Source organism: Myxine glutinosa, unplaced genomic scaffold (genome assembly GCF_964187855.1).
Source record: "Myxine glutinosa unplaced genomic scaffold, kmMyxGlut1.1 SCAFFOLD_2152, whole genome shotgun sequence".
Lineage (NCBI taxonomy): Eukaryota > Metazoa > Chordata > Myxini > Myxiniformes > Myxinidae > Myxine > Myxine glutinosa.
The window spans coordinates 1-72,089 of NW_027618247.1; the positions used below are offsets into that span (position 1 = coordinate 1).

Genomic DNA, 72,089 nt, shown 5'->3' on the forward strand with positions numbered 1-72,089 from the left:
CTCCTCCTCCCCTCCTCCCCTCCTCTCCTCTCCTCCCCTCCTCTCCTCTCCTCCTCCCCTCCCCCCCTCCTCTCCTCCCCCCCTCCCCTCCTCCCCCCCCTCCCCTCCTCTCCTCCCCTCCTCTCCTCCCCCCTCCCCTCCCCTCCCCTCCCCTCCTCTCTCCCCCCCCCTCCTCTCTCCCCCCCCTCCTCTCACCTAAGATGAGCATTGGCTTCACCTCATGATTAAATGTTCGTCATATTTGCCGTTTATAAATTTTTCATCAAGAAATAGTCCCCAGATCCGCATGCTCCACTTGAAGAACGACATGCGGCGGTTTGCTCGCGGCCTCGGATGCGCATGCTCTTTGCATCAGTGGGTGCCCATTTTGCCGGCGAATGTGATCATCACCGGTAATTGGTCACCTATGATTCGCAGGGATGAATCGCCTCCGACATGTGATCCATTTAACAAACGTTACAAGCTCAGGGCATTGTTGTTAACCTTTGAGGGAATGACGAGGTGATTGCATAGTTTCGGATACGTTCTTACCTTTATTCAATTGTTCACATTGTTCCTCCTGCAGCTTTCTATTCAGGGTTTTTATGGAGTTTTTCTTCCTCTCCTCCAAGCCACAACCACTTTTTTATTTGACCACGTGCTGCAAGGTAGGATGAGTGCAGGTATTTTTTGTGTCCCTCCATTATCCTCCCCTACCCCGTGCTCCACCCTCCACCAACTTTGCAAATAGCTGCTGTTCTGGTAAATGTTTGGAAGAAGCTTTTTGACCAAAATTACAAGCCACATCCCAACGGGTTAACGGGCTTGAGCTGGCATAGGGGTACACACACTTCCGGGTTCGAATCTCGGCTCGGTTATAAACAGTCATCCTGGTGTTGTGTGTCTGCATCCCTTTGTAGCAGGTTGACCCGGTGTCCTCTATGTTACAGGACCGTCCCGTTTCATTCTTTCCCGGGACGCCGTTTGTGTTTGTGCTATATTGTGTCTGTACTGTGTCTCACCGTTGTGTTCGTGCCGTGTCGATGTCCCACGCCAGTGGAGGTGGGACGGAGCGGTGGTGGCGAGGTGAAAATGCTCCACTGGCAGGCCGGCGGCTTAATCGTCGGGACGGCGTCCTTTCTCGATCGTGGCGGATAACCACAAAATCCAGCCATCCCTGTTTCATATCAGTACTCTGAAAAATGTTGAGCACAAAAGCGAACATTTTTGTGGCGCCGATCCACACTTGGGTATTTCAGAAAAACCTCGTCCAATTTCTTGCAACCCTCGGATATTTTTGCCCATTGGTGTGGCATGAAATCATGTCGGTTTGTATTACGACAATCACCAAGGACGCATCGACCCGGCATCTTTGTGCACATTCGAAAATTATTCGCCATTTGAGTTAAATTGGACCACGATTCAACTCGTAAACAATACGGAAATGGCAGTCGACTTCCTGGTTGTGACGTCACGACTAATCTTGAAGAAAAATATTTCGACTTTTAATCGATAAATTACCTATTTGTAAATCGCAAATCGGAAAAAAGACAGAAAATATGTATTTTGTAGCTTATTAAGGGATAGATTAGCGTTGAGGTGGACTGAATGTTTGGGTTCCTTTTAAGCAGCAGTAGCGACTTTCATAAGGTATTCGTACGCGTTTGTGCTTTATGATGGGTTTTACTTCTGGTAGGGGTGCCCCACACAACGCCACGATGAACTATTGTTACATGTTAACACTGCATTTGAGGAGTGCCCCACACAACGCCATGATGAGATATTAATACATGTTAACAAGGAGTTTTAGGAGTGCCCCACACAACGCCATGATGAGATATAATACATGTTAACACGGAGTTTTAGGAGTGCCCCACACAACGCCATGATGAGATATAATACATGTTAACACGGAGTTTTAGGAGTGCCCCACACAACGCCATGATGAGATATAATACATGTTAACACGGAGTTTTAGGAGTGCCCCACACAATGCCATGATGAGATATAATACATGTTAACACGGAGTTTTAGGAGTGCCCCACACAACGCCATGATGAGATATAATACATGTTAACACGGAGTTTTAGGAGTGCCCCACACAACGCCATGATGAGTTATAATACATGTTAACACGGAGTTTTAGGAGTGCCCCACACAATGCCATGATGAGATATAATACATGTTAACACGGAGTTTTAGGAGTGCCACACACAACGCCCTGATGAGATATAATACATGTTAACACGGAGTTTTAGGAGCGCCCCACACAATGCCCTGATGAGATATTAATACATGTTAACACGGAGTTTTAGGTGTGCCCCACACAACGCCATGATGAGATATTAATACATGTTAACATGGAGTTTGAGTAGTGCCCCACACAATGCCCTGATGAGATATTAATACATGTTAACACGGAGTTTTAGGAGTGTCCCACACAAATATGAGATATAATACATGTTAACACGGAGTTTGAGGGGTGCCACAGAGTAGTACATGTTAACACGGAGTTGTTCCGTAATAACATTTAATATTATGTTATTATCATTAGTTTTGTTATTATCTCGCCCCTTATAAAGGAAGAGGAGAAGAAGAATCACCTCTGCCACCGAGGTTATGTTTTCAGGCCTGTTTGTTTATTTGTCTGTGAGCATGATATCTCAAAATGTTATGGACGGATTCGGACAAAACTTGGTGGACAGATTATGTGTGTGACGAGGACGAATTGATTCGATTTTGGTTGAGGTCCGAATCCAGATCGGCCTATCAGTGGGACACAAAACGTAAACTGTGCAGCCTGGCGGAGGTTTGCGCTCTACCGAGTTCCTTTCTCGTTACTTTTGTTTTTAGAAGCGGCCTTGGAAAAACACCGTGATGAGCTTTCTGTACACCTAAACACGGATTTCGCCCCAGGGCGGAAAACCGTGTTGGGAAGGGCGGGAGGTGAATTAGGTCGCTACAACCTACATTGTGTGACCCTTAATCCTCCTGTCAAGTTTGGGTCGAGATTGGATAAATAGGGATCGAATGTAACGCGGTCAGACAGACAGATCGAACGAAAGTGCATATTTACGTACAATATGAACTGCAATGTGGAAGAATTGTACACCGCTCCTTTCCTATGCCATCTCCAGGCATTGCAAATCGTCATTGCAGGGCACCAAAGGGGGCTCGGCAGTGACGCACGCTGAAAGAGAGTACTCAGTTTTCACTCTGGTTTCTTGTTTTCTTGCTTTCTTGTTTGTTTGTCCGGACGATATCTCAGCCATCCTTTGAGCTAGGAAGCTGAAATTTCGGCACAATAGTGAGCAAGTCCTTTGTCAAAAACGGTATTATTTTTTTTTGATTAATCAATAAATTGAGGAGTTATTTAATTATTAGCGATTAATTAAGTACTTATTTAATTAATCAAATTTCCTTTCTCTTCTGACCATTAACTCAGGCACCTTTTGAGTGAGGAAGCTGATATTTGGACATGCCAATGACCAGGTGATTTGGCTGCAAAGGATATTTTTGATTTATTAATTAATCAATTAATCGATTAATTATTTAATTATTCGATTAATGACAAAAACTTTTTTTTTTTAAAGTTACAGATTCTGATGAAATAGTGGTAGTTTATGTGTTCTCTGACCAAATTGATTAATAATTTAATTTTTTTATGATTATTATTTATTTCTTTTCATTATAATTAATCATTTATTTATTTTCTTTCTCATTTGGCCAATATCTCAGGCACCTTTTGAGCTGGGAAGCTAATATTTGGACATGAGTGACCAAGTGATGTGACTATCAAAGATATTTTTGATTTTTTGATTAATCATTTCATCTATTAATTATTTATTGATTAATCGATTAATTATTTATTGAGTAATCAATTAATTATTTAATTTTTTATAAATGACTTATTTAATTACATTTCTAAAAGATACATCTTCGGATGAAGCACTAGTGGTTTAGTTATGCGATTAGCCAATTGATTATGAAAATATTTTGTGATAATCTTTTATTGATTTTAATTATACAATTAATCAATCAATTAGTGTACACCTCTCCCTCCCAATGCAGCCTCAATGAGCTGCACTGCGGTAATGCCGGGCGCCGGAGGCACCCCGGCAATGCCGCGCTGCAGCATATTTAATTATTTGGCATGGGGCGGTGTACTTTGAATGTATGTGTACTTGTTTGTTTATTTCTTTTATCACTTTTATGATGCCCGTTCGTTGAATGTAAAATTAATTTGAGTCGTTGGTTAAGTTTGTGGCTCCCCATCACAACGGCAAATAATAAAGCTTCGTCACGCACGTCTGACCCGATTGTTCTCCCGTCCACCACCATCACCACCCCAGGCAGCGACGAAGGCCTTCACGTGACCGTTTGGACGTGGTTGGAATTTTTCCTTTCCTCCATCTTCCGTGCTCTGTGGGTCATGCCTTTGTTTCTGCTGAGCAAGATTGTCAATGCAATCTGGTTCCAGGTCTCTTGCCTCCTACTCACCACTCACCACCAAACAATGCATTTGTTAGCACAAATCAAGCCTGATGTTGGCTTAGCAGTTCACGTAGCTCAGTTAAGATCCCTAGGGTCTTGAGTTCAAGCCCCTGTCATACTGTTGAATTAACACCAGGCAGGTCCATTTAGCCTGTCGTCCTCCCCCTCCACCGCCCCCCCCCCCCATAATGAAGGACCAATGAAAATTGGGGGGGGGGGGGGGGGGGGTCTAGTATTTGCTTTAAAAACCATCTTACCCAGGAAAGCTCTCGATTGTAAGGCCACGTGACTGCTCTACTCACCCCACTGCATCATTACAGCAATGCTGCTTGGTTGTTTCAGGACATCGCAGACCTGGCGTTCCTGGGGTCCAGCGGATCCGTGCAGGCCTTCCCAAGCGTCAGCAAGTTTGTAGCGGACCTTCTGTTCAGCTTGCTCCTTCAGGCGCTCTTCCTGCTGCAGGTGTGTTGATTGTTCTGGCATTATCATACTTTTACAATTCATGTAGTTCCCCATTAATGGTCAAATCCCAGTATCAGGTTTCATACTTGTGTGAAGCACTGATCCAAGCTTGTAGTGGATCGGGGTTCGAAATCTGACTTTATGGATCAATGGGAAGCACACCACCTCCATGCGATTCTGTCCGCACTCTTGGAGATAATGCCGAGTTGATTCCAAGCCACATTATGGTCATGTGACCTGTATTTGTTTTGCCAAAAATAGGATTTGAAGCGTCTCCTCTGAAGTTAAGTTGGACCAAATTGGTAGAAAAAAAATAAAAAATAAAAAAATTAACCACCTTGAGGCCATTTTTCCCCGCAAGCGGGGGTTGGCCTTTTTCGGGAACCGTGGTTGTTGTTGTTTTTCGGTCCCCTTTTTGAAGCAATGTTTTACGGCCGGATGCCCTTCCTGCCGCCAACCCTTTTTGTCGCCTTTTACCTTTAACGACAAACAGGGAATTACCAGTGAACTGGTACTCAAATTGAACTGGTACCAAATTGGTAGGAAGTAACATATTTGGTTTTGGAACAGCTGAGCACACCTTTATGTCCTCTGGCCCTCTTGAGCCATGGCTTTCTGGCAGGAACCGTTGAGAAACCTGATTAGTCGTTTTGGACGAAGCTCGGTGCTTTTGACCGGTGCGTGGCCGCCATTTTTGAAGGTCGGCGAAGCTTGGTGGAAATGTTGGGTCTATCAATCGGTGAAGTTTCTTGGAACATTGAAACTTCAACTTGGACGCAAAAACTCTTCCTGTAAAGGCATCCCGCGATGTAAAAGCGATTTATAACAATGGTGGACTCGGTGTTCAAGTGTCATTTTGTCTCTGAGCAAGCGGGGTTTTGGCATCATGGAGTTCGTGCCAACTAAATTGGTTGTCCTTCCACAGGAACAATGTTGGCTGTCCTTTTGCCTTGTACCTGTTTGAGGCGGCGGGTAGGGACACGGGTAAACGTTATTGGTGATACGTGCACTCGTGTGATTTTAAACGAAGGACGTGCTGGTTGTAAAGAGAATAAATGGTTCATAGGCCGACGTGTTGTGCGTGCAGGGTATGAGTGTGAACCTTTTGCCGATTCCGGCGGTGGGACACGTCGTATCCCTGCTGCACATGTCCCTCCTGTACTCGCTATACTGCTTCGAGTACAAATGGTTTAACATGGGTGAGTGTGCTGGCACGGACGCATGCTCGTGTTTTGGGAAGAGGTTTGAATCGTTTGTGCAGCTGCCGGGATGCCTCGGCCTTGCGTGCGACATCTCGTTTTGTTTCCCTTCTCTCAGTGTGTTGTGCGGCGGTTGTTTTACTGCAGGTGTGGAAGTCCATCAAAGGTTGGCTTTCATCGAGTGCAACTGGCCCTACTTTTTGGGATTTGGGTTACCCCTTGCCATTCTCACTGCACTTCCATCATCGTTTCTCATCAGGTGTGTGACTTGCTCACTTTTGACTCATTCCATTTAATGCTCCTGTTTGTGATGAGGCTCACCTGGGAAGTGACACATTTGAAGGCCCCAGGTGCCTTTGGGTTGGGAGGGGGAGGGGGAGCACTTGGGGGTTTGTTAGGGGGCGGGGGGAGAGGTGAAAGCTTTGTCATATTTTACATTACGGAATTCCCACGGGTTCCTGCTAGTTTTCTTGAATCATTACATTTCATACCGATTTACTCATGTAAGTCACATTTGGTGGTGGCTTATCAAGTGTTGTTTAATATTATTATTTCTATAATTAAATGAGTGATTGTACAATATTGTACTCGCTCCCCTCCCCCTATCCATAGTGGCTGTGTCTTCTCCATACTCTTTCCACTGTTCATCATCAGCGGGAACGAGGCAGACCCTCCGCGCCAGCCATTGTAAGCAAACGCCACCTCCTTTCGGTTTCAATTGGCCATATTTGCCTTTTCTTTCTTTCTCACGCTTTGTACCACAAGCCTGGTGTTGGCTTAGCGGTTAGGGTGCCGGCTTGGGATCCGAGGATCCTGGGTTCGAATCCCGGTCGATTGCTGAATTAACACCAAGGGGGTTGACTCAGCCTGTCATCCTTCCGAGGTCAGCAAATTGAGTACCAGTTCACTGGTAATTCCCTGTGTGTCGCAAGAGGCGACTAACAGGGTTGGTGGCAGGAAGGGCATCCGGCCATAAAAAAAAAATCCTTCAAAAAGGGGACCACGGTGCCCAAAAAAGGCCGACCCCTGCTTTGCGGGGGGAAAATGGCCTCTAAATTTCTCATGCTTTGTACCATCTTTCCACAGCAACTTCCCGTTACGCCTCTTCTCATTGGTTGTTGCTCTGAGCAATCGGATTTTCCATCGGAGTCTGCACACGCACCTTGCGCCCGTGTCTCGGACGTCACTGTCGTCTCAAAACCAACCTGCGCCCGTCACTCATGCCACCACCACCATCACGCCACAATCCCCGCAGATCTTAACTCCTCTCATTCCTCTGATACCCGAGAGCAGTGCGGCGATCAACCTCACGCCATCGCCCTCACACGCTAAAAGAGCTGGAGCTCACAGACGATGATCTCCCTAGCTTTGGTGACAGGATGGTGTGTTGTTTATGTCTGCACCGTTGTTGCTTCCGTATGTTGGTGGTGAGGACTTCCGGTTTATTCGGTGAGGGTGACACCAAGTTTAACGGCGGTTGCTGCGTGGGGAGAGATGGTAATGTGCAGTAAACCGACTTGAGCCATCTTATCCACGCTCGTCCATTTCTTCCGCCTGATAATGCGTCGCAATACCTTCCATGTTTGCCACGTTTATTTCCACCATTCTGATTGTCTGCCGTGTCGGTGCTTTACGAGGAGGTCGATGGCGTATGCCGTTCTTTGAGGGGGCGCGAGGCCTACTGTCCTACCTGTTCGTATCCTCTGGGAGACCGAGGTCCAATGATTTATTATGAAGAGCGAGCGCGTATGTGATGGTACATCGGTTAAATTGTTCAATCTTCTCATGATGTACGGGGTCATTGCATGAAATGGTGAGAGCTCCACTACCAGAAATGATCCAACCAGCAGGCCTGCAGACCATTAGCCTGGCATTTTGGCATTTGGACGTGCCAAGGGTCCCTTAGAGAAATATGCGGATGCTTTCGATAGAAATTTGCTTTGGGTGTGACGGATAACCGAGTGTGTTGAACTTTTAAATGGCACTCTGTGCACATTACCCATGTTACTCTGCACACTCACTCCATTTCTGCCTCCAATCAAAACCAGGACAAGAAAACACTACTACTGCCTGCAGCAAGGACTATTTTATGGTTCCGGGCCTGGTCCGCCGGGGGGGGGGGCATGTCTTTTCATTAAAAGTGAACCGATTTTACTTTATTTCTGCCTCGGACGTGAAATTGAATTTGTGCAAGAGACAAACACGTGCCGTACATGTGAGGATGTGGACGGAGCGTCTGATTTGCTCACTCGGGGAACGAGCTCTCCATGTCGTCTTGTGCACAGGTAACGTGAAAGTCGCTTTACCTTTGCTAAAATCAAATGCTGCAAACGACGTCGAAAAGGACTGGATGACAAATTCAATGGTTCAACGAGAATGGCGGAGCACATTCAGATACAATGACATTCATTACCTTCACCACCCAAGGTGGACGCAGGTTATGTTTTCACCCTTGTTTATCTGTCTGCGAGCAGGATATTTCGAGTTACGGACAGATTCAAATGAAATTTCGTGGACAGGTTGCGTGTGTGACGAGGATTCGATTTTGGTGAAGATCCGGATCCGGATACTAGAATTTTCCAAGTGATTCCTCACCATTGAGAGATGGGTCCATAAACGATATCTTAAAAAAATATGAATGGGTTCTGACAAAACTTAGTGGATTCGTTTGGTAGGTGACACGAACAAGCCGATTCGATTTTAATTTGGGTCCCGATTCACATCCGGCCTAGCAGTGGGCCACAAAACGTAAACCGTTCACTTTGGCGGAGGTATGCGCTCTACCGAGTGCCGTTCTAGTTATTGTAAGGACTGCACAATAAAATCTGTATTTGAAGAGTTTGAGAGTGAATGCTTTACTCAGGAGGGGTAAAGCAACTTTCAGGCCACCGTGGACACAATTATAGGCTTACCTTTCCTCAGAAGAAAGACTGCAACCACCTTTATTGAGGCTCAATAGCATTCCCATCTGAATCCTTGGCTTTGGATGTACGGAACACCGGTACCAAGTTGCATAAAAACCTAACCTTTGAACCCATGTATGATCTCATGTAGTTTTACATGTACAAGCTCCACCATGAATCTTGGATCGGGCTAAACAAAAACTGCTGCTTCCTTGATGTTTGCTCCCACAGTCAAGGATGTCTGTCGTACCTGCTTAGATTGCCAAGGTAGGCTGCAAGGCAAATTCCAGTCTCAGCTACACTTCCCCAAACTGCAAGTGCAGGTTCCTTCACTTCATTTCAAAGCTTCCCTTTACACCGAGACACAAGTATTCACACCAAAGCCGAGGATGATGAATCGATTAGCTCTTTTATTCTTCAGATAAATTGTTCATTTTCCACCAAAAAAAAAAAAATCAAATTCTCTATCTGGATTTAGCGGGTAGGGCCGCTTTGCATCCTGCGTGTCCTTGCCAACGTCCATCCGCCATGGTTAGTTACTGTGCAGGTGTGGATACCGCCACACCGTTTCTGGGAATGCTTCCAGGGCTCGAGGAGGCGCTAGCCGACTGTCCGTTTGCAGAACGAGGGCGCAGACGATGGATGAATCGAGATAAGGACAGCGGGGTTCGATTCAACCGCTGGATGGTGTGGAGATGTTCCTGAGAGCGGGAGAGCCCCGGCGACTGAGTGGGTGTGCGGTTGCGCCGGCGGAGTAGCGTGCTCATACGGAATGTACCTGGAGACACGAATGAACATCAAGAGCAGTATTGGAAGCAATGCGTGGGGGAGAGGAAAGAGGTGAGAGCAAAATTCACAGAAGTCAATGCCATTACCTCTTCGCTCCTTCAAACTCTGCGTGTCCACTGCCCTCACCGATTCCTCATCCGGCACGGTGTCAGAATTAGGACACACAGGGTGGGGCAACATTGGGGAGACATTCCTTTCCATCTCCCCATTTGTTCTGGAAGTGGATTCTGAAGCTGCAGGTGGTGTAGCAGGAGGAGATTTTGAGAGAGATGGGGAGCCCGGTGATGACTGCGTGGCTTGGGGGGAATCGGGTGGATCTGTGGAAGGTGGGGTTCCCGGGGCATTGGGGGCCGCAGGTTCACCCTTGTACTCCTCCATGCTGAGAGCATATAAATGGGATAGCGCCACGTCGTCTTGGACCAAGGGAACCTGGCGAGGGGATAAGGCATTGGTGTACGCTGCATCTTTTGTTGAGAAATGGTGTGCATAACCGTATGAGAATCCACAGTTTCGCACAAGTTGCTGTTCTGTTTTTACCAAATGACTTTCCCATCAAAACAAAACCGTTTGTCTGATCAACTCTCTAACTGATTAAAGTTTAAATCCACGGCTGACATCAAAATGCTCAAAATGTCTGAAGGCGAGTGCAGACAAGGCGGTACTGTTACCCTCTCGATGCCTGAGATGAGCAACATGGAGCGGCGTGTGGGTGTACTCGGCCGAGGAGCAGACACCAAACTTTGCATCGCAAGCTCCGCCACCGTACCTGGCCCTCGCCGTGCCACCAACAAGCTCTCACAACCTTGTCACCACACGGAATGCTTCAATACACTAACCAACCGGTCGGCATGCATACCGTTAATGTCGATTGGATGTTGCGTTGTGCCATCATGGTTGGGCACCGAGTGGTGCGGTCTTGGTCTTACCATTAGCCTGAGGTTCCTGGGATCCACATGAAGTCCCAACTGCTCCTGCCATGGTTCCTTCCGTCTCCGTCACCATCACCTTAATGGGGGAGCGAACTGGAGATTTTGGGAATGGTCAACAATGTAGGGGTCAAAAGTGCAATGGCCACAAAACGGAGGAGGGTGGAAGCACACCCACTTTGCAAAGAAATAGTGTTGCAGTTAGCCAGCAAAGCATTTTGGGTAATACATGTGCATCACAAGTAAATAGCTCCATTTGAATTACATCACAGTAAATCCTCCAAGTTTAGCAATTTTGAACACATCTTTCCGCTTTGCACATCCATCCATCCATCCATCCGTCCATGCATCTTCACACGAGAGATGCCGATAAACTCCTTTGGAATGGGTGCAGTTTCATCACGAATGCAATCTTCCAGCTGGTTCTGTTGTATGACATCAGGCATTTACATGGTCTTGCTTGTTGTCTGGTAGTGTTTACAATACTATATTTATTAAGGACGAGAAACATGCACTAAAGGGGGACGGGGGGGGGGGGGGGATTGTGTATTTTCAGTCCTTTTACCTTAAACATTTTCTCACCGTATGATGTGAAAATGACGCTTTAGACTCGGCTGGATTCGTTTGTGTGCAGGATGTCTCAAAGTTGTGGAAGGATTCGGACAATACTTGATGAAGAGGGTTTTTTTTGTGTGTACAAGATCGAGGCTCGTGTAAGAGCTAAACGGTTGGGTGTATGACAAGAACGAATCGATTCGACTTTGTTGAAGATCTGAATCCAGATCCAGATACGAGAATTTAAGTGATTCTTCATTGAGAGATGGGGCCAAAAACGGTATATCGCATAATACAAGTAACATATGTCTGACCCAATCTATAAAATCTCCATCCTACATTTCTGGACCCGGTACTAGCGAAGTTTCCATTCAACCCCCACTCCTGTTCCGCCTTTGCCCGTTAATGCCGATGATCCTGTTCCTGTCAACTAAAATATATCCGGCTATTGGTCGATGACGACCTCAACACTGCAGAGTTACGGCTGTCTGCAAGACCAACTGGCAGGGACTGCAATCTGCCCTCACGAATGGATTGGGCTGCCATTTCCACAGCACCTGACATTCCACCCCGAAAGACTTCAACAAAAGTTGTCTTCTCTTGCTCATGCACCGGGTTTATCCCATCCCATCTGTGTCTATCCACTCCACAATCATGCTGCACCAAATCCTCTCGCTTTCCCAACACCGGAGACTAACCCAATGGATGGAAACGATGGATTTATTCAAGGCTGGCATAGGTCCAACAGGTAGGAAAGCCAGAAAAGGTCACCTTGTTGATCTGAAGGCAGAGCTCTCCAACCAGTCTCAAAGTCATAGTGAGGCCTTGTCAAGTCCATCTCTCGTCTATGCTCTTTCTCCGTACTCTCCAACCCCATCATCTGTGTTTGCTTCCAAATATAATTTACCCAACCAATGCCGCTCTGTCCCTACCACACCACCTCATACCCACCGTCTCCTACATCGTCTTTCTCAACCACGACTGTACAGAAAGTTATTTCCAGCCTCGACTGAATCGGCGATATGCCAGACAATTTCGGTGTCCATGTTCTCAAATACTCTTGCTCTTCCACAAGCTACTCTTTGCAGATTGTCCTTCACTTTTGTCTTCTCCCTGTCTGCCTGGGAGATAGCCAATATCATTCATATTCACGAGGGTGCAAGATGGATCCTCATTTCAACTACAGGTCAGTGCGCTGACAATCTAGAAGCAGACCAAGGAACACGATCATTACTGCTAATCTCTCATCTTGTATATCTAATCTCCTGATATCTGACCAATTTTCATTCTGTCACCTCGAACCAACTCTGGGCATGCGGCTGCTTCTCTCTCAGCAATAGTCAGATGCCCGAAGTCTCAAACAAGTTGAGGCCTGTCTCTTTAGAGGCATCTCAGACATTTGACAGTCTGGAATCCTGGCTGCCTCCGGCATCCAAAGCTGCTGACAAATCCGGCATTAACTTCCTCCACTGCCACAAACCCTGGCATCAACTTCCTCCACTGCCACAGGCAACACATTGCTATCAACCCAATCATCTCACATTGAAGGCTGCAATTACCCAAAGGTATTGTCTTTGGTCGTCTTGTTCTTCATAACTTGGCATCTCCCACAATGAGACAGAAGCACAAGGCCTATTGCTCTCAAGTCTGCAAACAGGTCAGTGGCTTCCCCCTCCCATCTTGTTTCCTCTTCTCTGTCATCCAAACCCCTCCCTAGCTTTGCCAGAATCTACATGTTCTTCCGGTACTGGTTAAACTTCAGCAACCCCTCTTCTGGTTGAACCTTCTTTACCTCCGCCACTGAAGCTGTGATCCAGATCAGAGAATTTTGAAGTGATTCTTCATCACTCGGAGATGGGGCTAAAACCGATGATGTAACATGATATCTCAAAAAGGTGTGGACGGATTCGGACGAAACTTGGTGGATGGGTTGGTTCAGTGACAAGAACAAGCCAATTAGATTTTGGTTCAGGTCCGAATCCGGCCTATCAATGGGATACAAAACGTAAACTGCTCAGCCTGCAGAGGTATGCGCTGTACCGAATGCTGTTCTAGTTCCTCCTGTTTGTGTAATTGCCTTGTTGAGGCTGTTCAAACCCACCCTTCGTGACAGGGCTTGAAGTGGCTGGTCTACCACCATCTCGTATCGTCCCCCATCCCTACCCATGAACTTTTATACCCACTTTAACCCCTCCAAACTAACCTACTTGCAAGTTACCATGTTCCTCCCATCCTCTCACCTTTTCTCTACTCACCTTCCACCAATCCACCATTTCCCTGGCTGTTGCTTCCACCCATTGCTCCACTGTTGTCATGTTGCCTTTTTGTCCCACGTTTACTCTTCCATATGCCTAGATTTTATATCAAAAACGATCACAAGATCTCACTGCCCCACCATCCATAAAGGTTTTCAATGACCCCTCCCTCCCAAGCCTAGCAGGCAATTTGACTCATTCACTTGCACTATGGTTCACACAGCATCTTGTTGGATTATTAATTATGGGTACATGGACGCCACTGTGACGCCTTCATTGTTTTCCTTCCGCAAGTTTAGGAAACACCACAAATTCCTGCCAATGAGCTAATATCGAGTGGTCTTGACATTAATCACGTCGAGATCGTTTTGGGTCGAAGTGCTTTTATCAAACACTTCTGGATCATTGTGTACCCTTACATGTACCCCATGTTGTGGCCTTCACAGTTTGTTTGTCATGCAAGTCCTTGGAAAGACCACATTTTGACACCGATGTGTAAACGGAAGTGTCCTTTCCAACTTGCTCCCGTTTGTATGTGAACCGACGGTATACACGCACCAATCGAGCCGATGACACTGATTACGAGAGATTAGGAGGGAATGCTGAGGCAGCTTACCGCATGGTGCATTCCCTCTCATACGGCTGTGCCGAGTGGTAACCGTAGTGAGTAGGGTACCATCAGGTAGGACAGATCGTTCCAGCTGCACCCTCTTGCTAGGGGTACTGGTGCTCCCATGAGCATTAACCCCCTTTGTGTCTCCTGGCTTGTCAATATACGCCAACTTTGGGTTGGGGCATCACAGGAAGTGAAACGAAAGATTAAGGTGGATTGAGTATTTGTAAAGAAAACGTTTCAAAATGAATATGGGTTTGTTAGTAGGTGAAAGGAGCTTGAAATCTACTTTTATTATAAAAGGAATCTCTGTAATTTCACTGTTAGCCAAAATGGAAGAAGGCCTATGTAGCATGTCGTCAATTTCACCGCTGGCTTTCTCACCTCAACAAATATTTTGTGGCATTTCTGGCCCGCAGGATTCTGCAAATCCTCCAACGATAGGCAGAGCCGCTCACATTGCTTCCCTTTTCCTGGGTCCAACCTCACGGTCTTCCTTCTGAGGATCACATCTGCAAAGCACAAGCAGATTATTTGGTTAGACCTATGGACTAGGCCTTGTGTGCACAGGTATCGAGCAAGGTGGAGGAGAGATGTCAACACTCAAGAGCCATGTGCTCACCTGACCCCCGAGAACAGTCCAGCAGACTGCAGGTGAGAGCGGAGGACTTTGTGTTCAGTTCACTAATGTGCACACACACATGCACCACTAAACTTGTAATGCTTCAAGACTTGAGCACACGAATTATAACCAACGATCAGACCAAAGATATACGTGCTGCAATGCAGTATCAAAGCAGGGCAATGCGTGACCAAGGCCACTCACAAAGAGACCGGGTCCCATCGATGTTCTGCATCGGACCCTCCTAGGGAGCCGTTTCTAGCTTGGACCGGACCAATGGGTACCAGATGCTGCTGGGCAGGCTCGTCCATTCGCAAGAGGCAATGCAAGGCATCTGAAAGAGATTAATTCGTAATGCTCAATAATGATTCACATCCGTCGTCAGGACCGGCCTCGAGTGGTCCTAGATGGGACACCACCATTGCAGAGCAGCACCAATTTGTTTGTCTGGTCATGAAAGTTGCGTTGCACTCCTTGTTGAGATGTTGACCAGCGTTCTATATCAGAATGGAAATGGCAGAATCCAAAATTGTTATTAGAAATAATACACACAAACCATGGCAGCACTGCAATCCAATGGAAAAGCCATTTGTGCTAGTGAATCTGAAAAGAAACCCGACGCTGCCCCGCATTCCGTGGATACGAAAGGAAAGTTGCTACATTTAAATTGTATTTTGCATTGAAACAGAAATGGTGGTTAAATGATGTGAAACCAAAGTTTCAGCAGTGGTGGCATCAATCGGAGATTAGAGAGTTGATGCAACAAACATTTTGGCCTCATCTTGCACATGTACATGAGGGTCAACATCTGTAACACTCGTCACACACCATGGAAGCTGTTTTCTGAACGGACTCAGCAAGTCATTCCTCATGGAATCTACACACCGGCAGGAAGTTGTACTTTTGACCCGAAAGAGGAACAAGAGTCTGCAAAAGGTGCTTGTAAAGTTCCTTCATCAGTGTTAGGAAAATGTGTCATAGAAGAAATATTTTAAACTAGAACTGCCACTTTATAACTGCTGGCAGTGATGACCGGTTTTCTCCGCCTTCCCACTTTAATGCAACTCCGCTTTGATGCAACCCCACTTTCATTAGACACGCTTCGATACAACCCTGCCTTTGATAAAACGTTGCTTTTGTACAACTCCACTTTCATCATAATTAAAGGTACACTGAAAAGTCACATGCCTCGAGAAGATAAAATGTAGAGATTCTTCTTCTTCACACAATAACAACTTCTAGCTTCCAGACCGTACAACCAATCATCTTGAGATTTTGCACCCTTGTTCCACTTCATGACTTATACTTTATTATAAAGTTTAACGTCGATCAATGAAGCGGTTCAAGAGATATAATGTTTCAAATATTTTTGTTCAATTATGTATCGCTGCCATTCCATGTGACAACAACAACAACAACATGCATTTTAAAGGCCATTTTCCCTGCTAGAGCGGGGGTTAGCCTTGCGGTCCCCATGACAATCTTCTCCATTTTGCCCTATTTTCTGCATCTCCCCTTGTTAACCCCCTTGCCCGCATTTCTTCTTCCACCATCTTTAGCCAAGTCTTTCTCGGTCTTCCCCGTCCTCTGCTTCCTTCTACATTCATTTCCATCACTCTTCTCAACCAGTCACTTTCATCCTTCCTCAACACATGACCAAACCATCTCAACCTGTTCCTCTTCACAGCATCAATCACAGGCTTTATTCCCATCATCTTTCGCAATTCATCATTTGTCTTCCTCTCTCTCAACGATACTCCGCACATCCGTCGAACCATTCGCATTTCCACCCTTTCCAACCTTCGTTGCTGCTCTACGTTCATTACCCATGTCTCGCTCCCATAAATCATAACACTTCTCACACATGCAGCATACACCTTTCCCTTCAGCTTCAACGACACTCCCCACATCATCAGCACGCCACTCAGTTCCCGAAACTTCTTCCATGCACATCTCACTCGAGCAACCGTTGCCAAGTCTGATCCACCTTCTCCATTCAGCATGTCTCCGAGGTAGCAAAATGTTTTCACACCTTCCAGCTTCACGCCGTCTCCAAGATCCAACTCAACATTTCCTCCATCTGCAGCTCCCTCTGTGCACACCTTACATTTGAATGTAGCTGCCACACTGGTTAATGACCCTCTCAGACCACTACATTTTTGATGAACCCACTCAGCGCACATTGTACATTGAATGGAGTTCACTCTGACACCCTTCCTACACACAGCACAGGGCCACTTCCCAGTTCTTTCCACCTCACCACATGCTTTACCACTTGCCATCACCTTCGTCTTTCCGATATTCACCTTCAGACCTTTTGTCTCCATACATTCCTTCCACGTGTTCATCTTTTCCTTCAGTCCATCCATACTTTCCGCAATCAACACCAGATCATCTGCATACAACAACTCCCACGGTAAACCCTCCTTTACGTTTCCCATTTCCCTTTACGTTTTCCTTTACGTTCTGAGCCAGCACCTCCATCACAGCTACAAATAGTAGTGGACTTAGTACCGACCCCTGATGCACTCCCACCTTCACCTCAAACTCACCACTGTTCCCGTCCTTCGTCCTTACAGCTGTGCGCGCTCTTTTGTACATTGCCATCACTACTCTGATCAACCATTCCTCCACTCCTAACTTCCTCAATGCCCATGTCAATACTTTGCGTGGTACCCTATCGAATGCTTTCTCCAGATCAACAAACCCAAGAAACAACTTCTTCCTCTTCTCCATGTACTTCTCCTGCAACTGCCTCACAATGAAAAGCGCGTCTGTCGTTCCTCTTCCTGGCATGAATCCAAACTGCATTTCGTCGATCTTCACTTTCTTCCTTATCCTCCTCTCCAACACCCTTTCCAATACCTTCATTCCATGCTCCAATAACTTTATCGCTCGGTACGAGCCACACTCCAGAGGATCACCTTTCCCCTTGTATAGAGGGACGATTTTACTCAGTTCCCAATCCACTGGAATGCGGCCTTCTTTCACCACCAGATTACAGATCTCTGTCATTCTCTTCACACCCCAACGTCCTGCTGCCTTCAACATATCTCCCACAACTCCCGTCGGCCCTCCCGCTTTTCTACCCTTCATTGCTTTTATCGCTTCCTCAACTTCCTTCTCAGTTATCTTCTCTGCCGGTCCTAAAACAGGGTTACTCTCTATGTTGCCATCCCATTCATTCTCTGTATTCAACAGCATTTCCATTTATCTTTTCCATCTTCCTTTAATTCCATCTGGGTCGACAACGATTTGTCCCACTTCATCCTTCAAGCAACTCACCCCCATCACATCACACCTCTCTTTCGCTATCTGCTTTGCAATCCTGAATACTGCTTTCTGACCCTCTTCCGAATCCAAGCGTTCTCCGAACGCAGACAGACATTGTTGTTCGCAGACAACCAAACGAACATTTTCCTACATGCCTCCTGCGCCTTTGCTACCTCTTTCTTTGCAGCCTTCCTGGCTGCCTTATAACTTTCATGCTCTGCTGTTTCTGCTCCCGTACCCTTTGCCTTCTGCCACTCCTTGAACTTCTTCCTCTTCTCGTCAATCCTCTTTCCAACTTCATCATCCCACCACCATGTTTCCGAGTGCCTCGGTGGTCCTTTTGTCCATCCACATACCTCACCAACGGCTCCCAACAGACTAGCTTTCATCGACATCCAACCACTTTCAAGCTCAACCACATCATCCTCGACCCTACTCAGCCTCTCTTTTAATGCCTCCCTTCCTGTCGCCTCTTTCAACCTCCACACCTTCATTCTCGGTTGGTACTTCACCCGCCGAGCTCTCCTCGCACCTTTCACCCCTACGTCGCAGACAACCAAGTGGTGCTGTGAAACAGCCTCCTCCCCCGGGATCACCTTTGTGTCCCGGAGGTGCCCCCTATCTCGCCTACGCACCATCAGGTAGTCAACGGTTGTCGTCGACCCACCTGACGTGTATGTAACAAGCTTATTATCCTCTTTCTGGAACTGAGTATTACAAATCAACAAATCAGCTCCATCAGCAAACTCCAAAATCCTTTCACCTTCTCCATTTCTCACACCATATCCGTAACCCCCGTGAACTCCCTGGGTTCATGGGGGTTATGGATATTTGCCAAAATTCCCTTTTGGAATTTGCGATAGCTGCCATTCCATGTGAGCTATCGCAAATTCCAAAAGGGAATTTTAGCATGCCGAAATGGGAAACATAATTTTGAAGTTTCCATTCGATATGATCAAAAATGAGGGAGGAGCTTGGTTTTAAAGAATTATGCTTCAAAACGTCATAACTCCTAAACGATGCGGTGTACATAAAAATGACACTTTTTGTTCGTCTTGGGCATGCGATCATGCCTGCAAAGTTTGGGCTCGATCTGTTCAGCTGTTTCGGAGAGAATGGGTTTTTAATGGTTTTTCGGGGTTCTCACTTTAAACAATATGGCGGCCGAACCACGTGACCTACGACGTCATTATATATATTTTTTGCATCAATTTATCGGATGAAGTTTTTTAAAACTTGTCGAATTATGACGTCATACTGGAGGCACCTGTGACATCATCATTCGAATATGTTATGCTGTATGGAGACTACTACAATGAGATGTCTCAAGTTTTTGTGTGCAGCGCTTTTGGAGATATAGAGGTGCAAGGTTTTTCGGTTTTTCCAAGATGGCGCCCGTACCACGCGACTTACGACGTCATAATTAGCTTTAAAAGATTATAGACGCCAAAGCGATCCTTTGGTGAAAATTTCCTGTCCATCGGTCAAACCACTGCAGAGAAAATGATTTTTAAAGAAAATAAACCTGAAAATCGTATGGCTAGAATCATTGGCATAGCCTGAGTGCTCATGCGGAGTTTCTTCCTCTTCACACAATAACTTCTAGCTTCCAGACCGTACATCCAATCATCTTGAAGTTTTAAACACTTATTCCCCTTGATGAGATTACATTAAAGTTTCAAGTCGATCAATGCAGCGGTTCAAGACATAGCAGCTTTTTAAGATTTTTGTTCAAATTATTGCGGCCAAACCATGTGACATCGAAACTTCCCAAGTAACGTTTTAACTTCCCCACATGGGGAACATTTGTGTAAAGATTGCACTCGATATCTTCAAAAATGAGGGAGGAGATAGGTTTTAAAGTTCATGCTTAAAAACGTCATATCTCCGAAACCATGTGACGCAAGACGTCTTGATCGCTGAACTTTTTGTTCGTCGATGCGATTATGCATGCCAAGTTTGGGCTTGATCTGTTCAGCTGTTGCGGAGAAAAGGGGGTTTTAGTGTTTCTCATGAAACACAATAAGGTGGCCGAACCATGGATGAATGACGTCGAAATTATTTGCATTCAGAGGTTTTTTTTTCACTTAGGTCATGGAAAAAAATATCATATTCATAGCATCAAGGGGTCTATTTGTCGAATTCTAACTTCGTAATGTTAGCACTAATAATATCCTAAATAAACAGGTTTTTTGGTCCCATTGCAGAGTTTTTTAGAATGATCCGTGACTCAATTTTTTCCATTGAGCCATTTCAGAGATATAGAGGGGCAAAGTTGAAGGTATTTTCCAACATGGCGCCCATGCCACGTGACCTCTGACGTCATAATTAGCAGTAAAAAAAATTATACATGCCTAGCCAATCACACCAACGGTTGCTGAGAACATTAATTTTAAAGGCCCATATGGATCGAGAGCTTCCTGAGCAGTGGACAATCCTCAATATCATACCCATCCCTAAATCCGGGGACCTCAGTAAAACCGACAACTATCGAGGAATCAGCCTCAGCTCAGTTGTCGTGGTGTACAACAGGATGATTCTGAACAGAATCCGCCCCATCCTCGACCCTCTACTCCGTATCAACCAAAACGGGTTTAAAGAGAAAAGGCCCACAACCTCACAAGTGCTGGCTCTCCGACGCATCATTGAGGGAGTGAAAAGGAAACATCTACCTGCCGTAATGACGTTCATAGACTTCAAGAAGGCATTCGACTCAATTCACCATGGAGTACTCATGCTGATACTCAGAGCCTATGGCATACCAGCATGCATTGTCCAGTCCATCAGCGATGTGTATGCCAAAACCTCAGCCAGGGGCTTGTCTCCTGACAGCGAGACGGAAACCTTTCCCATTCTAGCGGGCGTCCTACGTGGGGACACTGGCACCACACCTCTTCATAATCGTCCTGGATTATGCTCTCTACGTCAGGTGATCACAGGAAGATAGGAAGTGTATGGCTTCACAATCACCCCCAGGAGGAGGAGGCGAGTCGGCCCAGTGACGGTGACAGATTTTGACTTCACTGACGACATTGCCCTCGTGTCCAACCACGTACGAACTGCTCCTGAATGTAGAGCATGAGTGTAAGAAGGTGGGCCTCAGTCTGAATGTGAAGAAGACCGAGGTGATGGCTTTAAACATCACAGACAAGGTCATGATCTTGACATTCAATGCTTCCACAATGGTAGTCAAGAACGACTTCAAGTACCTCGGGTCCTACATCAGCTCGACCGAGAAAGACATCAAAGTGAGGAAAGCACAAGCCTGGCGAGCCCTTCACGACCTCAAGAAGATGTGGCAATCAGGCATGACAGACGACCTAAAGAGGATGTGGCAATCAGGCATGACAGACGACCTCAAGAAGATGTGACAATCAGGCATGACAGACGACCTCAAGAGAAAAGTATTCATTGCAACTGTCGAATCGATCCTCCTGTACGGTTCTGAGGCATGGACCCTCACTTCTGAACAGGAGGCAAGGCTCGACGGCTGCTATACGCGCATGCTACGGATGGCCCTGAATGTGACATGGAGAGATAGTCAGAAATAACATACTGTAAAGAGGACTACCACGTGTCTCAAAAGATCAGGACTCGGAGGCTACGAATGGCAGGACTCTGCGTGTGGCATAAGGACCTAGCAGCTAGTAAGCTGGTGCTCTGGGTACCAGAGCATGGACAGGCCTTAAGAGGGGGGCGTCCCTTGACATACGTCGACCAGCTGAGGCGGAACACAGGACTTGCGACCACTGCAGAAATCAGTTCGTGTATGGAGGATCGTGGAGTCTGGCACGCCATCATTGCCCGAGGAGACTCGGCATGATTGATTGATTGTTAACCTCGGCTGAGAGGATGACCTGGAGGTACCACACTCTCCTCAACTGTCTAGCCTGCGTTTGAATCCCGACCCAGCTATATACTATTGTTACGGTTTTTAGAACCGGCACTTGTAAATAATAATCCATTGTAAATAATTCCCTGTAAATATTCCCATCTTCTAAAGGTTAAAGGTCGCACCCTAATTAGTCCATATACAACACGTAGGGCACCATAGGAACTCTAGTTATTTCATTAGTATATGTTTTAGGTAAGGCTCTGTTTCCAATAGTTTGAATCTGCGTTGCATTAATTAAATAAGATAGGTCCTTCAATCCCATTCATTTTGCGGCTTGACTCTCTCCAAATTGTGGTACGCGCCTCTGCTCGCCCAGCAGCGTTCGCTGCCTGGCTCAAAACGCCATTACGCACGCGGTCAAGCTGGAGAAGAAGGGCGGAGCGCCGGGAGGAGGCGTGGCCCCCTGTCAACTCATCATCAAATGTGGAGCCAGCGAGCCCTCGCCAACCAACCAGGGCTGAGGTGAGCTCGCTAGTGGGCGTAGCCCTATGAAGTGCGGCTTAATCTGGACCAGCGTTATATAACCGCGAGCGCAGGGCTACTTGAGGAACTACTTGTTGGATTGCACTCGCTAAGGACTTCTTGCTGGAGCCGCGCGTGAAGCTTCCCCGGGGACTTCTGTTGAACATCAGCACGTCATGAACGTTGAGAATGAGAGAACCAAATACCCTCCCCGCTATATGAACCCCGACAAATAAGGTCCGCTCGTGTTCCAACGATATACGAGCAGCGCTGCCTGCCGGGTTTCGCCGCGGAACTGGAGCGTGGATCGGGACCGGAGCGTGGACCGGGGTGGAGCGTGGATCGGAGCCAGGGCCCACGCTGTCCATCTGCTTGGACCTTCCTACCCCGCCATCATTACCCCTTACGTGTACGTCTGTTTGTGTCGTCCTGGGGCGTGATAATTAAGACTGTTTAAGACTGCACTGTGTTCTGCTTCTTCTTCTTCCCTTGTACATTCTTACCCTTTAGTTTCCTCTTAAATTATTGTTGTAATAAATTCCTGTGTTCTTCCTTACCTTTTGGTTTCTTCTTTCATTCGATCGTCTTCGTCTTTTCTGTCCATTGGGTACCTGCGGCACGATTTGGCCAATCGCTCTGGATCGGGTTAGTCCTTTTGTTAATGGCTCGGGCTTCGGATTGTTAACCGCTCGGCAAATTCCATCTTGTCCGCGGTCCGAGCAGGAATTATCTCCCTGCTTTGCGGAGAGATTGGCACTCAGGTATTTGGGACCTCCATTGACCAATCACCCTGGCCAATCTCGACCGCAGAGGAGCGTTATAGTTTCCAGGATCGGGGGACGGCCAGCTTAAAAGACAAGGGGATTAACCCCCCCCCCCCCCCCTTGGTAACGGGAGTGCCGAACCCCGAATCCGCAACACTATCATCTCGGTGTTTCACAGACTGGGTAGATCATCAATGTGTGTGCCGCCCCTCAATGGACGTCAACCTGGCATCGTCTTTTTTTTTTTTCTTCTTTTTTTTGTATACAGGATCGAGGCTCATGAAAGAGCTAACATTTATCACACAAAAAATCAAACAGACACATAAAATACAAAATAAGGGGAGCAGTAGACAAGATGGGGAGAGAAGGGGAAGCACACAAACACAACATTTGTGAGCAGGGACATCGGGAGATCTGTGGGAGGGGGAGGGCTTGGGGGGGAGGAGGCGTGGGAAGGGGGGGGGGGTGTGAAAAGTATAAAACACAAGGACACTGCAAGGACTTCCAGGAAAGAAGTTGGTATTTCAAAAAAGTGGATCTGGGGTGAAATTAGTGGGGGTAGAAAAGATCAAGGTTTTGGATGGGGGAAGATAAGAGATGGTGGTGAACAGCTGTTTTAAAGACCTGGAGGGAGGAGTGGGATTGAAGAGAGTGAGGGAGTTTGTTCCAGAGGCGGGAGAAAAGAGGAATGAAAGAGGGAAGGTGAGCAGAGAGTCTTGATTTTGGCAGTTTAACCATAAGAGGGTTGCAGGCAGATCTTGTGCGACCTGTAGGAATATTTGGGGGACAGAGCCCAGAGAGAGCTGGGGGAGCAAGGCCGGAGAGGAGTCGGTAGAAGACAGAAAGACCACCAACCTGCCTGCGGTGAGCAAGTGAAAGGCCCTCGGAGTTAACTTCATCGCGGGAGATTCCTTCATCGCGGGGGTTCTGACAGTTGATTGACATTAATGACCCCACGGTGTCCTTCATGAAGAGTGGACAAGATATCACCGGCACCCTGAACAAATTACAAATTCCAGCCCAAACTACTGCTCGGAAGGCAATGGCAAACCACCCAGTACAACCCTTCCTCAGGAAGCTGCAATGGTGGCACAGACACTCAGTAACGAGCGTGGTACATCAGATATCAAATATGAGTAACAACTGAATATAGAAAGCGAAAAAAAACTGAAAGGAAAATTAAAGCCGTTTAAAAAGGATCGTGCACGGACATGTAGAGAAGGGAGGGGAGAGGGAAGTGGAAGTGGAAGGGAGAGGTGAAAGAGGGAAGTGGGGGAGGAGAGAGGTGAGTGGGGGCGGGGGGGGAGAGAGGTGAGTGGGGGCGGGGGGGAGAGAGGGGTGTGGGATGTGAGGATATGAAGAGGGGAGTGGGGAAGGGAGGGGTGAGAGAGAGGGGTTCTTGCTCTAGCCATTGTCCTAAAGTTTACAGATGCTGCAAGTTTGGGTATCTTCCTTTAAGGATCTTTGCCATCCTAGTGACAGATATACCAAGTATCATGAGGAGCAATTACATCGTGTTGTCTACATAAAGTTTCAGGCACCAAGCGTTTTCAAGTGGAGATTTGATGGCAGTATCCTTATACGGGCAGAGGGAAACACCGAACGTTACTTGCCTGCACCCTCTGGCCACTCCGAAACACCACCTGACACACGCAGGTGCTGCGACAGCAGACGAGGAGGCTTCGGTGGTGTGGGAGCCACAATTTTGTCCAATATCTGTAGATATGGGGCACAAGTGTAGAGAGCAATAACATGGGTCAGGGTGGATAGAAAAATGGAGATTATAGCATGGAAGAGAGCCGTCCTCGTTGAGAGAGTTGGCTTTGTTCACCTTGGGTGTGAAAGATAGGTTTAGAGTCAGAGTGGGGACGGCGAAGAGGAAGAGCTTCCGGATTTGGGTACGCAACATCTGGAGATCATCCTGCCAAGCACATTCACGTTTATTGAAGGTAGACATGCCATTGAAATTCTCAAACTCTCATTGAACACCAGCTCTCCGACTCATCCACCAGTTACCTGGCTCGGATCAGGTGTGGTTAGGAAGATCTGCATGGAAGGGTCATCTGTCACCGACCAGGTAAGATGCAGGCCTCGCTGCTTGTCGGTTAATCCACGAAGTACCCCCTGGTGGCCACAAGCATCACTTGAGTACCAGAAATCTTTCCACCTACCTCACCCACCATTTGTTTTTGATGTTTGGTCCTTCCCATGTCCTACCTGAAGGTGGAGGGGAGTCAGCTTGCCATGGTACAAAGTGGGATTGGAGCTGGACGTGGAATTGGACGAATGAGAGAAACGAAAACTCAAACTTGGTGCTGTCGCATGCGCACGTAAACTCTAAGGACAGGGTGGGTGATAAAATCAGAGATGGTACAGTAAAGGGTGGGTGATAAAATCAGAAATGGTACGGTAACGTGTGGGTGATAAAATCAGAGATGGTACGGTAAAGGGTGGGTGATAAAATCAGAGATGGTATGGTAAAGGGTGGGTGATAAAATCAGAGATGGTACGGTAACGTGTGGGTGATAAAATCAGAGATGGTACAGTAACGTGTGGGTGATAAAATCAGAGATGGTACGGTAATGTGTGGAGGATAAAATCAGGGATGGTACGGTAAAGGGTGGGCGATAAAATCAGAGATGGTATGGCAACGTGTGGGTGATAAAATCAGAGATGGTACGGTAACGTGCGGGTGATAAAATCAGAGATGGTACGGTAAAGGGTGGGCGATAAAATACAGAGATGGTACGGTAACGTGAGGGTGATAAAATACAGAGATGGTACGGTAAAGGGTGGGTGATAAAATCAGAGATGGTACGGTAGCGTGTGGGTGATAAAATCAGAGATGGTACGGTGATGTGTGGGTGATAAAATCAGAGATGGTACGGTAAAGGGTGGGTGATAAAATCATAGATGGTACGGTAAATGGTGGGTGATAAAATCAGAGATGGTACGGTAACATGTGGGTGATAAAATCAGAGATGGTGCGGTAATGTGTGGATGATAAAATCAGAGATGGTACGGTAACGTTTGGGTGATAAAATCAGAGATGGTACGGTAATGTGTGGGTGATAAAATCAGAGATGGTACGGTAATGTGTGGGTGATAAAATCAGAGATGGTACGGTAACGTGTGGGCGATAAAATCAGAGATGGTACGGTAATGTGTGGGTGATAAAATCAGAGATGGTACGGTACGTGTGGGTGATAAAATCAGAGATGGTACGGTAACGTGTGGGTGATAAAATCAGAGATGGTACGGTACGTGTGGGTGATAAAATCAGGGATGGTACGGTAAAGGGTGGGCGATAAAATCAGAGATGGTATGGCAACGTGTGGGTGATAAAATCAGAGATGGTACGGTAACGTGCGGGTGATAAAATCAGAGATGGTACGGTAAAGGGTGGGCGATAAAATACAGAGATGGTACGGTAACGTGAGGGTGATAAAATACAGAGATGGTACGGTAAAGGGTGGGTGATAAAATCAGAGATGGTACGGTAAAGGGTGGGTGATAAAATCAGAGATGGTACGGTAACGTGCGGGTGATAAAATCAGAGATGGTACGGTGATGTGTGGGTGATAAAATCAGAGATGGTACGGTAAAGGGTGGGTGATAAAATCATAGATGGTACGGTAAATGGTGGGTGATAAAATCAGAGATGGTACGGTAACATGTGGGTGATAAAATCAAAGATGGTGCGGTAATGTGTGGGTGATAAAATCAGAGATGGTACGGTAATGTGTGGGTGATAAAATCAGAGATGGTATGGTAACCTGTGTGTGATAAAATCAGAGATGGTACGGTAACGTGTGGGCGATAAAATCAGAGATGGTACGGTAAAGGGTGGGTGATAAAATCAGAGATGGTACGGTAATGTGTGGGTGATAAAATCAGAGATGGTACGGTAACGTGTGGGTGATAAAATCAGAGATGGTACGGTAATGTGTGGGTGATAAAATCAGAGATGGTACGGTAATGTGTGGGTGATAAAATCAGAGATGGTACGGTAACGTGTGGGTGATAAAATCAGAGATGGTACGGTAACGTGGGGGTGATAAAATCAGAGATGGTACGGTAACGTGTGGGTGATAAAATCAAAGATGGTGCGGTAATGTGTGGGTGATAAAATCAGAGATGGTACGGTAATGTGTGGGTGATAAAATCAGAGATGGTATGGTAACCTGTGTGTGATAAAATCAGAGATGGTACGGTAACGTGTGGGCGATAAAATCAGAGATGGTACGGTAAAGGGTGGGTGATAAAATCAGAGATGGTACGGTAATGTGTGGGTGATAAAATCAGAGATGGTACGGTAACGTGTGGGTGATAAAATCAGAGATGGTACGGTAATGTGTGGGTGATAAAATCAGAGATGGTACGGTAATGTGTGGGTGATAAAATCAGAGATGGTACGGTAACGTGTGGGTGATAAAATCAGAGATGGTACGGTAACGTGGGGGTGATAAAATCAGAGATGGTACGGTAACGTGTGGGTGATAAAATCAGAGATGGTACGGTAACGTGTGGGTGATAAAATCAGAGATGGTACGGTAACGTGTGGGTGATAAAATCAGAGATGGTACGGTAACGTGTGGGTGATAAAATCAGAGATGGTACGGTAACGTGTGGGTGATAAAATCAGAGATGGTACGGTAACGTGTGGGTGATAAAATCAGAGATGGTACGGTAACGTGTGGGTGATAAAATCAGAGATGGTACGGTAAAGTGTGGGCGATAAAATCAGAGATGGTACGGTAAAGGGTGGGCGATAAAATCAGAGATGGCACGGTAATGTGTGGGTGATAAAATCAGAGATGGCACGGTAATGTGTGGGTGATAAAATCAGAGATGGCACGGTAATGTGTGGGTGATAAAAATCAGAGATAGTTCAGTAACTATATTTTCAGGGACAAGGAATCCAATGAAAGTATCAAATTAGTGCTATGGGGAATGGTAAGACACGAATCAAAGGTTTTGAATTGCAAAATACTGTCTTTATATTCGCGATAAGTTGCATAATCAAATACATGTTATCATTTTGTACAGGCAGTTAATAACATCAAAATGTGTCACAATAATTCATATCACCAAACATACACAGGCAGTCAGCAAAATCATATATACACATGCAGTCAGTATAACTTCACATCTACACAGGCAGTCAATGACAAAATATACACAGGCAGTCAATGGCATCAAACATACACGATTACAGAATATGCCATTTAGAGTTCGTCATCACTGTCCTGTGTGTCGTATCCGACAATATAGTCCGCATCGTTTTCACAGTCCGTTCCACACAAGCAAAGGTCGGTCAAATTGATTGGCAAATCGAATTGGTCGAATGGTCGATCGAATCGAATTCGATGAATCGAATCGATCGAATTGGTCGAATGGTCGATCGAAGCGATTGGTCGAATTGGTCGAATGGAATTGATCGAATTGTCGAATGGTCGATCGAAACGATTGGTCGAATGGAATTGGTCGATTGGTCGAATTGGTCGAATCGAATTGGTCGGAATTGGCAAATGTAAACATTGATTTTCAGATTTTCTATGTAATAACGTTTCCAAAAATGTATAGGTTTGCTAATCTACCATGATTTTGAAAGAAAAAACATAGTGAACCTGACTATCATAGCTTTTAGTACCAGGTGCGGTTTGAGAATGGGGAGCACTTTGAGAAACCTTTTCTTCGATCTCACAAAGCAATATCAGAGTGTGACGTCATCTCACACGTGATCACAGGGATCCAGCAAAAGTGTCCTTTTAACAATACCGCTGCAAGACTTCATTCACTTTGTCCTTCTGCTGCAGACAAATCAAATTGTCTGCAGTCGGTAGTCAAATGCACATGGTGGTTTGCAGGATGTAATTATGGGAATGGACACGGGTTATAATAAGAAGTCGAGTAGTACGTACCAAGGTACTGTCTGAACAATCTTCACAAGTCACACCGTTCAGTTGGAGGGGAACCTGTGTCAGGTTGATATCGTCAAAATGAACCTGCTGGGTACAAAATAAATAAAGTCAGGAGACGACGATGGTTCACGAGCGAGCGGTATTCAATGACAAAGGACGGACTATAACCGAGATAGGCCAGGCCCGGAAATGTCAAAACGCAGGTTACTGACCTTGAAATGAGATAGAAAATAATGTGCAATCAGTTATGAGGTTAGTTAGCTACACAATACCGAAAATTCGGTGAAAAATGAAAAATCGAGCTCCGTGGGGCTAGACACGTGACATTGGCCTAACCAAATATCGAAACCCCTGTCAGATTCCACCAACTCCCTCGGAGAAGATGTAGCTTGAACTCGATTACCCCCTAAAAAGATATCTTTTTCGGGCGTGGCTCCGCCCACAATGGGCGCAACACGCCCACTCTAGGCAGGACACAACTAGATCATGATATCAACCTCCCACCCAAGTTTCATCAAGATCGGATGATATCATCGGGTAGTTATGCTGCGGACACACACACACAACGAATATAGTGGTCAATTGATAACTCGTGAACCAAAAACAGCACGCACTTAGCGTAAGAACATGTCTTCACTTGCAATACCAACATACACACACACACACCCTCACTCTCACACACAGACACTGTCTGTCTGTCTCTGTCTGTCTGTCTGTCTCTCTCTCTCTCTCTCTCTCTCTCTCACCCACCCACCCCATGCGCTGCCACTGCCGCTTTGTTTGGTCCGTTCAGCGCCTCTAGCCACGCCCCCCGCGCTGCCTCCTCATGTCCCCCGACGCTCTCCGTCAACTTCACCAACAGCTCGGCCACGGTGAGACTCTGGGAGCAATTCCTCCTTCGGGATCGCAGCGAGACGAAGCGAACGAGCCAAGCGATGACCGTTACCAGGGAGGAAATAAACATCACCAGGAGAATCAGTCCCCGGACATCCCAAGGACTCGGAGGTCCAAACGCCATCGGAGACACGCGAGTCGCAGCTCAAGAACGAACCGAGGACGTCAAGGAGGACCCGAGGACATCAAGGAGGACCCGAGGACGTCAAGGAGGACCCGAGGACGTCAAGGAGGACCCGAGGACGTCAAGGAGGACCGGAGGACGTCAAGGAGGACCCGAGGACGTCAAGGAGGACCCGAGGACGTCAAGGAGGACCGGAGGACGTCAAGGAGGACCCGAGGACGTCAAGGAGGACCGGAGCCGGGCGGCCTGTTTGTCTTGTGCTCTTACGGATCCTGGGTCTTAAGGCCATGTTATTAACCGTATAACTATAAGGACAATGCGCCGGTCTGCATCACACGGCTCCTCTCTCCCTCGTATGCTTTGCTTGCAACATCAAACACAAGCCAAGGTCGAGGGTGCAGCTTCGTGGACCGAGCCGTGTGCAAAGGCTGAACGGAAACCAAGGGGACGGACCCAGGAAGGATACGCGAAACACCGGAACCGCTTGTACGAGAGCAACAGCAGCATTGCGCATGCGCACAGATGACGTTTCGGGAATGTCAGTCGTTTTTCCTTCCGTGACGTCAAACACAGATAAACGCACAGTATTCCGAACAATAGCAGATAAAATATATAAATATACTTACCACAACTACTAATGAAAACAATTTAACTGATAAGCTTAAACCAAACGCAGTCGTGTGTTACTAACTATACCAGCATGGCCATCATAAACAGTACCAATGTTTTAATTATCTCTTGCTTCAATGACTAAATATTGAGAGTTGAAGCATTTCTTATTTGGCTCTTATTAGTGTGCTAGAACTGATTACGATAGGTGTTTGGATTTCATTAGAAACTATAACGGCACTCCGTAGTCGGTAGTGAGCATACCTCCGCCAGGTTGAACAGTTATGTTTTGAATTCCACTGCCGAATAAACATTTAAATGGCATTCCGTGATAAACAACCTTTGGATCTTTGGCGGTACCAGATGAGGGTGAGAGAGCAAACATATTTTAATGAAAATGTAAAACGAGATATTCGAATGCATTGCAAATCGGTCCTCGTGGTGTGGACCATGAGGGTGTTGTTAACAGAAGTATCAATTGAAGGACTAATATAAATTCTATATTCCTGTGCCACCTTTGGTCAACCGGCAGACATTGACAGCAGGTTCTCTATATTTTAATTTCAAACAGCATTATCCATCATTTCAATCATAAATTAATTCATAATCATAATTCAATCTCCCCTATGGGCTGGTGCTCCTGCCTCACACCTGGCTCGGCTTCACGCTGTTGAATCCAAAGCTTTCAAAATCATTGGAATCTCCCGCGATGAAGCTATCTCTGAGGGCCTTTCACTCACTCACCGCAGGCAGGTAGGTGGTCTTTCTGTCTTCTACCGACTCCTCTCCGGCCTTGCTCCCCCAGCTCTCTCCGTGCTCTGTCCCCCAAATATTCCTACAGGTCGCACAAGATCTGCCAGCAACCCTCTGATGGTTAAACTGCCGAAATCTCGGCTCTCTGCTCACCTTCACTCTTTCATTCCTCTTTTCTCCCGCCTGTGGAACAAACTCCCACACTCCCTTCAATCCCTCTCCTCCCTCCAGGTCTTTAAAACAGCTGTTCACCACCATCTCTTATCTTCCCCCATCCATAACCTTGATCTTTTCTACCCCCACTAATTCACCCCAGATCCACCTTGTTTGAAATTCCTACTTATTTCCTGGAAATCCTGGCAGTGTCCATATGTTTATACCTTTCCCACCCCCCCCCCCTTCACATGCCTCCCCCCCTTCACATGCCTCCCCCCTTCACATGCCTCCCCCCCAAAGCCCTCTCCCTCCCACAGATCTCTCGATGTCTCCATGTCTCTCGGTCCCTGCTCTCAAATGTTGTGTTTGTGTCCTTCCCCCTCTCTCCCCATCTTGTCTACCGCTCCCGATGTTATTTGTTTTATGTGTCTGTTTGTCTTTCTGTGTGATTAATTTTCGCTCTTTCACGAGCCTCGATCTTGTATACAAAAAAAAAAAAAAAAAAAAAAAAAAAAAAAAATACTATAGTGTTAATATATCAAAATATAATGTTAAATCATGATTGTATTGAGATATCAAACCAGCGAACCGTCGTCATCTGTTCACTTCCGGATTCGGGAGCAAGATCCGTGTCGATCGCATTTCAAAATCATAATTGTAATGGGGAATTTCTGAAACCTACCTGCCTTACAACACCCGCTGGACCCCAAAATGTTCCACAGAAGGTTAATATATTTCCTTTTCGTAAAACATGCAACTGTAATAGTTACTAAACGTGTCCCCCGTCACGTGATGAGATCCTCAGCTCTGATTGGTGTACGTTTAAGGGGACATATGGACAGACAGACAAACGCTGTCCCAGACGGCATTGTACTCCGGGCTACACCGTAAAAAAAAGAAAAAAAGTCAAATGTCGCAGACTGGGAGATTATCTCCAAAATTGGAAAATAAACCTTTGGATCCATATACAAAGGAAAGAACATCAACTCTACAGAAGAGGTACAAGCTTGTGGTATATGTCCCATCTTCCTTTCACTTTCTGGGAGCTGGAACGCAGAACAGATGACAGAACAGGGGGAACACGGGCAGCGGGGTAGAGGGACATGACGGAGGGACACGTGGGGATAGAATGAGAGTGCAAAGGGATGAGGAGATTCTCCTGCGTGTTGTTACACTCGTGGGGTGGATTGTTTAATGATGGTACACTCGTGCGGCTGGGCTTGCAATGACGACAAGCTGTGATCGTTAGGGTGTATCTTACGTGAAATGCCAGGCCGGCTGTGAAACCAGATTAGCTCTTTTCTTTCTTCCTTCCCTTTCGACTTTTAGCCCTGGTGTTGGGCTAGCGGCTAGGGTGCCGGCTTAGGATCCTAGGATCCTGGGTTCGAATCCTGGTCGATCGCTGAATTAACGCCAGGGGGGTTGACTCAGCCTGTCATCCTTCCGAGGTCGGCTAATTGAGTACCAGTTCACTGGTAATTCCCTGTTTGTCGTTAAAGGCAGCAAAAAGGGTTGGTGTCAGGAAGGGCATCCGGCCGTAAAACATTGCTTCAAAAAGGGGACCGAAAAACAACAACAACCACGGTTCCCGAAAAAGGCCAACCCCCGCTTTGCGGGGAAAAATGGCCTCTAAAGGTGTTTTTTTTCTTCTTTTCTTCCCTTTCGACTTTATTTTTATTCTTTTGTTTAAAAAAAAAAAAAAGAAGATCTTCCTTATCGACCTTCTCCCTCCCACCAGAGCTCTACATAATTGAATAGAGAAAGAACCTCTGGGAGGAAAAGAAAAGAAGAGGAGGTGAGAGGAAGAAGAGTGCGTCGGGACAGGGGAGGAAAGCAAAAACGAACGCAGGATGAATATTCCTTTGTTATTTTGCTTCCCTCTCCCTCCCCTTTGGGATTAGCTAGGGATACCAGGTGGGTCGTTAATTGTCTTGTCCGTATTGTCTTGGCGCCTGTCTGTCCTTCTTTAATTACTTGATCTTTGCCACTGCATATCAGTGGGATTTCTTTTTCTCATGATTTATCTATTCCTCGGTGATGTACCCTGTGTTTTTCTTGATCTTGAGTAAAGGATTTGCATTTATTCCACTGTTTTGAATTGGCCTTGCATTTCTGGATTGGCATACTGTGTGTTGAAGAGTGTGGGGGGGGTTTGGTGTAAAATTGCATCAGCATTTGGATGGTAACTTCACTCGGTCACTTCTGACTGCTCATACGGCGCGTCCCACCCACGGGGAACGTATTGGCCTCCCGAGCTCATCGATTAGGATCTCCGGAGCAATAGGCAGTCCCCCGAGCCCTTCACGCAGGGCCCAGGTCGTAACCCTGTGAATTCACCTCCTTTATTTCTGTTTAGATGAAAGATGTTGTTATTTTAGATTTGGAGGCCCCACATCCTTCCTGGAGAAGATTCCATCATACAACAACAACAGGCATTTTAAGGCCATTTTCCCTGCAAGAGCGGGGGTTAGCCTTGCAGTCCCCATGACAATCTGCTCCATTTAGAAGATTCCATCATAGATGTCATAATAATGAACAAATAATGTGTAATTTGTGACAGATTATGGCTGTGTCAGAAATCCACCAAAATAATGGGCAAAACCATCTCGAGGCAAAGTTCTTAATTACTATCATTGTTTTTCCCCCCAATTCTCATCTTTGCTCCCATCACTACCTCCATGCCCTCGACTCCCTCGCCCCTTATACTTCAAATTTATTTTTCTTCCTCGTCCAATTCCTGCCATTAACTGTCCACTATTCCCCTTATATCCCCCATCTATATAAATTTGTTACTTTCTAACATTTAGCTCCGACAGAGACTTCTGTATAAATAGATATAATCATTGTATCGAATGACACAACAATATCAGATATTTTATTCATTTTCCTACAATGTAACTAAGGTGTTATAATATGAGCTCTTGTTGTCTCTTTCAGGTTGATTTGAAGGCAAATAAATCTGAGTTGTTGTTGTATAGCCCCAGACAGTTCTCTCGAACTAGCCCATGGCAAGGAGACAGCCGATTGATCTCGCAGGAGCGACCCAGAGATCCCCCACATCCAGGATGGTGTACCCCCGCTTTCACGAAGTCCAGGCCACGTCAGAGTTAGAGAGAGGGCGAGAGAGAGAGAGGGAGAGAGCGGGAGAGAAAGGGAGAGGGAGAGAGAGAGGGAGAGAGAGAGAGAGAGAGGGAGGGAGAGAGAGGAAGAGAGAGGGAGAGAGAGAGAGAGAGGTGGGGGGGGGGGGGGGTTTGTGGGGGAAGAGAGAGAGGGGGAAAGGGCTGGTCCATGGGGACCAAGTCGGCACTCTCACCGAGACCGCGCTGCCCTGACGAATCTGGGCAACAGGGAAGAATGAGGAAGATTTGGCCCTCTACTTCCGTTGGGGTACAACCACCACGAAGAGGCGTCCTAAATCGATCTGTGTGAATGTGGAGATAACGGTGTTTTAACTGCTCAACCCATCCAGTATTTTCCCTGAACTGTCCTGATCGGTCTTGGTCTATTGGCCCCTGAGGCTGTGAGTCTCTTTCTGTGTGAGTTACAATTTTGTGGTTATAGCTTTTGGGAAAGTTATTAACTTTTATACATACAATTTATACAATTTTGTGGTAACTCCCCGCGCCATCCTCTTTACAGGGGCCCTGCATACATGTGTGTGTGTGTGTGGTGTGTTACGATGTACCTTACACACCTTCTGACCCACGGGACGCAAACCTGGCATGAAGTCTGTTTACCCCCCCCCCCCCCGCCCCCCCCCCAGTAATGTTTTGGGCTATGGCCTGCCCCCCTCATGAGGGTGGACGAAGCGTGGGGGAAAGGGGATGGACGCCAAAAAAATAAAAATAAAAACACAGATGCATTCCAATGGCATTTATTGCAATATGGCAAAAATGCAAATACAAAACAATTTTCAAAAATAGAAAGTCTTTCAAGGGTCACATGCAGTGCACACAATATTGCTGTGCTCTTTGCACACATATCATGGCCAAGCTAACAAGTTCAGGGGCAAAAATACCAAAAGCTCATTCTCTGAAACGTCAGTGTGAACTCTTTTGGTGTTTCCTGAGCCTCTTCTCATTTCTTCGTTTGTACAGACATAAATTTATTGGAGTATGTTGCTCGAAATAGGTATGCTCCAGGCATCCTTGAGCGACATTGTGTTTATTGATGCCACAGGCCCTGGATGTCTCCTCGTGATATTGTGGCTCAGGGTTTTCGTGTGAGGTGATGGATTTGCTCTCCAGGATGTGCCCTTGTCCGACTTCCACATGTCGTCGGGGTTGCCGCTGGTTTTGGCCTCGGTGTCCTCACTGGGCTCACTGTCTGAGCTGTCTTCACTAGTACAGGACTCCTGTACTGCAGAAGTCAAAGGTATTTGTGCATCCTGAAGCAGAGGATACACGGAATCTGCATCAGGTTGGAAGTCTGATTCACAGATGCAGAATAGGAAGATTCCGATTCCTCATCAATGAAGGAGACGTCTTGTTTCTCCATGACCTGCTGTAGCACCTCCTGTGTTCTTCATCAGTCACGGAGACATCTTGTTTCTCCATGACCTGCCGCAGCACCTCCTGTGTTCTTCATCAGTCACGGAGACATCTCGTTTCTCCATGACCTGCTGCAGCACCTCCTGTGTTCTTCATCAGTCACGGAGACATCTTGTTTCTCCATGACCTGCTGCAGCACCTCCTGTGTTCTTCATCAGTCACGGAGACATCTTGTTTCTCCATGACCTGCTGCAGCACCTCCTGTGTTCTTCATCAGTCACGGAGACATCTTGTTTCTCCATGACCTGCTACAGCACCTCCTGTGTTCTTCATCAGTCACGGAGACATCTTGTTTCTCCATGACCTGCTGCAGCACATCCTGTGTTCTTCATCAGTCACGGAGACGTCTTGTTTCTCCATGACCTGCTACAGCACCTCCTGTGTTCTTCATCAGTCACGGAGACGTCTTGTTTCTCCATGACCTGCTACAGCACCTCCTGTGTTCTTCATCAGTCACGGAGACATCTTGTTTCTCCATGACCTGCTGCAGCACATCCTGTGTACTAAGATGTCGTGTTGACATAGTAATACTGGAAGAAAAAAAGAAAAAGGTATAAGCCTGCATTCCCGAATTTCGAACATTTCAGCCATTTGGAACGTCTCATCATCTGCTTACGTCACATTAGATCTCAGTTTGACAAACTTTTCCTCCACCCAACCAACATACTTTACATGGGAACCATCGTCCATTTTGAGGGGGAAAAAAAACCTAAAACAAATTTGATTTGCTCACACAACATCAACACCAATGACTAAATACATATTGATTGATGTTTTATTGATAAAATAAAGAAACAAATGTTAAACCAAACAATGGCAAAAATAAAACGAAATAGATAATATAAAATAGACATAAAATAATCGGCCGAAAAACACATAAAATTCGTATAAAACGTATAAATTCGTAAATCATGAGAATAAGGTAAGCTTACCTTTGTGAAAACGAGAGAAGCGGGAATGGCCGGCCGCGGTGTGTATGGATTGCCAGGAAGGAATGCGCACAGGTGAGACGATTGTAAAGTAGATGTAACGAGACATCAGCTGTCCATCATGACGTCATTCAGTGACCCGTGAATTATCCGTGCTGGGAGCTGATAGGTACAACAAATGTTATTCGGTTATTTTGTAATTATTACTTTAGAGAGCATTTGGATGATCTTTTTGGGTTGATCGTAACAAGTAAAATACTTGTGATACTATTATGAAAACTAGAACGGCACTCTTCAACGTCACGACGTCGACCGATATGCCTCCGGCCACATTATTACATCATCATAATACTTGTACCAAGTTTGATTTAAATCCATTCAGCTGTTCTCAAGTTATCACATTTCCACCTGACATGACCTCTGACCTTTGGCCTTTGACCTTGGGACTCCAAAATCTATTAACTTAATCTTTACAATATTATACATATCTGTACCACGTTTGAATTAGATCACTTCAGCCGTTATCAAGTTATAGACCTGTAACAGAGTTTGACCTTTGACCTTGGGATCCCAAAATCTAATAACTTAATCTTTACAATATTATACATATCTGTACCACGTTTGAATTAGATCACTTCAGCCGTTATCAAGTTATAGACCTGTAACAGAGTTTGACCTTTGACCTTGGGATCCCAAAATCTAATAACTTAATCTTTACAATATTATACATATCTGTACCACGTTTGAATTAGATCACTTCAGCCGTTATCAAGTCATAGACCTGTAACAGAGTTTGACCTTTGACCTTGGGACCCCAAAGTCTAATGAGTTAATCTTTACATCATTATACATATCTGTACCACGTTTGAATTAGATCACTTCAGCCGTTATCAAGTTATAGACCTGTAACAGACTTTGACCTTTGACCTTGGGACCCCAAAATCTAATAACTTAATCTTTACAATATTATACATATCTGTACCACGTTTGAATTAGATCACTTCAGCCGTTATCAAGTTGTAGACCTGTAACAGACTTTGACCTTTGACCTTGGGACCCCAAAATCTAATAACTTAATCTTTACAATATTATACATATCTGTACCACGTTTGAATTAGATCACTTCAGCCGTTATCAAGTTATAGACCTGTAACAGAGTTTGACCTTTGACCTTGGGACCCCAAAGTCTAATGAGTTAATCTTTACATCATTATACATATCTGTACCACGTTTGAATTAGATCACTTCAGCCGTTATCAAGTTATAGACCTGTAACAGACTTTGACCTTTGACCTTGGGACCCCAAAATCTAATAACTTAATCTTTACAATATTATACATATCTGTACCACGTTTGAATTGGATCACTTCAGCCATTATCAAGTTATAGACCTATAAGAGAGTTTGACCTTTGACCTATGACCCCAAAATCTAATCAGTTAATCTTTGCATCATTATACATACCTGTAGGAAGTTTGAATTAGATAACTTCAGCCGTTCTCAAGTTATAGACCTGTAACAGAGTTTGACCTTTGACCTTTGACCTCTTGGCCCAAAAATCTAATAACTTAATCTTTACATCATTACACATACCTGTACCAAGTTTGAATTATATCACTTCAGCCGTTCTCATGTTATATACCTATTACAGATTTGACCTTTGACCTTGTGCCCCCAGAATCTAATCAGTTCATCTTTACATCATTCAACACACCTGTACCAAATTTGGTCAGAATCCCATCACTGCTTTACAAGTTATCGGGGTAACAGTATTTTTACCTAACATGACCTCTGACCTTTGGCCTCGTGACCCCAAAATATAATCAGTTAATATTTACAGCATTATACATACCTGCACCAAGTTTGATTAAGAACCCTTGAGCTGTTCTCAAGTTATCACGACAACGAAAACCTATGACGGACGGACGGACGGACGGACGGACGGACAACCTGAAAACATAATGGTTCCGGAGACTTCTGTCAACGGAAGCATAAAAATACTGTTATAAATTCCCATGATCCTCGTCGCCGACAGTTGCACCATGTTGATGCGTGTGGCGATGGAGTCGTCGTGCTAATCGAGATTTAAACGTGACTGGGAGACCAGTTCGTTATCGTACCATGTCCGTGTACGTTGTACCTGTTGTAACAATGTCGTCACCTGGGGGTGAGTATTTGGATTGACCCCGCTAGGCATGATATACGTTTCTTTAATGTAATTTTTTTGCCTGTTAGTGCTGTCCTGTTGGCATGGCGACAGAAATACAAATTGCTCACAGATTGCAAATAGCTCACATCATACTTGAGTCTGGATACACGAACTGGTACATTCAGTTGTATTCAGTAATAACAACTTTGCTTTCATCCGCAGCTCAATGGAATACTGCTCTCCCCTCTGGGCTGGAGCTCCTGCCTCACACCTAGCTCGTCTTCACGCTGTTGAAACCAAAGCATTCAGAATCATTGGAATCTCCCGCGATGAAGCTAACTCCAAGGGCCTCTCACTCACTCACCGCAGGCAGGTTGGTGGTCTTTCCGTCTTCTACCGACTACTCTCTGGCCTTGCCCCCCCCCCCCCCAGCTCTCTCTGTGCTCTGTCCCCCCCAATATTCCTTCAGGTCGCACAAGATCTGCCTGCAACCCTCTTATGGTCAAACTGCCAAAATCTCGGCTCTCTGCTCACCTTGACTCCTTCATTCCTCTTTTCTCCCGCCTCTGGAACAAACTCCCCCACTCCCTTCAATCCCACTCCTCCCTCCAGGTCTTTAAAACAGCTGTTCACCACCATCTCTTATCTTCCCCCATCCAAAACCTTGATCTCTTCCACCCCCATTAAAACACCTCTTTCAAATTCCCTTTTCTTTCTTGAAAGTCCTTGTAGTGTCCATCTTGTTACCCCCGCCACCAAAGGTGGATGGAGGTTGTTATTTTCACCCCTGTCTGTTTGTTACCTGCAAAATCGAAGATTTTTCAAGTATATTGGTCGGTTGCGTTTGTTATTCTGTCTGTTTGTTTGTCTGTTTGCTTGTTTGTTTGTTTGTTTGTCTGTTTGTCATCGGCCTACAGGTCACAATTCTAAAGCGATCATGAAACTTCACCAAGTTGTAGAAGTCGTCACAATTCAGACGCCTATTGATTTTTAGGTCAAAGGTCATCTGGAGGTCAAATTTCTAAAATCGCTATTTTAAATCCGATTGACTTGAAAATTGAACAGCATTTGTATATTTAGTCACTAAATTAGGAAACTAACTAAGTTTGAGGTCAAAAGGTCAACTCAAGGTCAAACTTCGAAAATCATCAATTTTCATCTGAAAAACCATCAATTTGTATCTGATTGACCTGTAAATAGAACAGCATTTGCATATTGCCACACTGAATTGGGAAACCAACTATTTTTGAGGGCAAATGGTCAAAGGTCAAAGGTCAATCCAAGGTCAAACTTCTACAATCATCAATTTTCATCTGAAAAACCATAAATTGTTATCTGATTGACCTGTAAATAGAACAGCATTTGTATATTGCCGCACTGAATTGGGAAACCATATATTTTTGAGGGCAAAAGGTCAAAGGTCAACTAAAGGTCAAACTTCCAAAATCATCAATTTTCATCTGATTGACTTATAAATTGAACAGCATTTGCACATTGAGTCACTAAATTAGGAAACTAACTATTTAATGAGGTCAAAAGGTCAAAGGTCAACCAAAGGTCAAACTTCCAAAATCATCAATTTTCATCTGAAAAACCATCAATATTTATTTGATTGACTTGTAAATTGAACAGAATTTGCACATTGAGTCACTAAATAGTAAAACCAACCTAATGAGGTCGAAAGGTCAAAGGTCAACTCAAGGTCAAATTCCCAAAATCATCAATTTTCATCTGAAAATCCATCAATTTATATCTGATTGACTTGTAAATTGAACAACATTTGCACTTTGACTCACTAAATAGGAAAGCCAACTTTTTTTTTTAGGTCAAAAGGTTCGTGTAAGACCTGGTCAACTCAAGGTCAAACTTCCAAAATCATCAATTTTCATCTGAAAAACCATCAATTTTCATCCGATCAACTTGAAAATAGAACAGCATTTGCATATTGCCTCAATGAATTGGGAAACCAACTATTTTTGAGGTCAAAAAGTCAAAGGTCAACTCAAGGTCAAACGTCCAAAATCATCCATTTTTATCTGATTGACTAAGTTGAACAGCATTTGCACATTGAGTCACTAAATAGGGAAACCAACTATTTTTGAGGTGAAATGGTCAAAGGTCAACTCAAGGTCAAACTTCCAAAATCATCAATTTTCATCTGAAAAACCATCAATTTTTATCTGATTGACTTGTAAATTGAACAGCATTTGCATATCGAGTCACTAAAGAGGGAAACCAAATATATTTGAAGTCAAAAGGTCAAAGGTCAACTATATCTAGGTTAAAACTTCCAAAATCAATTTATATCTGAAAAATCATCAATTTTCATCCGATTGACTTGAAAATTGAGCAGCATTTGTATAGTGCATCGCTGAATTGGGAAACCAACTATTTTTGAGCTCAAAAGGTCAAAGGTCAACTCAAGGTCAAACTTCTAAAATCATCATTTTTCATCTGAAAAATCGTCACTTTTCATCCTATTGACCTGAGCTTTGATCAAGATCGTCAATTTAAATCTTGATGAAATGGACAATTTGCTGTATTACAGGGTGGGGGGGGGGGGGGATTTTGCAAGTATCGTGCTCTGCATGACGTATTCCTGTTTGTTTGTTTGTAAACAAAATATCTCAAAACGTTGTGGATGGATTCGGGAAGAAATTTGGCAGAGATGACCTGAGCGTATGTGAAAATGGAGATCATTCCTGGAGATCTCGCGAGATCTTGGAGACGGTGGGAGGGATTTTGGAAGCTCCACTCGGTCTCCACGTTATTCGAAGTTAAGTCTGTTCACAATTGTATTTTGTCGAAACTGTATTTATCTTTCGGTGTGTGAAGTTATTGTGTGCAACTTTGGTTGTTTCTCGGTGTTTATCTTTCATAAATTGATCGTCTGTTTGCCGTGTCGCGAGCAAGGCCTTTGCCGCGTCGCGAACGATTTGAAATCGAAGTTAAGCGATTGTTCCCATTTGTATTTTCGTTAAAACTGTATTTATTTATGGTGTTGTACGTATATTGTGTCCCGACGAAGATTTTTCGGTGCAAATCTTTCATACCTGTATTGAAAATCGTGTTAATTCGTGTCGTGTCTTGAGGCCTTGTACAGTGTACACTGTACAACCTTGAGGCTTTGTTTTTCTCTCGGCGGTCCGTCGTTTGTGATCCAATAACTTTCGTTCTCTGTATTCCCAGTCTTTTCACCCATAGCCTACTTCCTTGTGTAAATCTCAACTCAAAAAAACAAAAAAACAAAAAAAAAAACATTTCCTTCTCTTATTCGTTTATTCATTCTTATTCGTTCGTTCGTTCTTCGACCACGTGTTTCTCCCCCATTTCCCCAGATAGTTTTCACTGTTATTAACCTTCAATGTTTACACTTTCCCCTCAAGTTATGTATTCCGTCATATTTTATAACACCTTTTTCTTCTTCTTCTTTAAAAGGCTGCTTTCGACTTGCTCACCAAATCAATTCATCCCAAAAAAAATATCCATCTCCTATAGTGCCTTTTTTCTACATTCCCTAAACTCTCCTGCACTCCATCCTCCATCCAGCGTCCTTAAACGTATTTTTAACTCGAAGGTCACAAGAAACTCATTTTGCAATAAATGTTCGTTTCCCATAAATCGTACACTTTCTAAAATCCAATCTCACCCCTCCCCTCCAAATCTTCCCCATAACCCCTCCCCTCCAAATCTTCCCCATCACCCCTCCCCTCCAAATCTTCCCCATCACCCCTCCCCTCCAAATCTTCCCCATCACCCATCCCTTTCAAATCTCCCCCCTTGCCCCCTCCCTCCTAAACTACCCCCTCACCCCTCCCCGCCAAGACGCCCCCTCGCCCCTCCCCTCCTAGACTCCTCCCTCACCCCTCCCCTCCAAATCTCCCCCATATCCCATCCCTTTCAAATCCCTCCCCTTGTCCCTTCCCTCCCAAACTCCCCCCTCACCCCTCCCCTTCAAATCTCCCCACCCTCATTGCTTCTCAATTTCCCCCCTCTCACTCCCCCTCCTCAAAGCGTCCTCCCCGCTTCTTCCCCCTTCCAACTCTCACCTCCATCTCCCCCAACCTTCTGCCTCGCTCTTCCCCCTCCTCAAATAACACCTCATTGTGCCACACCCAATCACCATCAAACCTTTTGTCCGCCCCATCCTTCCCTTTCTCCGAGCTATTCTGAAATCTCTGACACACCTTCAACAGCTCTCCCTACCTCTTCCACCTCTTCCACATCTTACCCTACCCCTCCTCCCCCCTGTTCTGTATCTGATGCTCCCCCTTCCTCTTCATTAACGGTATGGACCTCAAACATCCGGGGCCTTCGTTCAAACTTAACTGTCTCTCCATACAGGTTGCTTCTGTCAAACCAGATGTGATCTGCTTAACAGAAACTTTCCTCCTTTATGATGTCTCTGATTCCTTAGTATCTCTCCCGGGCTACTCCCTCCTCCGGTATGATAGACCTGAGCCTCGTCCTGGAGGCGGGGTTGCTATCTTTATCAAAAACTCTCTTCCACACTCGCCCTGCACTGCACTCTCTCCACCTCACCCCCAGGAATACCTCTGGCTACGGCTTCCCCTTCGCTCCCACCTCTTGTTCATATGTGTGTTGTACCGTCCACCAAACAGTGATGACTCCATCTACATCTCGCTGTCTGATAATATGGACCAACTTCTATCTACTCATCCCAACTCTCTCTTCCTCATATGTGGTGATTTCAACTGTCATCATGCCAGTTGGCTGGGTGTGGGTACCTCTCTCACCAGCCATGGCTCCTCAGCAAAGGACTTCTGCGACTCACTGGGACTGACACAATCTGTCAATTTCCCGACCCGGATCTCAGTCAACGGAACATCTTCTCTTCTGGACTTGGTTATGACTAACTTCCCTGAAAATGTCTGCTGCTCTTCTTCTGCTCCAATCGGAGCATCTGATCATGTCCTTGTTAAAGTGGACATCTCTCTGACCATCCTCAGGGAGCCTGCTCAGCGTCGACGAGTCTGGCATTTCACTCAGGCCAACTGGCACGGTCTTCAAGCAGCCATCAATCATCTGGACTGGTCTCCCATCTCTACCACCTCTGACATCAACTCATCCTGGGAATTCTTCCAAAGTAAATTGCTCTCTCTCATGCACAGATTTATCCCATCTCGTCTTCAGTTGTCATACCCTTCCTCCCGTCCATGGTACACAGAATCTTGTGGTGAGGCTGTTGCCCAGAAACAACTTGCCTTCGTCTCCTGGAAAGCAAATCCAACGGAAGGAAATCTCATTTCCTTTCACAAAGCCCGAAACAAGTGTGTGTCCACCCTCAGGAGAGCCAGGAAACAATATCTCTCCGTTCTCAAGACCGAACTCTCTTATCTGTCTCCCTCTTCCAAATCCTGGTGGCGTCTGGTCAAATCCGTTTCTGGTGTTTGTTCCCCCTCCATCCCCTCCCTTACCTCAAACGGCTACACAGCTGACTCCACACGTGAAAAAGCTGAATGCCTCAACTCTGTGTTTGCCTCTAAATCTTGTGTCCCAAACCCATCCCTCTCTGTACCCACCATACCCAGTCGTACCCTGCTGCTCCTGGACTCCGTGTCCTTTCCTCCTGACAAGGTGGAAAAGTTTCTGTCAACCCTCGACTCTGATTCTGCAACTGGACCCGACGGCATCAGCCCACGGGTCCTAAAATCCTGCTCTGCCGCTCTATCTCACCCTCTCTCTGTTCTCTTCACCCTCTCTTTTGCTCAAGGTCAACTGCCATCTGCTTGGAAATCAGCCAACATCACCGCTTTGCACAAAAAAGGTGCAAAAACAGATCCTAGCAACTACAGACCAATCAGCCTTCTCCCAATTATCAGCAAAGTCATGGAATCCATCATTGCTTCGGATATGAAATCTTTCCTCTTCTCCAATGGCTTGATCTCTGATCATCAATTTGGTTTCAGACCAGGTCACTCTACTCTGGACATGCTGCTTCTGCTGTCTCAACAATGGATGGAGGTCCTCAATGCCAAACAGGAAATTAGAGCTGTCTCCCTTGACATATCACGTGCCTTCGACACGGTCTGGCACCCCGCTCTGCTCACCAAACTCTCCTCCTTTGGTATCCATGGAAATCTCCACGCATGGCTGGCGGACTTCCTCTCTAGTCGTCGTCAACGTGTGGCCCTGAATGGGTTTCTCTCATCTCCTCTTCCTGTTCAGGCTGGAGTTCCTCAAGGCAGTGTTCTGGGCCCCGTGCTTTTTCTGGTCTTCATCAATGATCTCTCTGACTCTCTTGAAAATCCTCTCTATCTCTTTGCTGATGACTCCACTCTCTGCCGCTCCAATTCCTCTTCCCTCAGATCGGCAGTCTGCAGCCTCCTCACTCTCTGAAGACCTGGACAAAATCACAGACTGGTCAAACAAGTGGAACATGTCTTTCAATCCTGACAAATCTCACACTCTTACTATGTCTCTCCGAAAAGATCGACTGGACAACCCTCCCATCTACTTTCTCAACAATCCTCTCCAAGAAGTTCTGTCGCTCAAGCTTTTGGGTCTCACTATCTGCCATGATCTTTCTTGGGAAAACCACATTTCCAAGCTGGCCTCCAAAGCCAGTCGCCGACTGGGCATCTTCCGTCGTGCGAAGTCCTTCCTCGGCACACCTGAGCTCCTCACCACATACAAGGCTTTCATCCGCAGCTCAATGGAATACTGTTCTCCCCTATGGGCCGGTGCTCCTGCCTCACACCTAGCTCGGCTTCACGCTGTTGAAACCAAAGCTTTCAGAATTATTGGAATCTCCCACGATGAAGCTATCTCTGAGGGCCTTTCACTCACTCACCGCAGGCAGGTAGGTGGTCTTTCTGTCTTCTACCGACTCCTCTCCGGCCTTGCACCCCCAGCTCTCTCTGTGCTCTGTCCCCCAAATATTCCTACAGGTCGCACAAGATCTGCCAGCAACCCTCTGATGGTTAAACTGCCGAAATCTCGGCTCTCTGCTCACCTTCACTCTTTCATTCCTCTTTTCTCCCGCCTCTGGAACAAACTCCCTCACTCCCTTCAATCCCACTCCTCCCTCCAGGTCTTTAAAACAGCTGTTCACCACCATCTCTTATCTTCCCACATCCAAAACCTTGATCTTTTCTACCCCCGCTAATTCACCCCAGATCCACCTTGTTTGAAATTCCAACTTCTTTCCTGGAAGTCCTGGCAGTGTCCATATGTTTTATACCTCTCCCACCTCCCCCTTCCCATGCCCCCCCCCCCCCCAAAGCCCTCGCCCTCTCTCAGATCTCTCGATGTCTCCATGTCTCTCGGTCCCTGCTCTCAAATGTTGTGTTTGTGTCCTTCCCCCTCTCTCCCCATCTTGTCTACCGCTCCCGATGTTACTTGTTTTGTGTGTCTGTTTGTCTTTCTGTGTGATAATGTTCGCTCTTTCACGAGCCTCGATCTTGTATACAAAAAAAAAAAAAAAAAAAAAAGGAAGAAATTATTACATTTTGGTGAAGATCCGGATTTGGATCTGGCGAGCAAATTCTTTGAGTGATTCTTCACCATTGGGAGATAAGGCCAAAAACTATATGTAGCAGGATATCTCAAAAAGTTATAGAGGGATTTGGACGAAACTTGTTGGACATGTTGTGAGTCTGACAAGGAAGAATCGATTCGATTTTGGTGAAGATGTGAATATGGATTCGGATACGAGTTTTATTTAATTTTTAAGTGATTCTTCACCAGTGAGGAATCGGGCGAAAAGCGATAAATAACATGATATTAAAAAAAAGTTATGGTCGAGTTATGAATAAACTTGGTGGATGAGTTGGTTCGGTGACAAGAAGAAGCCGATTCGATTTTGGTTCAGGTCCGAATCCAGATCCGGCCTATCAGTGGGATACAAAACGTAAACTGTTCACCAGGTGGAGGTATGCTCTCCACTGAGTGCCGTTCTAGTTTATCCTATGTACCCCGCATCAACCCTGTCCCTTCCACAGATCTCCTGTTCTCTACTGTTGTTGTGCTTCCCTCTCTCTCCACCTCTCGTCTCCTGCTCCCTTTATTATTATGCTTCATGTGTGTCTCTGTTTATGTTTATGGTTTTGTGTTTTATGTGTAACTCTTACAGAAGCCTCGACTTTGTATACAAATAAATAAACAATAACCCCCCCCCCCCCCCCCAACCAATCATGTGTATTGACCATCATTTACTCGAGAACAATCTTACTATTACACTTATTGTTTGGTTGATTTACTGTAATAAAGTTACTGGTCAACTAAAGAATAATAGTCGTCATTAGTGAGTTTGAACAATTCAGTTGTTGATAAACTATAATTTATTTCATGGTTAACGTTTTTTTTTTTCCTGTGCTCGTGCGGAGGGATTAAGCGATCGGTTGTGTACGTACGTGTGGTGTACGTATGTACGATTGTACGTGTCTGAATTTTATGAATTATTTTTCTCAGCAAACTTTGGTCCGATTGACACAAATTTTTTGCACCACAGCAGTGCTGCGTCCTGGAGAATTTATTATTTGTGATTATGATGTCATAGGTCACGTGGTACGGGTGTCGCCTTGGAAAAACTGAAAAACGTTGCACCTCTATCTCCGAAACCGTTCCATGGCGAAAATTAAAATGTGCCTCGTTGTAAAGAACTCCGCATGGGGAATAAGTGTTGTTAATGATGACGTCATCGGTGCCTTAATTATGACGTCATAATTCGACAAGTACAATGCTTAGTACGATAAGTTTTAATTGTCGGCATCAAACTACAAATCTAAAGTGTCCTGGAAGTGTTGGCTCCTTTAGATGTGTTTAGGTGAGTGTCATATATAGAGCCTTGTGGCTCTGAAAACGCCATTTAAACTCTGCCATTATATGTACGTTCGTTGGGTTGACTGCAGCTAGGTGTCGCTGTTGTGTCGTGTGTTCCTGCTTCGGTGTTGCCGTACGCCTTGGTCGGGTATTTTGACTCTCCCTTTTTTTTGGTATACAAAGTCAAGGCTCGTGTAAGAGCAATACATAAAGCACAAAGACATAAACAGAAAACACATAACATGTCATAAGAGGGAGAGAGAGAGGGGGAAGCACAGCAACAGTGGGGAACAGGGATAGTGGTAGATCTGTGGAAGGGAGAGGGCTGGGGGGAGGGAGGTGGAGGCTAGGGGGTGAAACGGTATAAAACACATGGACACTGCAAGGACTTCCAGGAAAGAAGTCGGTATTTCAAAAAAGTGGATCTGGGGTGAATTAACGGGGATAGAAAAGATCAAGGTTTTGGATGGGGGGAGATAAGAGATGGTGGTGAACAGCTGTTTTAAAGACCTGGAGGGATGAGTGGGATTGAAGAGAGAGTTTGTTCCAGAGGCGGGAGAAAAGAGGAATGAAGGAGTGAAGGTGAGCAGAGAGTCTTGATTTTGGCAGTTTAACCATAAGAGGGTTGCAGGCGGATCTTGTGCGACCTGTAGGAATATTTGGGGGACAGAGCCCAGAGAGAGCTATGGGAGCAAGGCCGGAGAGGAGTCGGTAGAAGACGGAAAGACCACCAACCTGCCTGCGGTGAGTGAGTGAGAGGCCCTTGGCGTTAGCTTCATCACGGGAGATTCCAATGATTCTGAAAGCTTTGGTTTCAACAGCGTGAAGATGGGCTAGGTGTGAGGCAGGAGCACCGGCCCAGAGGGGGGAGCAGTACTCCATTGAGCTGCGAATCAAACTGGGATTGTGTGTTACCAAACTACGCTGGTGTTCATGGATGATCCTCTTCCCGTTGGCGTGGTGGCAGCGGTGGGATAAGACTTGAAAAATTAGCTCGAACTCGTAGAACGCATAATCTCACATCACGCACTCATTCTGAGCAAAAATACCATCGTTAACTGAACATGTTACGGACCATATACCCACATCATGTCTCACTGAGACCTGGCAACAACCACTGGACTACTACACGCTCAACCTCACCACACCCAATGGATATTCTTACATCAATAAACCACGCTCGGAGGGCCGAGGTGGTGGAATTGCCGTTATTCACCGACAAGACATCAAGACCAACCTCATCTCCATCTCATCTGCTCCATCATTTGAACACCTGGCTTTTAAACTCTCTGGTCACACACAGTCAGTCATGGCTGTTGTCTACCGCCCTCCCAAACCACACCCATCATTCCTGTCTGACTTCTCCTACTTTCTGACCCAGCTATGTTCCCTCTCCCCCTCAATCCTCCTCCTTGGTGATTTCAATATCCACATGGACTCCACTGACTCCACGCTAACCACTGACTACACTGATTTACTCACCTGCTTTAACCTCACTCAACATGTCAACTTTCCTACCCATAACCGTGGTCACATTTTGGACCTTGTCTGCTCCACTGGACTAATTTTGCACCATCTCTCTGGCTCCGACCTCACTCTCTCTGACCACCTAGCCATCACTCTGACCATCAACATCCCCACCCCAGCACCAAGGCATTATCGCACTATCAACTTCCGTAAGCTAAACGCTCTTTCACCTACCTCATTCTCATCCACCCTCTCTGAAAAAATGTCCACTTCTCCCTTCGTTGACCTCCACACCCCTTCTGACCTCACTGACTACTACAACCACACTCTCTCCTCCTGCCTTGACCAACTTGCGCCTATAAAAACCAAAACAGTTTCTTTCACCCATTCTGCTCCCTGGTTTACCCCTGAACTCCGCCTGATGAAAACTCGTGCTCGCCAACTTGAAAGACTCCGCAATAAAACAGGTCTCACAGTTCACTCCCAGGCCTACAAGGACCACCTACAACACTACAAAGATGCCCTCTCCCGCGCCCGCTCCGCCTACTACTCTCAAATTATCCACTCTGGCTCCGGAAACCCAAAAGCACTCTTCTCTACAATAAACAAACTCCTCAGCCCCCTGAACACCACCACCCAGTCATTCACAATAGACAACTGCATCTCCTTCCTTTCATTCTTCCAACGCAAAATTGAAAACATCTACAACAGCTTGACCACCGCCGCACCCGCTCCCCCCCAAACCACCTGCCCCCCCTTATCCTGCCACCCCCTGTCTCAATTCTCCCCAGTCTCCCCTACTGACCTCTCTGAACTCCTCATCGGAATGAAAACTGCCACCTGCACTCTTGACCCCATCCCCTCCAGCTTTGTCAAGGCCTCCCTTCCTGCTCTCTCTCCACTTATCATTGCAACAATAAACTCCTCCCTGTCTACAGGCATCGTCCCACCATCCCTCAAAATTGCTGCTGTTACCCCCATTCTGAAAAAACCTGGACTAAACCCTGACACCCTAAACAACTTCAGACCCATCTCCAACCTACCCTTTCTGTCAAAGGTTTTGGAACGCGCTGTAGCCACTCAACTCAAACATCACCTCTCTGCCAATAACCTGTATGAAACATTCCAATCCGGATTCCGCTCCAACCACAGTACTGAAACTGCTCTCCTCAAAATCACCAACGACCTTCTCCTCTCCTCTGACGCTGGCAACCTCAACATTCTCATCCTCCTCGACCTCAGCGCCGCCTTTGACACCATCGATCACACCATCCTCCTCACCCGACTTGAAACCACCTTTAACATTACCGGCACTGCCCTCTCTTGGATTAAATCATACCTCTCTGACAGACGCCAGTTCATCTCCATCAATAACTGCAAATCCCCCACTGCTCCCCTCCCCCAAGGTGTCCCCCAAGGTTCAGTTCTTGGCCCCCTCCTCTTCATCCTTTACCTGTCCCCCCTCGGTCACTTAATCCACCGTCATGGTCTCCAATTCCACTGCTTCGCCGATGACATCCAGCTTTTCATCTCCACCAAGTCCATCTCCACCGCCACCCACTCTATCCTGACAAACTGCATCACTGAAATAAAATCCTGGCTTCAAATCAACTTCCTCAAACTTAACTGTGATAAATCTGAAATAATCATCATTGGCCCAAAAACGGTCACCAAGTCCACCCATAACTTTGCCCTCAACATCGACGGTTTCCCAATATCCACCTCCCCTCACATCCGGAATCTTGGCATTATCTTTGACCAAACCCTCTCCTTCGACAAATACACTAAACAGATCACAAAGACAGCCTTCTTTCACCTGAAAAACATCGCCCGTCTCCGTCCATCCCTCTCCTCCGTGGCTGCAGAAACCCTCATCCACGCCTTCATCACCTCCCGTCTGGACTACTGCAATAGCCTCCTCTATGGTTCACCCTCAACAATCACCAATAAACTCCAATACATTCAGAACTCCGCTGCCCGTCTACTCACCCATTCCCGGACCCGTGACCACATCACCCCCGTCCTTTACAAGCTTCACTGGCTCCCCATCTCCCAGAGAATCCAGTACAAAATCCTCCTCTTGACCTACAAAGCCCTCCATAACCTGGCCCCATCCTACCTGGCTGACCTCCTCTCCAGACACACTCCCACCCGCAACCTCCGCTCTGCTGGTACCAACCTCCTGACCCCCCCCATCCGGACCAAATTTAGATCCTGGGGGGACAGGGCCTTCTCCATCGCTGCTCCCACCCTCTGGAACTCGCTACCTCACACCATCAGAGACTCCTCCTCACTCACCACATTCAAAACATCACTCAAGACCCACCTGTTCAACGCTGTATTCAACATTTAACCCACAGCATCTAACCCCTGACTATCTCCTCTCCTTCTCCCTCCTTTGTGCTTTGAATATTTCCCTATTGATTCTTCTTTTTTTGCAATTGTTTTTATGTTTTGCTATGCATTATGTTTTGCACTCTGTCAAAGCGTCTTTGGGCTTCCTGAAAAGCGCTATATAAAATAAATGCATTATTATTATTATTATTATTATTATTATTATTATTATTATCATGCATGCATCCAATCATGTCACATGATACATTACCATTATCTGTAGCTTGATTACCCCACGCACATGAAGCGAAAAGTGGGGTTAAGCAATTGGTTCATGTCCGTCCATCTGTCTTATCAGTTTATGATCGAGGAACAGCTCATTTATAAAATCCAATGTTCTATTTTGGACACGAATCGGAACATGAACAGGAAGACAAGTTTGCCGTTTCACCGTAAATTGGCTCTGAATTTGTCCAAAATTCCACACATGCAGAGAGCAGTGAGGTAACATTTTTACTCGACCTGTCTGGCAGGGAAACAAAATTGAAAATTATTCCAAACAGGAAACTTGCTCTTTAGGATGTTATAATGGACACAAACAACAGGCACGAACAACTAATGTGAACATGTGAGATGGGGTGGTGTAATAGACACTGGGTAAAGCGGTGGTAAAACCCGGAATTACATTGATTTGTACGACTTTAAAACTTTGCTTAAAAAGAATTATACACTTGAAGACTGTAAGTGAAGTAGTAAGAACAACAACGCATCCGGTGAACAACAAGAGGACACAGATCAAGACAACATGGCACGAGTCCATTACTTACGTCGCTAGGCTGTCTGACAAAGTGAGAAGATCCTTCTCCCAGTTTGCCATTGTTACATAATATAAACTAGAACGGCACTCAGTAGAGAGGATACCTCCACCTGGTTGGTCATATCACTCAATGGTGAAAAATCACATAAATAATTAAATAATCCTCATATCCGAATCCATATTCACATCTTCACCAAAATCGAATATATTCTTCCTTGGCACACACCCAAACTCTCCACCAATTTTCGTCCAAATCCATCCGTAACTTTTTGAGATATCCTGCTATGTATCGTTTTTGGCCCTATCTCCCAATTGTGAAGAATCACTTAAAAAATTAAATAATTCTCATATCCAAATCCATATTCAGATTTTCACCAAAATCGAATATATTCTTCCTTGTCACACACACAACCTCTCCACCAATTTTCGTCCAAATCCATCAGTAACTTTTTGAGATATGCTGCTATATATCGTTTTTGGCCCTATCTCCCAATTGTGAAGAATCACTTAAAAAATTAAATAATTCTCATATCCAAATCCATATTCAGATTTTCACCAAAATCGAATATATTCTTCCTTGTCACACACACAACCTCTCCACCAAGTTTCGTCCAAATCCATCCGTAACTTTTTGAGATATTTTGCTATATATCGTTTTTGGCCCTATCTCCCAATTGTGAAGAATCACTTAAAAAATTAAATAATTCTCATATCCAAAGCCGTATTCAGATTTTCACCAAAATCGAATATATTCTTCCTTGTCACACACACAACCTGTCCACCAATCTTCGTCCAAATCCATCAGTAACTTTTTGAGATATGCTGCTATATATCGTTTTTGGCCCTATCTCCCAATTGTGAAGAATCACTTAAAAAATTAAATAATTCTCATATCCAAATCCATATTCAGATTTTCACCAAAATCGAATATATTCTTCCTTGTCACACACACAACCTCTCCACCAAGTTTCGTCCAAATCCATCCGTAACTTTTTGAGATATTTTGCTATATATCGTTTTTGGCCCTATCTCCCAATTGTGAAGAATCACTTAAAAAATTAAATAATTCTCATATCCAAAGCCGTATTCAGATTTTCACCAAAATCGAATATATTCTTCCTTGTCACACACACAACCTGTCCACCAATCTTCGTCCAAATCCATCAGTAACTTTTTGAGATATGCTGCTATATATCGTTTTTGGCCCTATCTCCCAATTGTGAAGAATCACTTAAAAAATTAAATAATTCTCATATCCAAATCCATATTCAGATTTTCACCAAAATCGAATATATTCTTCCTTGTCACACACACAACCTCTCCACCAAGTTTCGTCCAAATCCATCCGTAACTTTTTGAGATATTTTGCAATATATCGTTTTTGGCCCTATCTCCCAATTGTGAAGAATCACTTAAAAAATTAAATAATTCTCATATCCAAAGCCGTATTCAGATTTTCACCAAAATCGAATATATTCTTCCTTGTCACACACACAACCTCTCCACCAATTTTCGTCCAAATCCATCAGTAACTTTTTGAGATATCCTGCTATGTATCGTTTTTGGCTCCATCTCCCAATGATGAAGAATCACTTAAAAAAATTAAATAATTCTCTTATCTGAATCCATATTGAGATCTTCACCAAAATCGAATCGATTTGTCCTTGTCAGACACCCAACCGGTCCACCAAGTTTCGTCCGAATCTGTCCACAACGTTTTGAGATATCCTGCTATGAATCGTGTTTGGCCCTATCTCCCAATGATGAAGAATCACTTAAAAAATTAAACAATTCTCATATCCAAATCCATATTCAGATATTCACCAAAATCGAATCGATTTGTCCTTGTCAGACACCCAACCGGTCCACCAAGTTTCGTCCGAATCTGTCCACAACGTTTTGAGATATCCTGCTATGAATCGTGTTTGGCCCTATCTCCCAATGATGAAGAATCACTTAAAAAATTAAACAATTCTCATATCCAAATCCATATTCAGATATTCACCAAAATCGAATCGATTTGTCCTTGTCAGACACCCAACCGGTCCACCAAGTTTCGTCCGAATCTGTCCACAACGTTTTGAGATATCCTGCTATGAATCGTGTTTGGCCCTATCTCCCAATGATGAAGAATCACTTAAAAAATTAAACAATTCTCATATCCAAATCCATATTCAGATCTTCACCAAAATCGAATCTATTTGTCCTTGTCACACACCCAATCTGTCCACCAAGTTTTGTCCAAATCCGTCTATAACTTTTTGAGATATCCTGCTATGTATCGTTTTTGGCTCCATCTCGCAATGATGAAGAATCACTTAAAAAATTAAACAATTCTCATATCCAAATCCATATTCAGATCTTCACCAAAATCGAATCGATTTGTCCTTGTCAGACACACAACCGGTCCACCACGTTTCGTCCGAATCTGTCCACAACTTTTTGAGATATCCTGTGATGTATAGTTTTTAGCCCGATCTCCCAATGGTGAAGAATCACTTTAAAAAATTTCAAGCCGGATTCGAATCCGGATCTTCACCAAAATCTAATCATTTCGTCCTTGTGACATCCGCTAAATCTCTGCCAAATTTCATCCGAATCCGTCCACAACTTTTTGAGATATTTTGTTTACAAACAAACAGACAGACAAACAGACAGGGGTGAAACATAACCTCCATCCACCTTTGGTGGCGGAGGTAACCACACAGAATTATGCGCAGCAGTCAGTTCATGTTAAGGACAGATTCCAGAAGAAGAGGAGACGTGACTTGGTGTATGGCATCATATGTGGAGACCCATCATGCACCGACACCTACAGAGGAAAAACTTGGTAAATTCTTAAGGCCCATTCACCCTACCAACAGCTGATGTCACATGACGATTCTCAACCCTCTTCTTCACGTCAACATCTGCGATAACCAAGGCAAGTGGATTCTCCCCGAAACATTGGCCTTACCGACTTGTAATTCCAGCTTTTTCAATAATTTGTAAACTTTTACTGATTTTATTTGACTGGATGAATCATAATCTGCATCGATTCTCTAGTTCATTAATTATCAGGATATTTAAGGACCACCTTTGTTCATATTAAGGCTAAATTGCATCAATAAAGGTGAATATGAAAAAATCATTAAAACTATATTCCCAATGGCAAAAGTCGATCATATGTTTGAAGTTTCACATGCATTTGTTCAGCGATTCTGTTTTACCTCTTTATTTTCAATCCAATATGGCTGCCAGAGACCACGTGACCGATGATGTCATACATTTAATTCTTCACACATTGGGTAGTAACTAGTAAGTATATCAGATATATGAAGTTTCATATTTTTCGGACAAGGATTTTGATTCCACCAATTATGGCTGGAATAAAACTTCACTGATGACGTCATCGTTATCACCCCACAGTCGTGGCCAAAAATATTGGCACCCTTGCACTTTTTCCAAATAATGCACCATTTCTTCCAGAAAATTGTTCAAATTAAAAAATATTTTGGTATCCACACTTGTATTTCTTTGGTTTGCAGTGGAACAAACCAAAAAAAGCTGAAAAATCACTAAATCTTTGCTTATTCCACACAGAAATCCTAAAATGGCCCGGACAATATTATTGGCACCTTTTAGAAGTTGTTGGAAATAATTAGCAAGCAGGTGATTCTCCTTTACTTTGGAATTGAACTCACCTGTGGTGACTTGCAGGTGCCTGCAATATAAAAATCACTCATTCCACCAGTTTGAATAGAGAAAAGGAGTCATTCTGCTGTTTTGTGTCACTGTGTGTTCCACAATGAGCATGGAGAAAAGAAAGAAAACCAGAGAATTGTCTGAGGAGGTCAGACACAAGATTGTAGCCAAGCATGGACAATCCCAAAGCCACAAGTCCATCTCCAGAGACCTTGATGTTCCTGTGTCCACCGTACGCAATGTTATCAGGAAGTTCAAGGGCCATGGCACTGCAGCCAGCCTCCATGGGCGTGGCCGCAAGAGAAAACTTGATCGAAGATTGGAGCGAAGGATTGTTCGAATGGTGCAGAAAGCACCTCGATCAACTGCCAAACAGATTCAAGGTGACCTTCAGACACAAGGTACGACAGTTTCAACTCGCACCATCTGTCGCCAACTCAATGAAAGGGGTGTTCTATGGTAGGACCCCAATGCTGAGAGAGAGATATTAAGTAAGCCCAACTGTAGTTTTCCAAAACACACCTGAACAAGCCAAAATCCTTCTGGGAGAATGTCTTGTGGACAGATGAGACCAAATTAGAGTTTTATGGTAAAGCACATCATCTCTATGTTTACCGAAAACAAAATGAAGCCTTCAAAGAAAAGAACACCTTCCCTACAGTCAAACATGGATGAGGTTCAGTGATGTTTTGGGGTTGCTGTGCTGCCTCTGGCACTGGGTACCTTGAATGCGTGCATGGCATCATGAAATCAGGAGATTACCCTGGCATTTTGGAGCACAATGTTCAACCCAGTGTCAGAAAGCTGGGTCTCCGTCGATGGTCATGGGTCTTGCAGCAGGACATTGACCCCAAACACACTTCAAAAAGCACCCAGGAATGGTTTAAGACAAAACGCTGGACTGTTCTGAAGTGGCCAGCAATGAGTCCAGATCTAAATCCCATTGAACACCTGTGGGGAAATCTGAAAACAGCAGTTGGGAGAAGGCACCCTTCAAATCTGGGAGAACTGGAGCAGTTTGCACAAGAAGGGTGGGCCAAACTGCCAGTAGAGGGGTTGAGGAAGCTCATTCATGGCTACAGGAAGCGCTTGATTGTAGTTATTTTGTCCAAAGTCTGTTCTCCCAAATATTAAGTCGAGGGTGTCAATAATTTTGTCAATGCCATTTCTTTTTATTTTCTGATTCAAAAACAAAGGTTCTGTAATATTAACAGTGAAATAAAAAAATTGTGGAGACCAAATACTTTTGTCAATTTCAACTTATTTTTAGAGAGAATTGTGAGTTATTTGAAAAAAGTGCGAGGGTGCCAATATTTTTGGCCGCAACTGCATAAACCACATGGGGAGTTTATGATACGTGCGAAGTTGCAATTTTTTTCATTTAGCGGTTTCAGATAAAAGAAAATCCAAATTTTTCTTTCTCCTTAATCCAATATGGCTGCCATACCATGTGACCTATGACATCAGAGTGATCAATAAAGTATTATCCATGGAGAGTCCATCATATGTTGAAAGTTTTGTATTGATCGGACAAACGTTTGCAGAGAAAAATCATTTTTAAAGTTAAAATATATAAATGCGGACACATATTGATGGGCATTGCAATAGTCTCGCATCCCCTTCCGGATGAGACTAATAAGCCAATCAGTGGAATCTTTGAGAGCCAATCGGCGTTCGATTATGGAGGTCCCGGAACTCGTCTCGCAACACGTCGAGGACGTTCACAAGTCACACGGCACGTCAATGTTTCCGAGTGACTTTTATTCCACACCGGAAGTGGATTTTGTTTGCTTGGCTGAGCAACCTTGACGACAACAAACAAACATTTTGTGTTTGCATCCGACGCCATCTTGAGGACTTGGCATCTTGACACCAAGGAATCCGTCCTTCGGAGAGACGACGGGCAGGACTTTTCATCAATCGACCCTCATATGAAGCACGTCATCGCATGTTAACTGTGAGTGAGTTTTCTTTTTGTCCTGGTTTATCATTTACACACCATCACCATAACCAGCGCACTCAAAGGTAACATCACCACACCACCCTGGTTAACATTTGATGATCGTGAACGCCATTCCTGAGATGTTATAGCTCGGTGGTCAAGACCATGTCCTACCTTTTACATCAATTGGATGAGACGTACGTATGCCACCCTCGCCCTAAAGCCATAAAGTATGCCCTCGTAATAATGACGTCACGATAGTCCAATTCCACGATGATTCTCGAGACATCTCGTCTCGCTGTGTCCTTGTTGTCGATGTGCTATCGGCCAGTCATCATCAATCGTTTCAGCGTTTTGTCAAAGTGTTGACGAGGGAGGGAGTATAACCCATTAACCCACCCAAGCTGTTTGTGACAGTTTTCAGTCGCATCTTATTTCTGGTGTTCACAGGACAGCTGAAAATGCCTCTGGGTCTTGATAGTCCAGTGGAAAAAGTATGATATTGGGCTGAGGTGTGTTTTTGGTACATAATGTTTTATTGTTGTTTCTAGGTGTTTGATATCGACTGATAATAAATCAAGAGGGTGCCAAGAGGATGCCAAGAGGGTGCCAAGAGGATGCCAAGAGGATGCCAAGAGGATGCCAAGAGGATGCCAAGAGGATGCCAAGAGGATGCCAAGAGGGTGCCAAGAGGATGCCAAGAGGGTGCCAAGAGGATGCCAAGAGGATGCCAAGAGGATGCCAAGAGGATGCCAAGAGGGTGCCAAAGAGGATGCCAAGAGGATGCCAAGAGGGTGCCAAGAGGATGCCAAAGAGGATGCCAAGAGGATGCCAAGAGGATGCCAAGAGGGTGCCAAGAGGATGCCAAGAGGATGCCAAGAGGATGCCAAGAGGATGCCAAGAGGGTGCCAAAGAGGATGCCAAGAGGATGCCAAGAGGATGCCAAGAGGATGCCAAGAGGATGCCAAGAGGGTGCCAAAGAGGATGCCAAGAGGATGCCAAGAGGATGCCAAGAGGATGCCAAGAGGATGCCAAGAGGATGCCAAGAGGATGCCAAGAGGGTACTTGGGGAATTTTTTTTATACACATTTAAAAAAATGAATCGTTAATCACAATATGCCGACTTTTCTGGCAGTATTAAATCCTCCAATATTGAACACACACAAGTACTGTGCACACAACACGTTTATTTGACCTATACTATATCATATTGTGTTATTTTCATGAATCTTTGAACCAATATACCCTTCTTTCGAACACAATATACATTTTTCCACACATAAACATCGTAATATTTGATACAAAATTGAAATATGCGATGGCGTCGTGCGTCTTCACAAGTCTTCACAAGTCGACAAGTCTTCACACAAGATGTCAATGAGCTGGACCTCGTTTGCTGTTACTGTTAGCGTCACTTTCTGTGGTGGCAGTGGTGTTTCTGGTGAAAGCTGGTGTCGCCCACTTGCATCCTTGCCAGCACGGCCTAGCCTTGCCACGTTTTTGACACTTTCGTCATAGTACCGGTCAAAAATCAGATGGACTTCAGTCATCAGCAGTCGGTTGATAATGTTCTTGGAGAAGTTGTTGGCAAAGTCTTGTACTGTTCCGCTGGCTGGCCACTGTACAACCCATAGTAGTGCACAACCATCAATGATTGTTACCTGTGGACTACATACTAGTCTACTCGATCGTTCAACTTGTAGTTTTTTTTCTTGAGTGTGGATTTTGTTGTCGTGATCCTCATGTCACCATTATCTTCAAACATTGAGGAAGGGACTGGTGACAGTTCGTACGACAGTACATCCTTCACGTCTATTTCCCTGGACTGTTGGAGGCACATCACCCTAGTGTATATGAGCTCAGTGTCATAGACAGGTAAACCATCCACTTTTATGTGCTTCTTGCTCACAGCCATCGTAACAACTTTGTTCGGAATAACACTGTGGAACCCTTCTGGCCAAGTAGATTCAAATTCCTGCATCTGTTTGTTGCCAATGACAAGTGATTCTGCTACATTCACTTTATCGGAGGCGATCTGTCCTGTCACGATATTAACAAGACAATGAGGATGGCTTTCAGGTTTCAGTGGATCAATCGAAGCGCTCAACTTGGTTTGGATTTTACATCTGTCCTCGGCATCTTTGGCTATTCTGCCTGGATTCTCTTCATTGTGGCTCGTCACAGCATCCTGACCTCCCTGTTCTGTCATCAGCGACAAGCCTTTCAGCAGTGTGCTGCAGATGTGCAGGCTCAGTGCCCATCTCGTCACAGTGGCTGGTTTCAGTGTGATCCCAATCAGTCCACCTGGGCCTTTACCATACCGCATAAAGGTAGTTTCGATGAACATGTCTGACCATATTCCATTCCATTGCCCACGGGAGTGATGCATGACATGTTGTCCCCGAAATAAGTCCTCCAAGATGTCATCAGGAAGTCGCTCCATAGACCGCAGCTAGTAGAGCCCACACCTGGCATAGTTTGTATGTCAAGAAGCAAAGAAGTAGGGGATCATCTGTTGAACTGCCCACATGTGCAAAGGCCAGTCCCCTTCACGTTCTGCCCGTACGAAAATCATCATGATGAGCATCGGCTTGATCAGGTTGTCGACCCAAAGTTTTGTTGTTGTGCTGAGTGCTGCTTGTGTGTCCAGTCGCTCCATTGGGTCGTCTTTACCCTCATCGTTTGACAATGTCTCTCTCAACAACTCTTCCACCACCATTCGCAACGCTCGGACATTTTTCGGGAACTTTTTTCCGGACAGCATTTTTGGGACTCCTCCGAAGGCAGATTGCAAGATTCCTTCCAAGCCACTGTTGCACATGAGAGTCCCCAGAGCACCGACGAAGCTCATTAACGTATGCATGCCACTCAGGCGTGGAATGAAATTCGGGAACTTCTCTGGGTATACCCACAGCACATGTACAGCAACACGATAGAGCTGCTGATCGTTGGTGAATAACGTGAAGGCTTGGCCTGTACTAAGAGTCAGTTTCTGTGCTTCGTTCTTCGCTGTCATGATGGTATCCGGTTCTGATGGAACCATGCCAATCAACGGCAAATAGATGGCTTTGGTCGCTGGATGAATGGACTGTCCTTGTTCTCGTGAGGCCCGGGTGTTAAAGCCGTTGTACTCTGGCAAGTCTTTCTCCCGGATGACCTTTTGCAGGAAGTCATAATCAACAGCTCTTGCCCTTGCCAGTGATATCTGTTGAGAAGTCTGTGTTTGCGTAGGGGATCATCTGTGTTTGCCACAACTCTGTGTTTGCCTCTAAATCTTGTGTCCCAAACCCATCCCTCTCTGTACCCACCATACCCAGTCGTACCCAGCTGCTCCTGGACTCCGTGTCCTTTCCTCCTGACAAGGTGGAAAAGTTTCGGTCAACCCTCGACTCTGATTCTGCAACTGGACCCGACGGCATCAGCCCACGGGTCCTAAAATCCTGCTCTGCCGCTCTATCTCACCCTCTCTCTGTTCTCTTCACCCTCTCTTTTGCTCAAGGTCAACTGCCATCTGCTTGGAAATGAGCCAACATCACCGCTTTGCACAAAAAAGGTGCAAAAATAGATCCTAGCAACTACAGACCAATCAGCCTTCTCCCAATTATCAGCAAAGTCATGGAATCCATCATTGCTTCGGATATGAAATCTTTCCTCTTCTCCAATGGCTTGATCTCTGATCATCAATTTGGTTTCAGACCAGGTCACTCTACTCTGGACATGCTGCTTCTGCTGTCTCAACAATGGATGGAGGTCCTCAATGCCAAACAGGAAATTAGAACTGTCTCCCTCGACATATCACGTGCCTTCGATACGGTCTGGCACCCCGCTCTGCTCACCAAACTCTCCTCCTTTGGTATCCATGGAAATCTCCACGCATGGCTGGCGGACTTCCTCTCTAGTCGTCGTCAACGTGTGGCCCTGAATGGGTTTCTCTCATCTCCTCTTCCTGTTCAGGCTGGAGTTCCCCAAGGCAGTGTTCTGGGCCCTGTGCTTTTTCTGGTCTTCATCAATGATCTCTCTGACTCTCTTGAAAATCCTCTCTATCTCTTTGCTGATGACTCCACTCTCTGCCGCTCCATTCCTCTTCCCTCAGATCGGCGGTCTGCAGCCTCCTCACTCTCTGAAGACTTGGACAAAATCACAGACTGGTCAAACAAGTGGAACATGTCTTTCAATCCTGACAAATCTCACACTCTTACTATGTCTCTCCGAAAAGATCGACTGGACAACCCTCCCATCTACTTTCTCAACAATCCTCTCCAAGAAGTTCTGTCGCTCAAGCTTTTGGGTCTCACTATCTGCCATGATCTTTCTTGGGAAAACCACATTTCCAAGCTGGCCTCCAAAGCCAGTCGCCGACTGGGCATCCTCCGTCGTGCAAAGTCCTTCCTCGGCACACCTGAGCTCCTCACCACATACAAGGCTTTCATCCGCAGCTCAATGGAATACTGTTCTCCCCTATGGGCCGGTGCTCCTGCCTCACACCTAGCTCGGCTTCACGCTGTTGAAACCAAAGCTTTCAGAATTATTGGAATCTCCCGCGATGAAGCTATCTCTGAGGGCCGTTCACTCACTCACCACAGGCAGGTAGGTAGGTGGTCTTTCTGTCTTTACCGACTCCTCTCCGGCCTTGCACCCCCAGCTCTCTCTGTGCTCTGTCCCCCAAATATTCCTACAGGTCGCACAAGATCTGCCAGCAACCCTCTGATGATTAAACTGCCGAAATCTCGGCGCTCTGCTCACCTTCACTCTTTCATTCCTCTTTTCTCCCGCCTCTGGAACAAACTCCCTCACTCCCTTCAATCCCACTCCTCCCTCCAGGTCTTTAAAACAGCTGTTCACCACTTCCCCCATCTTATCTTCCCCCATCCAAAACCATGATCCTTTCTACCCTCGCTAATTCACCCCAGATCCACCTTGTTTGAAATTCCAACTTCTTTCCTGGAAGTCCTGTCAGTGTCCATATGTTTTATACCTCTCCCACCCCCCCCCCCCTTCCCATGCCCCCCCCCCAAAGCCCTCGCCCTCTCTCAGATCTCTCGATGTCTCCATGTCTCTCGGTCCCTGCTCTCAAATGTTGTGTTTGTGTCCTTCCCCCTCTCTCCCCATCTTGTCTACCGCTCCCGATGTTATATGTTTTATGTGTCGGTTTGTCTTTCTGTGTGATTAATGTTCGCTCTTTCACGAGCCTCGATCTTGTATACAAAAAAAGAAAAAAGAAAAAAAAAAAGCAAGCATCTTGAGAGATGGTACTGTTTGTGTTGCTTCTTGCACTGGCATTGGGGGTTTCCTTCGTCCAATATAGCGCTGGATGGGGATTGCTGGAGATACTTCATCTTTCATCTCTTCTTTCTTGATACGCCGAATCTTTTCATTTCCAGCTGATGAAAGACTCTCATCTGTTCGGACCTGGGTGAGGAGAAGGGCAAGAGAATGTGTCAATCTCAGCCATTAGGAGAAGATATGGTGGCATCGAAGTTGTCAGCCACAGCTTGCACGAGACCGGTATCATTGTCGAATACCCCCCGAAGGTTGATTTTCTGGGTTGCAGCCTGGGCAGCAGAAGCCTTGAACCTTATCACCTCGTTATAAGAGCAGGTGATTCCAAAACCTTAACACTTGTCAATCAGGCTCTTGTCCTTCATCAAAAGACCTCGAGATACTTGCAAGGTTGTTGCTCGATGATTCACGGTGCTGGTGATGACGTTGCCGATGAGAGAAGCCTGCAAGGTGTCTCCTAATTTTGGTGAAATCTGTGAGAGGAGATGAAGCAAGGTCGGACTACAATCATCACGAATGATGTCAGCACTTATTTCTGTCGCATAACTGTTCAAGTCAGAAACAAGTTGTTTTGTCTCCTTTGTTATTCTTGCTGTGACTTTGCGGATGTCCAAATCATCTTGGTCATCATCGTCGGGTATTATCTTGAGGAGATGAGAAGCTTTGCTCCGGAACACAAGAATGCTTGCAACCCCAACTCCGGAGAGGACTACAAGGTCTGACCCAAAATGTGTTGAAAGATGTTCAATCAATGTGCGTCGTTTCAGCTGAATTCCCTGAAGTGATACATATAGGTTGTATACTTCAACAGAGTTCCAGATCCGTGTTGGGTCATTGCTGAGTTCATGGATGACCTCTACAAAGGTGGGATCTGCACATTCATCTGTCATGCTCCGACTTCCGATGGGCATACAATATACATCCTACCTCTCGGACCCATGAACTTTGTCATGCACTCCTTGTGGTACTGTGCATCTGCTGCATGAAGGTCGCCGACAGCTCCTTGCACCCGTATCCTGACCTGCTGGGCAATTTCATCCTCTCGAATGGAACATACTTCCAGAATGGAATCTTTGAAGCTCTTCATGCCACGCCCCCTTTCATCAGTTCTGCAATGGACTACTCTTTTCCATCTATGAGGATGACGTGGTTCAGGGTCTGGTTCACACACCTCACCACAAAATAAGCAGTGTGTCAAGAAATCAAACTGGGCAATTTCTGATCGACGTGTTTTTTTTGGAGGGGGTGTTCCACTGCTTTCGTTGCTATTTGCCTCCACAAATCTTTTGATGTGGGTCTTTGACGTATATGTCGAAACACAATTTTTGTGACATAAGAGTGCAGTGTTAGGACCATCAGATAGTCTATGCTCTAGTTGTACATGCAACCCATCACCACGGATTTTGCTGCTGTCTATGATAGTACGCAGGTGCTGGGGCTTGGCAGAGATAAGATTTTCTTTTGATTTTCCACAGTTGAAGAGACACCCCTCTGCTTCATTGGATGCCATGTTTCAAGTCAGTCTGGAACAAGAGACAGAAGAATAAATATATGATATGGTCAAAACAACATATGGTTCAAAATTATCACATATAAACTATTGCATTTTATGTTACAGGAGTATACATTCATGTTTATTTCAATGTGTCTGTAATCTATGTATTTTCACCAATTGTCATCATGGGTGTACCATGAATTAAGCCATGAATAGAAAGTAAATATATATATGCAAGTTGTTTATTATCTACTGGCGCATATTCTGAGGTTAAACAGATATTATTTGCTATTCACAACAAAATGTGATTAAAAAAAAAAAAAAACAACACCTTTAGAGGCCATTTTTCGCGGGGGTTGGCCTTTTTCGGGAACCGTGGTTGTTGTTGTTTTTTGGTCCCCTTTTTGAAGCAATGTTTTACGGCCGGATGCCCTTCCTGACGCCAACCCTTTTTGCCGCCTTTAACGACAAACAGGGAATTACCAGTGAACTGGTACTCAATTAGCCGACCTCGGAAGGATGAACAGGCTGAGTCAACCCCCCTGGCGTTAATTCAGCGATCAACCGGGATTCGAACCCAGGATCCTAGGATCCCAAGCCGGCACCCTAGCCGCTAGCCCAACACCAGGGTGCATTATTCTGCCCCTGGATGATTTTATCATAAATTTCTATGTAATAAATGTTAACAGGCTGTAAATAGTCTCGCTAATTTGGACATCGGTACTACTAATTCATAAAAATATATTTTAGACGAGTCGACAAAATGTCGATAATTGCTCGAAAACGTTCCCTTTTTCAAATGGCAATAAAAAAAATTCCCCAAAGGTGCCAAAGTGGCACCCTCTTGTTTTGAGATCAGTATACATATGAGGTACAGAAATTGCAATAAAACGTTGTATATACTGCAAAACACGGTCAGTCAGGATTCCACTGGACTATGACTGAGCCATGACCGTGTACAGAGCACAACCCGGAATTGAAACACCCTCTCTCCCTTCTCCCCTTTCCCCTCGCCCCCTCTCCTTTCTGCTCCCCCCTCCCCCACACCACTTCCCCTCTGACCTCTGTCCTCCCCTATCCCCTCTCTCCCCATTCCACCCATAGACCCCATAGACCCATCGACAAGACCACCCTGAACCCGCCCGGCCCATGGAGAAATGGGAATGCGCCATCGAGGAACGACCATCATCTCATGTATGGTTTTGTTAATTTGTTGCAGAAATTTCATTTTCGCACATGTAGGACATCAGAGCGAACATCCTGGTTTCCTTTCCCTTTCAACGGAATGGGAATGCATGTACAGTACAAACATGACCCGGTCGTTAAAATGGCACCTTCTGCAATCGCCAGAAATGGTTTGGATCCTCGAGGTCACTCCCAGGGATGTAATCAGAAAAGCGGGGATAGGAGTGGCGGAGGGGTTGGGAAGGTCGGTCTCCATTACCTGTGAAGTTGGAACAAAAAGCAAAACTGTATAAATGAAAAGGAGTTTGAAGAAGAATATGTATTAGTATGCATTTTACCCCTATGTACACCAAAAGTGAGGTGTAGGCCTTCTATACCCCCTTTTTCCCTTGTGCTCCTGAACCCTCGTACCAGATCATGAAAAATTGACGGATATGGATTAAATTGCTTAATTTGGTAGCTTGATTATGGGGGACTAGACCCTTAGACCTTGCATATGGTAGCTCACTGTATCGAAGGATCAAAGGTCAATCAAGGCAAGTACCCAGATGCGAATGAAAACATGCCAACCCTGCAAGACCCGTCTGCCCTGGGTCAACCTGGTACCTACCGATAAATATTTCAAACTTACCTGTCTGTCGTTTAGCTCTCTTCTCTGTGAACATGCCCGACATTTTACCGCAACACACCATTTTAGCCACAAGGAGGCAGAATGTAACAAGCAACACTGATTTGGATCACACAGTGCGAGGACCCAAGGCTCGGTATTCATATCCACAGTGAATTGGTATTCGGAGGTGAAATTTGTTTTGATTAAACCGAGTCTGGATCATGGTCATTCCAAGACCTTTTGAGCTCCTTAGACATTGAAAGGAGGAAAGTTTCGATTTGGGATTAAAAAAAAACAATTAATTATATAATTAAAAAGTTGTGAAATTAGTTTTAGAAGATTTGTTTTGTGACTTCTTCAGTTATATGTGACCCTCATGAAGGTATGTAGAACAAGAATGGCACTTGGCGGAGAGCACACCTCTGCCAGGTGAACAGTTTATATTTTGTATCCACTGATAGGTCGGATCTGGATTCGGACCGAAACCAAAATCGAATCAAATCCTCTTTGTCACATCCTCAACCTGTCCACCAAATTCCGTACAAATCCGTCCACAACCTTTTGAGATATCCTATTCACAAACAGACAGGTGTGAAAACATAACCTTCATGCACTTTCAATGGCGGAGGTAATAAGGTGGGACCAAGTGCCCCCCCCCCCCCCACTTCACCCTCTACCATGAATATAACCTCATTAGTCTTGGTTACATGTTCACTATCCTGAACGCCCACATCACAGGGTTCTCTGGGTGATGGTCGAGCAGGCAATTTAAAACAGCTTTCGCTGGTACCATCGGCTAGGACTTCGTAATGAGGCAAATTATTCTCAATGCTATCGTGGATCACTTTCCGCAAGAAATCGGGGAAGGAATAGTGTGGCTAATAAGATGTGAAGATCTGAATCCAACGGAAGATCTTTGGAATCTTGCATGATGAGGACATCCTGGTTATCAACATCCAAACCACCCTGTCTCCCCCTCAATGACGGAAGGGGACTCAGACTGGCTCTGACTGAACAATGTACCTTAAAGCATCGTCTGTCATCTGTTCAGAAGGAAAGTCATGGAAGTGCAGCAGCAGGAGCTATCAGGGAAGACTACACTCACACTTGGTGACATCTCTTTCACACTTCACAGATGACATCATTTTCATCCCATATACCTCATGCAGAGTTGATGACAAGTGCCAAGTTTCAACTTTTTTAGTTCAGCGGTTTTGAAGAAAATGACATCCAAGTTTTTCCTTTAATCCAATATGGCTGCCACACGATGTGCTATGACATCAAAAAAATAAAATATTCTCCATGGGGAGTCTCTCTTATGTTTAAAGTTTTGCATCGATCGGACACACGGTTGGAGACAAAACCATTTTAAAAGCGAAAATATATTGTGCGGACACACGCACACACACACAAACACACATACATACACACATACGTACACACATACACACACGAAAACACACACACACACACATACATACATACACACATATACACACACACACACACACACATGAATACACACATATACACACACACACACACACATGAATACACACATATATATATATATATATATATATATATATATATATATATATATATATATATATATATATATATATATATATATATATATATATATATATATTGTTACGGACACGACTTAGATGTTGCTTGACCGAGCGGAATGGCCGCCGTGTCCGCAGTTTACCCGATTACACTCGAACGTTGGCCGAATCGCGCTACGCTAAATCAATGAAGGAAAGGACACAACGGCTGGGATTAATGCAACGACACAAGGGGTACAGTTCTCAAGACCTCCGGAGGAGGATATAATATTGGTGATGCAGAAACGGGTAGATTACACGGTAAGAGGTAAAGCACAGCAAGATGGGCACTTAGACACAGTCTTATCTATCCCCGACAGACTACAGACAAACGGGACAAGACGGACTTACACGGGGATTGATGGCAAGGAAGGGCAGGCAGTCGATAGCTCAAGGTGCACCTTGGCTCAGGGGCAGAATCAAACGCGGTCCGGTCCAGAGATGCGGGGAGGTATTCAGCGCTTGGAGGTGGCGTCCTTTCTTCTCCAAGCTGAGGCGCATCTCACGTCACCTCCCTCTTTCTGCGCATGTTCAGCGGGGAGTGACACGCCCTCGGCTCGTTAGCTCCGCCCCAGATGGAATCGGTCCGCCACTTCTATTGGGTGCGGGGGGTTACCGGGCTCCGCCCTTGACGAGGAGCCGACAGCGAGCCCCTGCGTGGTAACCCCGTCGGAGCACATGTTCAATGGCGGCTAACCAAGCCGGAGTGAGGACGCACACTCCCCGCGCCGCCGCCGCTGTTGTTGTAGTTGTTGTTGTACCATGAGGAAGAGCTGCGGGGAGGTATTGGGAGGTCCTAAACTTTCTAACGGTGCCATACAATCACATTCTGGTGCAACGAAGAGTCAGAATTAATGGAAACGAGTCCTTAACTGACATAGACTAAGAATAACTAGCAAGATGTCCTATAGTTGTCTACGTGAGATGCGGTGAACCTGGATGCGACACTTAATGGGGGAAATAGGGGAAGATCGGGTCTACAGAGTGTCGTTTACAGAAAATGGGACTAGGGAATGGGGGATTGGGGATAGTTGGGAAGTATTGGGGAAATAGGGGAATATTTACAAGCGGATATGGATGGAGGCCAAATCCCATATCCGCAACATTGCACCCTTCTCTACCTCGGGGCGTCCCGACCCGATAAATTTTTACCTACGTTAGTGTGGCACTCAGATGTAGTTCCCTCTACTATTAACTCAACCCTGAGTGCGACAGTTTTACAGATGTTCACAAATGAGTAAATATGTCCCCCTGCGACGTTGCACCCTTCTCCTCACAGAAACACACCCACAGGATAACCGAATCGCGGAAAGAATCCTCAAACTAAACATACTGCCGGTAGGGAGCATTATTTACACAAGACTACACTGATATTTACACTACGATCCAGGACCTGTTTTTGGAGGAACACATGCAGATGTTATGCATAGAGAGAGCACGCATGCCAGCATCGATACACCAACCCACGAGTGCTCTGTGGCCCTACGGCCTTTAATAATGTGCAGAGCACCCCATCCAAGCACCAAAAGCACCACCCCATCATGTACAGTCAGCACCATCCGGTGCACCAATAAAGTGTTCAATAATCACCGGTGGTGTCGCAGCCGGCCGATGTTCTGCCGCTGGTCTTGCCTTCTTGAAGCACTTGGCCTTCTAGCTTCCTTAAAAAATAAAGAAAGGCGCCAACCGCGTCCATTTCTGAATTGTGGCCGTCAGGGGGCCAACTAAAAGTGGTTCACCTGTATGGCATAGGTGCCACGTTGACCCATAGGTCCATCAACGGGTGGTGCTTGCCCGCAAAAGAACTGCGGTCCATTGTGGGCGGCCACAAAAATTGCGGTCCATATGGTGTATCGATCCAGGCAGCAAGCAGCGAAAGTGCAGGCCCACAACTGCGGAGCCAGCACCTCTCTCTCCTCTCTCTCTGCCCCAAAGCCAGATCCTCGGAGGTGGGAGACAAAAGAAGAAGACAAGTGAGTAAGGTGGTAAGGGCGCAAAAGTGCATGCAATATAAGGTAATGCACACTGGGGGCACATGGGAACCAGGTGAGACAGGTACGTTCCTACCGTACGCCCCCCCCCCACCAGGTAACCTACATTGCCCCTCCCTTACCCCTTACTGTATCCACAAAACACAACACTACCCATAAACATCTACTTTACAAATCAACAACCGTCCCTACTGTCTTCCCCGTTCCTCCCATAAACCAAATTCGTCTTCTCTCCCTCCTAACCAATCAAATTTGCCATTTCCAACTCTCATCAAAATTTGCCATCTCCAACTCAACATCAAAATTTGCCATCACCAATTCATCATCAAAATTTGCCATCACCAATTCATCATCAGTCCCTCCTAGGGAGGGAGAGATGGAATCACCCCAATGTCTCATCCACGTCGTGATGCGTCTCACAAATCCAAACAGCAATTCTCATTTCCTGCAACACAGAACAAAGAAAACACAGGTGTGGAGTCATCATCACCACCTCAGGTAAGTGGCTGCGTATGGTGCGACAGGTTCATCAATCCTAACTATTTCCTAAATGACTTTAACAACTTTACATTACCCGGGGTCTTTCCCTGCCAATCCATTGGCCAACTTACTCTATGGGTTCTAAAAACCAATTCCCATTGACCAAACTGTGGTGCTTCTCAATTTGGGGTCTCACTCCCCCGATTCATCTCCCGGTGCCTTCGCACAATTTCTGGGCTGCGACGTGTAGCTCTCCCAGCAGGTCTACCCACCTGCACACCTCCACCACTGCAGTTGCCACCCGAGCTTACCTAGCTCCTCACCCTAACCTATCTAACTGGGGAAGGCCCTCTCCTGGCTCTGTCACCCCTTGGTGCCCTCTGGCACTGGGCTACCCGGGTCCGTCCTCCGGATCCTCGGGCCCCATCCACAACTACCGGCTCCCAGAGCCCACCTGCGGCCTCACCTGGCCGACATCCTCACAGTGGTGGAGTGCCCAAACCAACTACACATACTAACAGGCTACACGCCCAGCCATTTCCACAACACTAATGCACCCATCCAAAGACCATTCTTTCACTCGCACCACAGATGCCAATATCCAACCACAATTTACCTGTACCCTCTACCTAACACTTACACTACCCGCCCCGGGTACTCGTGAAAGGGGTCCACTCTTCCCCCATCCACACCTTCGCACCATGCACACCACTCCGTACCACTTACTCCAACTCTCTCCACACCACTCATTCCAATACTCCATGTATTCCACACACCTGTACTTGCACACCTGTGCTCTCACACCTGGTGCCACCTGCACCCTTCTCTCCCCAAGCGCATTCGCGCTGATCCACAACACTCACTACTCATACACTGCTCCACACACCTGTCCAGTTGCACACCTGTGCAATCACACCTGTTCAATTCTCTAACAGCATCATCTCATCTAACTACTCCCCTCTGAAACTTGCGCTTCCCAGTCGCCCCTTTAAACTATTGCGCTCCCTCGTCATTATCATCCATTCTAATCTACCTGCGTCCCCACTACAGGTATCAGTCACTATCTAAACCTTAACGTTACCTAATGTCAATCTTCGCTAGATCCCTACACACCATATCCTAACCCACCCGG

At 45.5% G+C, this 72,089-nt stretch overlaps 2 protein-coding genes across 3 annotated transcripts; one reads left to right on the plus strand and one right to left on the minus strand.

The window, feature by feature from the left end:
• Positions 1 to 565: 565 nt before the first annotated feature.
• EI24 (EI24 autophagy associated transmembrane protein) lies at positions 566 to 8,972 on the plus strand (the record flags this gene model as incomplete). The annotated part of the gene is given in 7 exon segments (XM_068121730.2): positions 566 to 647; positions 4,332 to 4,459; positions 4,816 to 4,935; positions 6,023 to 6,134; positions 6,282 to 6,393; positions 6,747 to 6,821; positions 7,221 to 8,972. Coding segments are annotated over 7 exon segments (900 nt in total), but the record flags the coding sequence as incomplete, so codon positions are not given.
• Positions 8,973 to 9,427: 455 nt separating this feature from the next.
• LOC137430946 (phospholipid transfer protein C2CD2L) lies at positions 9,428 to 30,643 on the minus strand. Of its 2 annotated transcripts, none has more exons than XM_068121729.2 (14): positions 29,870 to 30,643; positions 29,116 to 29,199; positions 25,409 to 25,528; positions 25,208 to 25,315; positions 25,023 to 25,112; positions 24,805 to 24,907; positions 15,002 to 15,131; positions 14,798 to 14,859; positions 14,560 to 14,687; positions 14,179 to 14,344; positions 10,753 to 10,848; positions 10,495 to 10,628; positions 9,913 to 10,255; positions 9,428 to 9,815 (listed from the first exon to the last, which is right to left on the minus strand). In XM_068121729.2, exons 1-14 carry the CDS (start codon positions 30,131 to 30,133, stop codon positions 9,574 to 9,576), a joined length of 2,070 nt encoding a protein of 689 aa, XP_067977830.1. In that variant the 5' UTR covers positions 30,134 to 30,643; the 3' UTR covers positions 9,428 to 9,573. The 2 variants fall into 2 exon arrangements, with proteins under 2 accessions (XP_067977830.1, XP_067977829.1); XM_068121728.2 differs by having other exon boundaries at positions 29,116 to 29,202; positions 29,870 to 30,544.
• Positions 30,644 to 72,089: the final 41,446 nt, after the last annotated feature.

Coding starts and splice junctions, on each gene's coding strand:
- LOC137430946 (XM_068121728.2), bottom strand. CDS start 30,133: ATGGCGTTTGGACCTCCGAGTCCTTGGGATGTCCGGGGACTGATTCTC. Junction 25,529..29,115: donor ATTGTTCAGACAGTACCTTG/GTACGTACTACT, acceptor CCCTGTCCTTAG/AGTTTACGTGCGCATGCGAC. Junction 10,256..10,494: donor TCATCTCAGGCATCGAGAGG/GTAACAGTACCG, acceptor TCCCCTCGCCAG/GTTCCCTTGGTCCAAGACGA.